General features: G+C 33.2%; 2 protein-coding genes across 5 annotated transcripts; both read left to right on the top strand.

Annotated features, from left to right (window-relative positions):
- Positions 1-14,725: 14,725 nt before the first annotated feature.
- LOC143222026 (15-hydroxyprostaglandin dehydrogenase [NAD(+)]-like) lies at positions 14,726-27,284 on the top strand. The gene is made up of 7 exons (XM_076447843.1): positions 14,726-15,010; positions 19,259-19,382; positions 20,039-20,145; positions 21,419-21,515; positions 23,043-23,119; positions 25,143-25,288; positions 26,729-27,284. The coding sequence occupies exons 1-7, from the start codon at positions 14,741-14,743 to the stop codon at positions 26,850-26,852; spliced, it is 945 nt and encodes a 314-aa protein (XP_076303958.1). The 5' UTR covers positions 14,726-14,740; the 3' UTR covers positions 26,853-27,284.
- A 2,922-nt stretch (positions 27,285-30,206) lies between these two features.
- LOC143258715 (phosphatidylinositol-3-phosphatase SAC1-like) lies at positions 30,207-70,676 on the top strand. Of its 4 annotated transcripts, none has more exons than XM_076447817.1 (19): positions 30,219-30,471; positions 37,434-37,528; positions 38,829-38,906; positions 40,086-40,213; positions 41,819-41,968; positions 44,041-44,100; positions 46,966-46,999; positions 48,321-48,508; positions 48,948-49,034; positions 52,634-52,702; positions 53,304-53,383; positions 54,456-54,554; positions 58,613-58,751; positions 58,918-58,987; positions 59,743-59,815; positions 61,877-61,970; positions 63,425-63,526; positions 66,415-66,475; positions 68,113-70,676. In XM_076447817.1, the coding sequence occupies exons 1-19, from the start codon at positions 30,410-30,412 to the stop codon at positions 68,253-68,255; spliced, it is 1,812 nt and encodes a 603-aa protein (XP_076303932.1). In that variant the 5' UTR covers positions 30,219-30,409; the 3' UTR covers positions 68,256-70,676. The 4 variants fall into 4 exon arrangements, 3 of the variants coding, with proteins under 3 accessions (XP_076303943.1, XP_076303932.1, XP_076374317.1); XM_076518202.1 differs by having other exon boundaries at positions 63,425-63,559; XR_013011921.1 differs by having other exon boundaries at positions 30,228-30,471; positions 61,825-61,970.
- The last annotated feature ends 1,413 nt before the right edge of the window (positions 70,677-72,089 follow it).

The raw sequence follows: 72,089 nt of genomic DNA, 5'->3' as shown, positions 1-72,089 counted from the left end.
CTAAAGTGTGGAATCATTAAGGATTTTTAAGCTTAAAAGTGATAAAGTGACGTAAGACGTCTAAAGTGTGGAATCATTAAGGATTTTTAAGCTTAAAAGTGATAAAGTGACGTAAGACGTCTAAAGTGTGGAATCATTAAGGATTTTTAAGCTTAAAAGTGATAAAGTGACGTAAGACGTCTAAAGTGTGGAATCATTAAGGATTTTAAGCTTAAAAGTGATAAAGTGACGTAAGACGTCTAAAGTGTGGAATCATTAAGGATTTTTAAGCTTAAAAGTGATAAAGTGACGTAAGACGTCTAAAGTGTGGAATCATTAAGGATTTTAAGCTTAAAAGTGATAAAGTGACGTAAGACGTCTAAAGTGTGGAATCATTAAGGATTTTAAGCTTAAAAGTGATAAAGTGACGTAAGACGTCTAAAGTGTGGAATCATTAAGGATTTTTAAGCTTAAAAGTGATAAAGTGACGTAAGACGTCTAAAGTGTGGAATCATTAAGGATTTTAAGCTTAAAAGTGATAAAGTGACGTAAGACGTCTAAAGTGTGGAATCATTAAGGATTTTTAAGCTTAAAAGTGATAAAGTGACGTAAGACGTCTAAAGTGTGGAATCATTAAGGATTTTTAAGCTTAAAAGTGATAAAGTGACGTAAGACGTCTAAAGTGTGGAATCATTAAGGATTTTTAAGCTTAAAAGTGATAAAGTGACGTAAGACGTCTAAAGTGTGGAATCATTAAGGATTTTTAAGCTTAAAAGTGATAAAGTGACGTAAGACGTCTAAAGTGTGGAATCATTAAGGATTTTTAAGCTTAAAAGTGATAAAGTGACGTAAGACGTCTAAAGTGTGGAATCATTAAGGATTTTTAAGCTTAAAAGTGATAAAGTGACGTAAGACGTCTAAAGTGTGGAATCATTAAGGATTTTTAAGCTTAAAAGTGATAAAGTGACGTAAGACGTCTAAAGTGTGGAATCATTAAGGATTTTTAAGCTTAAAAGTGATAAAGTGACGTAAGACGTCTAAAGTGTGGAATCATTAAGGATTTTTAAGCTTAAAAGTGATAAAGTGACGTAAGACGTCTAAAGTGTGGAATCATTAAGGATTTTTAAGCTTAAAAGTGATAAAGTGACGTAAGACGTCTAAAGTTTGGAATCATTAAGGATTTTAAGCTTGAAAAGTGATAAAGTGACGTAAGACGTCTAAAGTGTAGAATCATTAAGGATTTTTAAGCTTAAAAGTGATAAAGTGACGTAAGACGTCTAAAGTGTGGAATCATTAAGGATTTTAAGCTTAAAAAGTGATAAAGTGACGTAAGACGTCTAAAGTGTGGAATCATTAAGGATTTTTAAGCTTAAAAGTGATAAAGTGACGTAAGACGTCTAAAGTGTGGAATCATTAAGGATTTTAAGCTTAAAAGTGATAAAGTGACGTAAGACGTCTAAAGTGTAGAATCATTAAGGATTTTTAAGCTTAAAAGTGATAAAGTGACGTAAGACGTCTAAAGTGTGGAATCATTAAGGATTTTTAAGCTTAAAAGTGATAAAGTGACGTAAGACGTCTAAAGTGTGGAATCATTAAGGATTTTTAAGCTTAAAAGTGATAAAGTGACGTAAGACGTCTAAAGTGTGGAATCATTAAGGATTTTAAGCTTAAAAGTGATAAAGTGACGTAAAGACGTCTAAAGTGTGGAATCATTAAGGATTTTAAGCTTAAAAGTGATAAAGTGACGTAAGACGTCTAAAGTGTGGAATCATTAAGGATTTTAAGCTTAAAAGTGATAAAGTGACGTAAGACGTCTAAAGTGTGGAATCATTAAGGATTTTTAAGCTTAAAAGTGATAAAGTGACGTAAGACGTCTAAAGTGTGGAATCATTAAGGATTTTTAAGCTTAAAAGTGATAAAGTGACGTAAGACGTCTAAAGTGTGGAATCATTAAGGATTTTTAAGCTTAAAAGTGATAAAGTGACGTAAGACGTCTAAAGTGTGGAATCATTAAGGATTTTAAGCTTAAAAGTGATAAAGTGACGTAAGACGTCTAAAGTGTGGAATCATTAAGGATTTTAAGCTTAAAAGTGATAAAGTGACGTAAGACGTCTAAAGTGTGGAATCATTAAGGATTTTAAGCTTAAAAGTGATAAAGTGACGTAAGACGTCTAAAGTGTGGAATCATTAAGGATTTTTAAGCTTAAAAGTGATAAAGTGACGTAAGACGTCTAAAGTGTGGAATCATTAAGGATTTTTAAGCTTAAAAGTGATAAAGTGACGTAAGACGTCTAAAGTGTGGAATCATTAAGGATTTTTAAGCTTAAAAGTGATAAAGTGACGTAAGACGTCTAAAGTGTGGAATCATTAAGGATTTTTAAGCTTAAAAGTGATAAAGTGACGTAAGACGTCTAAAGTGTGGAATCATTAAGGATTTTTAAGCTTAAAAGTGATAAAGTGACGTAAGACGTCTAAAGTGTGGAATCATTAAGGATTTTTAAGCTTAAAAGTGATAAAGTGACGTAAGACGTCTAAAGTGTGGAATCATTAAGGATTTTAAGCTTAAAAGTGATAAAGTGACGTAAGACGTCTAAAGTGTGGAATCATTAAGGATTTTTAAGCTTAAAAGTGATAAAGTGACGTAAGACGTCTAAAGTGTGGAATCATTAAGGATTTTAAGCTTAAAAGTGATAAAGTGACGTAAGACGTCTAAAGTGTGGAATCATTAAGGATTTTTAAGCTTAAAAGTGATAAAGTGACGTAAGACGTCTAAAGTGTGGAATCATTAAGGATTTTAAGCTTAAAAGTGATAAAGTGACGTAAGACGTCTAAAGTGTGGAATCATTAAGGATTTTAAGCTTAAAAGTGATAAAGTGACGTAAGACGTCTAAAGTGTGGAATCATTAAGGATTTTTAAGCTTAAAAGTGATAAAGTGACGTAAGACGTCTAAAGTGTGGAATCATTAAGGATTTTTAAGCTTAAAAGTGATAAAGTGACGTAAGACGTCTAAAGTGTGGAATCATTAAGGATTTTTAAGCTTAAAAGTGATAAAGTGACGTAAGACGTCTAAAGTGTGGAATCATTAAGGATTTTTAAGCTTAAAAGTGATAAAGTGACGTAAGACGTCTAAAGTGTGGAATCATTAAGGATTTTAAGCTTAAAAGTGATAAAGTGACGTAAGACGTCTAAAGTGTGGAATCATTAAGGATTTTTAAGCTTAAAAGTGATAAAGTGACGTAAGACGTCTAAAGTGTGGAATCATTAAGGATTTTTAAGCTTAAAAGTGATAAAGTGACGTAAGACGTCTAAAGTGTGGAATCATTAAGGATTTTTAAGCTTAAAAGTGATAAAGTGACGTAAGACGTCTAAAGTGTGGAATCATTAAGGATTTTTAAGCTTAAAAGTGATAAAGTGACGTAAGACGTCTAAAGTGTGGAATCATTAAGGATTTTAAGCTTAAAAGTGATAAAGTGACGTAAGACGTCTAAAGTGTGGAATCATTAAGGATTTTAAGCTTAAAAGTGATAAAGTGACGTAAGACGTCTAAAGTGTGGAATCATTAAGGATTTTTAAGCTTAAAAGTGATAAAGTGACGTAAGACGTCTAAAGTGTGGAATCATTAAGGATTTTAAGCTTAAAAGTGATAAAGTGACGTAAGACGTCTAAAGTGTGGAATCATTAAGGATTTTAAGCTTAAAAGTGATAAAGTGACGTAAGACGTCTAAAGTGTGGAATCATTAAGGATTTTTAAGCTTAAAAGTGATAAAGTGACGTAAGACGTCTAAAGTGTGGAATCATTAAGGATTTTTAAGCTTAAAAGTGATAAAGTGACGTAAGACGTCTAAAGTGTGGAATCATTAAGGATTTTAAGCTTAAAAGTGATAAAGTGACGTAAGACGTCTAAAGTGTGGAATCATTAAGGATTTTAAGCTTAAAAGTGATAAAGTGACGTAAGACGTCTAAAGTGTGGAATCATTAAGGATTTTTAAGCTTAAAAGTGATAAAGTGACGTAAGACGTCTAAAGTGTGGAATCATTAAGGATTTTAAGCTTAAAAGTGATAAAGTGACGTAAGACGTCTAAAGTGTGGAATCATTAAGGATTTTTAAGCTTAAAAGTGATAAAGTGACGTAAGACGTCTAAAGTGTGGAATCATTAAGGATTTTTAAGCTTAAAAGTGATAAAGTGACGTAAGACGTCTAAAGTGTGGAATCATTAAGGATTTTTAAGCTTAAAAGTGATAAAGTGACGTAAGACGTCTAAAGTGTGGAATCATTAAGGATTTTTAAGCTTAAAAGTGATAAAGTGACGTAAGACGTCTAAAGTGTGGAATCATTAAGGATTTTTAAGCTTAAAAGTGATAAAGTGACGTAAGACGTCTAAAGTGTGGAATCATTAAGGATTTTTAAGCTTAAAAGTGATAAAGTGACGTAAGACGTCTAAAGTGTGGAATCATTAAGGATTTTTAAGCTTAAAAGTGATAAAGTGACGTAAGACGTCTAAAGTGTGGAATCATTAAGGATTTTAAGCTTAAAAAGTGATAAAGTGACGTAAGACGTCTAAAGTGTAGAATCATTAAGGATTTTTAAGCTTAAAAGTGATAAAGTGACGTAAGACGTCTAAAGTGTGGAATCATTAAGGATTTTTAAGCTTAAAAGTGATAAAGTGACGTAAGACGTCTAAAGTGTGGAATCATTAAGGATTTTAAGCTTAAAAAGTGATAAAGTGACGTAAGACGTCTAAAGTGTAGAATCATTAAGGATTTTTAAGCTTAAAAGTGATAAAGTGACGTAAGACGTCTAAAGTGTGGAATCATTAAGGATTTTTAAGCTTAAAAGTGATAAAGTGACGTAAGACGTCTAAAGTGTGGAATCATTAAGGATTTTAAGCTTAAAAGTGATAAAGTGACGTAAGACGTCTAAAGTGTGGAATCATTAAGGATTTTTAAGCTTAAAAGTGATAAAGTGACGTAAGACGTCTAAAGTGTGGAATCATTAAGGATTTTAAGCTTAAAAGTGATAAAGTGACGTAAGACGTCTAAAGTGTGGAATCATTAAGGATTTTAAGCTTAAAAGTGATAAAGTGACGTAAGACGTCTAAAGTGTGGAATCATTAAGGATTTTAAGCTTAAAAGTGATAAAGTGACGTAAGACGTCTAAAGTGTGGAATCATTAAGGATTTTTAAGCTTAAAAGTGATAAAGTGACGTAAGACGTCTAAAGTGTGGAATCATTAAGGATTTTTAAGCTTAAAAGTGATAAAGTGACGTAAGACGTCTAAAGTGTGGAATCATTAAGGATTTTTAAGCTTAAAAGTGATAAAGTGACGTAAGACGTCTAAAGTGTGGAATCATTAAGGATTTTAAGCTTAAAAGTGATAAAGTGACGTAAGACGTCTAAAGTGTGGAATCATTAAGGATTTTTAAGCTTAAAAGTGATAAAGTGACGTAAGACGTCTAAAGTGTGGAATCATTAAGGATTTTTAAGCTTAAAAGTGATAAAGTGACGTAAGACGTCTAAAGTGTGGAATCATTAAGGATTTTTAAGCTTAAAAGTGATAAAGTGACGTAAGACGTCTAAAGTGTGGAATCATTAAGGATTTTTAAGCTTAAAAGTGATAAAGTGACGTAAGACGTCTAAAGTGTGGAATCATTAAGGATTTTTAAGCTTAAAAGTGATAAAGTGACGTAAGACGTCTAAAGTGTGGAATCATTAAGGATTTTTAAGCTTAAAAGTGATAAAGTGACGTAAGACGTCTAAAGTGTGGAATCATTAAGGATTTTTAAGCTTAAAAGTGATAAAGTGACGTAAGACGTCTAAAGTGTGGAATCATTAAGGATTTTAAGCTTAAAAGTGATAAAGTGACGTAAGACGTCTAAAGTGTGGAATCATTAAGGATTTTTAAGCTTAAAAGTGATAAAGTGACGTAAGACGTCTAAAGTGTGGAATCATTAAGGAGTTTTTAAGCTTAAAAGTGATAAAGTGACGTAAGACGTCTAAAGTGTGGAATCATTAAGGATTTTAAGCTTAAAAGTGATAAAGTGACGTAAGACGTCTAAAGTGTGGAATCATTAAGGATTTTAAGCTTAAAAGTGATAAAGTGACGTAAGACGTCTAAAGTGTGGAATCATTAAGGATTTTAAGCTTAAAAGTGATAAAGTGACGTAAGACGTCTAAAGTGTGGAATCATTAAGGATTTTTAAGCTTAAAAGTGATAAAGTGACGTAAGACGTCTAAAGTGTGGAATCATTAAGGATTTTTAAGCTTAAAAGTGATAAAGTGACGTAAGACGTCTAAAGTGTGGAATCATTAAGGATTTTTAAGCTTAAAAGTGATAAAGTGACGTAAGACGTCTAAAGTGTGGAATCATTAAGGATTTTTAAGCTTAAAAGTGATAAAGTGACGTAAGACGTCTAAAGTGTGGAATCATTAAAAATTTTTAAGCTTAAAAGTGATAAAGTGACGTAAGACGTCTAAAGATTGGAATCATTAAGGATTTTAAGCTTAAAAAGTGATAAAGTGACGTAAGACGTCTAAAGTGTGGAATCATTAAGGATTTTAAGCTTAAAAGTGATAAAGTGACGTAAGACGTCTAAAGTGTGGAATCATTAAGAATTTTTAAGCTTAAAAGTGATAAAGTGACGTAAGACGTCTAAAGTGTGGAATCATTAAGGATTTTAAGCTTAAAAGTGATAAAGTGACGTAAGACGTCTAAAGTGTGGAATCATTAAGGATTTTAAGCTTAAAAAGTGATAAAGTGACGTAAGACGTCTAAAGTGTGGAATCATTAAGGATTTTAAGCTTAAAAGTGATAAAGTGACGTAAGACGTCTAAAGTTTGGAATCATTAAGGATTTTAAGCTTAAAAAGTGATAAAGTGACGTAAGACGTCTAAAGTGTGGAATCATTAAGGATTTTTAAGCTTAAAAGTGATAAAGTGACGTAAGACGTCTAAAGTGTGGAATCATTAAGGATTTTTAAGCTTAAAAGTGATAAAGTGACGTAAGACGTCTAAAGTGTGGAATCATTAAGGATTTTAAGCTTAAAAAGTGATAAAGTGACGTAAGACGTCTAAAGTGTGGAATCATTAAGGATTTTTAAGCTTAAAAGTGATAAAGTGACGTAAGACGTCTAAAGTGTGGAATCATTAAGGATTTTTAAGCTTTAAAAGTGATAAAGTGACGTAAGACGTCTAAAGTGAGGAATCATTAAGGATTTTTAAGCTTAAAAGTGATAAAGTGACGTAAGACGTCTAAAGTGTGGAATCATTAAGGATTTTTAAGCTTAAAAAAGTGATAAAGTGACGTAAGACGTCTAAAGTGTGGAATCATTAAGGATTTTTAAGCTTAAAAGTGATAAAGTGACGTAAGACGTCTAAAGTGTGGAATCATTAAGGATTTTTAAGCTTAAAAGTGATAAAGTGACGTAAGACGTCTAAAGTGTGGAATCATTAAGGATTTTTAAGCTTAAAAGTGATAAAGTGACGTAAGACGTCTAAAGTGTGGAATCATTAAGGATTTTTAAGCTTAAAAGTGATAAAGTGACGTAAGACGTCTAAAGTGTGGAATCATTAAGGATTTTAAGCTTAAAAAGTGATAAAGTGACGTAAGACGTCTAAAGTGTGGAATCATTAAGGATTTTAAGCTTAAAAAGTGATAAAGTGACGTAAGACGTCTAAAGTGTGGAATCATTAAGGATTTTTAAGCTTAAAAGTGATAAAGTGACGTAAGACGTCTAAAGTGTGGAATCATTAAGGATTTTTAAGCTTAAAAGTGATAAAGTGACGTAAGACGTCTAAAGTGTGGAATCATTAAGGATTTTTAAGCTTAAAAGTGATAAAGTGACGTAAGACGTCTAAAGTGTGGAATCATTAAGGATTTTTAAGCTTAAAAGTGATAAAGTGACGTAAGACGTCTAAAGTGTGGAATCATTAAGGATTTTTAAGCTTAAAAGTGATAAACTGAATGGTTGAAAGAGGAAAGTGTATTTAATAACTGGAGGGTTAACTAATTTTCTATATTTTAACTGAATGGTTAACTAATTTTTTATATTTTAACTGAATGAAAGAGGAGAGTGTATTTAATAACTGGAGGGTTAACTAATTTTCTATATTTTAACTGAATGGTTGAAAGAGGAGAGTGTATTTAATAACTGGAGGGTTAACTAATTTTCTATATTTTAACTGAATGGTTGAAAGAGGAGAGTGTATTTAATAACTGGAGGGTTAACTAATTTTCTATATTTTAACTGAATGGTTGAAAGAGGAGAGTGTATTTAATAACTGGAGGGTTAACTAATTTTCTATATTTTAACTGAATGGTTAAAAGAGGAGAGTGTATTTAATAACTGGAGGGTTAGAAATTCTGTGAATGGGAAAAAGAGTGAAAAGTATATTTGAAAAACAGAGGGTAAAAAATTCCGAGGACTACCATAAAATGTTCCAACTAAACTTCACTAATCTGGACTCTAACATAAATATTAAGATAGGTTTAATTTGTTTTTAAGGGGTCCAGCGTCCCTGGCCATTCCTTTGTTTAAGTAGATTGCCATTCAAAAGTGCGTTTGTAGGCTTTGACAAAACATGCCTTATAGACTATCTATCCCCCGCTGGTACAGCGGTAAGTCTACGGATTTACAACGCTAAAACCAGGGGTTCGATTCCCCTCGGTGGACTCAGCAGATAGATTATCGTTCAAAGTGCGTTTGTAGGCTTTGATAAAACATGCCTGATAGATTATCTGTCCTCCGCTGCTACAGCGGTAAGTCTACGGATTTACAACTCTAAAATCTGGGGTTCGATTCTTCTCGGTGAACTCAGCAGGTAGGCCGATACGGCTTTGCTATATGAAAACAAACATGCACACTAGACTATCTGCGATCTGTCCATTACGAAGATCGAATTAATATTTATGTTAGAGTTCAGATTAGTGAAGTTTAGTTGGAACATTTTATGGTAGTCCTCGGAATTTTTACCCTCTGTTTATAAGTCTGTAAACTCACCTGTACACCTCGAGGAGGCGCTGAGTACGGTATCATAGTTAGAGATTTAAAACGAATAATCCATCAACTGTTTCTCATGGTATTACTAAAGTTTCTGTTTTTAGAATTAGAGAACACTAAGTGTTAAAATAATGTATTCATAACCTCTTTCAAACACAGATAAATATTTCACTCGTGCTTGAAACAATTATAGCTATGTCTCGTCTGATTGTTTGTAGTTAAGCGCAAAGCTGCAAAGGGTATCTAGAGTTGAAAGTACGCAGACATAACCGTTATACTACAGGAGAGGGGGCGTTTTTCTTCTAGTAAACGTAGAATGTGCTGTCTACTGTGTTCACCAATAGAGTGTGCTATCTACTGTGTTCACCAAGGCGAATTGAATTCCGAATTTTAGAATTGTAAGTCTGTAGACCTAACGCTCTTTCGCTGGGGGACAGGCATATGTGAAACAACATTTGAACGAATATTTCATCATGCTTTATAAGTAATTAAAAATATCACACAAACAAATCAATTTTATACCGACTTGCAAAATAATGATAGTTTTTTGTGTTGTGTTTTATCAGAACTCGTTTGGTTTAATTTGTTAACATGAACGAGTACATTGTAATTGTTTATAGAAATTGTTTCTTTTATTTACAGTGAATTTCAATACTTTTGCATATACTCGCCCTTTCAGCCGTGGGGGCGTTGTAATGTCACGATCAATCCCACTATTCGTTCGTAAGAGAAGAGTAGCCCCAGTGTTGGTGGTGGGTGGTGATCACTAGCTGCCTTCCTTATAGACGTATACACAGTGCTAAATTAGGGACGGTTAGCGCAGATAGCTCTCGTGTACCTTTGCGCGAAATTGTAAAACAAACAAACTTTTATCTAATCACGTCTGATAAAAATTAAAGTTTCATCTGTTGGAATAACTTTAGAACACATTATGAAAAAACACACGCCATATTGATTAATCATTAAATAATTTACGAAGGATATGCTTCAATACGTCATGAACCGTAATGGCCTATTTACACCCAATAAACCCCTGATATGTGCCTGTTAATTTTCGATAAGTGCACACATTCAGTAAAAATGGCGGTGGACATTTTAAATTATACTGTTGTTACAAGTAGAAGTACCCCTCTTTCGGAAAAGTTTAACATCGAGTTCCAGCGAAAGGCTACTGGGCCTGGGGCCTTTTCTGGAATTTTCTGACAGTTTGACAATAATATATTTATATTTGACATCAAGTAATGTTCACCATTTATGAGAAAAACGATTTTATTGGAATTTCAGTTAAAAAAAATAACGAGCTATCGTCACAACATTATACCACAGAATAGATTTTGTTGAAGTATTTATTTGTGGTCTAAGTTACCAATGAATGTGGCTTGTCTTTATGTTGTAACACTCGTGAGATTTTCAGTAAAGAAAAACAAATGTTTTTAAAGTTTGTTTTTGATTATTTTATATTTGAAATTTACTCTGTATTGTTTGTAATTTTTATTGTTTGAATTTTAAACACGTCATTTTTGTGGAAATTTCAGTGGTTTTATTTATTAAAAAATACCACCAAGTTATAAAAATATTACAAGTTATGATTGGTGTGGTAGTTTCCGAGATCATAGTTTCAGACGTATACGTCGCGAGCTCCGTAATAATAATAGAATTGTTGGTTTACTTCGAGTGAACATAGTCCCCGCTAGTACAGCGGTATGTCTCCGGATTTACAACGTTCAAATTAGGGGTTCAGTTCCCCTCGGTGGGCTCAGCAGATAGCCCGATGTGGCTCTGCTGTAAGAAAACACACGCTCCAGAGAACAAAAGTGTACTCGCCGTTGGGTGTTATTATTTTGTATAAACCTTGTTAGTGTGTCCTTGTTCATACATACCCTAACAGAACTCAATAATAAAAACGTTTATTAATACAGTCGAGCTACTGTTGAGTTTTGTTCGATATAAAATTAATCTTCAGTTGTTGTTGTTTTTTCTCGAGCTATTGCAGAGGTGAGTTCACGTGCAGGAAGTGACGAATGACGTAACCATTAATAACACTATCAAGCGTTCTGCATCCTCTAAAACCTTTCTAGGCGAGTTTCTAATGTTTGTTTTTTAAATTTCGTCTAAAGCTACTCGAGGGCTATCTGTGCTAGCTGTCCCTGATTTAGTAGTGTAAGGCTAGAGGGAAGACAGCTAGTCATCACCACCCACCGCCAACTCTTAAACTACTCTTTTACCAACGAAGAGTGGGAGTGACCGTAACATTATAACGCCCCCACGGCTGAAACGGCGAGCATGTTTGGCGTGACGGGGATGTGAACCCGCGACCCTCAGATTACGAATCGCACGCCTTAACACGCTTGGCCATGCCGGGCCTCCGAGTTTCTAAGCTTTGTATTTAAGTATTTATTTTAAACTTTTACATAATAATAAAATCCACAAAAGAATCACCAATATGTTAATTATCAGTTGAATGTTTAGCACTAACCTTAACGAAACCTTTTTTTGCACTTATGTGAAAGCTTTCATACACTAAGATATTGTTTGTACGTATGTGTTTTCTTATAGCAATGCCACATCTGGCTATCTGCTTAGCCCACCAAGGGGAACTGAACCCTTAATTTTACTAAATCCATAGACATACCGATGTACTAGCGGGGGGCTAAGATATAGTCTTGTGGTCCATGGCTTTACATGGCCAGGTGGTTACGGCACTGGATTCGTAATCTGGGGGTCGATGGTTCGAATCCCCGTCACACCAATCATGCTCGTCCTTTCAGCAGTGGAGGCGTTATTATGTGACGGTCAATCTCATTATTCTTTGGTGAAAGAGTAGCCCAAGAGTTGGCGGTGGAGGGTGATGACTAACTGTCTTCCCTCTAGTCTTACACTACTAAATTAGGGACGGATAGCGCAGATAGCCCTCGTGTAGCTTTGCGCTAAATTCACCTCCCCCCCAAACTATGGAAAAGAAAATGCAAAACCTCATAGATCACAATCTGAGAGGCCTCGTGAGAAAATCCACGCATCGCAAGTGTGACGTGTCAGGTTTGTTAAAGGGTGCCACCTGGCGAGATAAATAAGCGTTATTTGTAATGTGCTTCTCACTCTTTCTTTGCTCCACTGGTGAGTTTGATTTCCTGCGATGGACAGGAAGATAGTTTTGCTCTAAAACAACCAATTTTTTATCTAAAAAACGTTTTTAAACATCAAATTAAAAAAATAACTTTAAATATAGGTAATACCTTCCTCTGCAGGTCCGCGGATTCATAACAAGCTCATTTGTTCATTGTATAGAATAAAGACACAAAGGGAACGTTGAAGTTGTGTTCCTAAAGTTTATTTTATAGGCTTAAGAGTATGTTCACTGTTTGTTTGTTTGTTTTGAATTTCTCGCAAAGCTACTCGAGGGCTATGTGCGCTAGCCGTCCCTAATTTAGTAGTAAAAGACTAGAGGGAAGGCAACTAGTCATTACCACCCACCGCCAACTCTTGGGCTACTCTTTTACCAACGAATAGTGGGATTGACCGTCACATTATAACGCCCCCACGGCTGAAAGGGCGAGCATGTTTGGTGCGATCGGGATTCGAACCCGCGAACCTTGGAGTCGCACGTCTTAACACGCTTGGCCATGTCGGGCCTCATGTTCACTGTGGAATTTATCAAGAGATCGGTAATATGGGTTAAAACAAACTTACTTCAATTTGACGCCATCTGAAAATTTCTATCGGAATCGTTAGCTAACGGTAGTGTGTGTCATCATGTTTGATTTGTAACAAAGCTGTGTTGAGGTTTATGAATCAAGCAAGGAATGACGTCACTTCCTGTTTATAGCCTGATGAGGTTAACCTTGCCATTGACTATTTTTATCGTATTTATTTGAAGCAGGAATGCAAGCAATTTTTCATATCCTTGTACTAGTAGTTTGCGTATCAGGCTATGACTCGAAGGGTCCAAGGCTCGAGACATAAAGATGTTAAACACACTCCACACTTTCAGCTATGAGAACATTCCAAAAAACAGTATAGACAGTCCCACTATTCAGGTCAAAAATCTAGATAAAAAAGGATGGCCAATCCTACTATTCAGGTCAAAAATCTAGACAAAAAAGGATGGCCAATCCTACTATTCAGGTCAAAAATCTAGACAAAAAAGGATGGCAAATCCTACTATTCAGGTCAAAAATCCAGACACAAAAAGGATGGCCAATCCTACTATTCATGTCAAAAATCTAGACAAAAAAGGATAGTCAATCCTACTATTCAGGTCAAAAATCCAGACAAAAAAGGATGGCCAATCCTACTATTCAGGTCAAAAATCTAGACAAAAAAGGATGGCCAATCCTACTATTCAGGTAAAAAATCTAGACAAAAAAAGATGGTCAATTTTACTATTCAGGTAAAAAATCCAGACAAAAACCTTAGTGCCAAAGAGCACGCATAGCTGTTTCCCTCTCTCTTTAAATGCTTAGCTCATGTACTTATAATAAAGTTTATTTATAGTTAAGCACAAAGCTACTCAATAGACTATCTGTGCTCTGCCCAACACGAGTTGTTCACAAATGTGTCGGTGTGTTACTAGGAGTTGGGGGAGCACGCACGAGGTGCTTTTCATGTCGAAATTTTTGGCTCATTCTGTTTCCCATAATTACATTTTCTGAGTAATTATCGCTGTTTCGAAATGTTACTAAAATCCTGTTTTGGTAGAAGTTGACAAATATATTCCTGATAATAAATATAAAAGTTTGGAATATTGGTTTTTATTACTGTTTCCACATGCTCTATTTTATTTTAACTTTTTCTTTAAATATAATTTTCTCAAGCACATTGTGCTATTATATTAAGATTGTTTGTTTTGCACATTGTGCTATTAGGGACAGCTAGCGCAGATAGCCCTCGAGTAGCTTTGCGCGAAATTAAAAAACAAACAAACACAATAAACTACACCAACTGTCTCTAATCCCCAAACAAGACAGTAAAATGGATTTCTAGTTGTTAGAAGTAATGTTTCCAAAATTAAATACTTTACAATTGGGAACATCCGCTCTCCCGGTGGCTCATATCCTCAAAATCAGATTTCGATACCTACAGTGGTCAAAGCATAGCCAACCAATTGTGTAGCTTTGTGGTAAAAAAAATGGGTATATAATTTTTTTCAACCCGTGACTTTCAACGACTAGAATTTGAGTGTATCTGTCCCTACTCTAGAATTACTGACCAGGAGGGGACAGCTGACCAGCAGTACTCGCCACCACAATAATTTTGGTGTTTCCAATTTGAATGACACCTTACGTGACATGAGACCCGGATCAGAGTCTTTATGGGCTAGATATAGCCGTTCTTAGTTGAATACTACTGACCAGTTGAAGTTAATCAGTTGAGTAACAGTACTAACCATGAGTTACAACGCCCCAATAGTGCGGAATGTGTTTGGCGAGCAAACCGTGGCTCGGACAGGCTAACTTTTAGGTCACCTCCTCTCCATTCTGTGAAAGTTTGATTCGATTTACAGATTTATATATCTCGATGGTTTAAAAGTACACTTCGCAATACTTGTTTGTTAGTTTTCATTGAAATAGACGAGCTTAATTATAACTCCGGTAAAAATTGTAGGTTCGAGTTCCTGGTTTAGATTAACCTCGCTGTTTCTAAATCTGAAATATTGTAGTTATGTGAAAAAAAAAAGCTTTTCTCAACCAACGGTTTCTCATGGCTGTGATGAAAGACTATTATGAAACCACGAATGACGCGCGTCTGATCAGATAATAGTTTTTACATGAGTAACTCGTCCCAAGGCTTCTGCGTACAGACTCACAAGAATCTCTTCCTGTGGGATGTGTGTGAAGTCTACTTCCCTCTGGGATGTATGTTAAGTTTACTTCCGGAGAAGCAGTTATCCAGTCTCTATATAAAAAGGTTAACATGGAGTACGTGGCCAAAGAAAATCATCAAGATGAGCGTGACTAATAAGGTGGCAATAGTGACCGGTGGTGGTCAAGGCTTGGGAAAGGCCATTTGTGAGAAACTCCTAGAGAACAATTGCAAAGTAAGATCCTGATCTCTTGCGTTATTTTAATACAACGAATATTACTTATCTTCTCCGTCATTGTGTAGTTTTAAATTTTATCTCTTTCTAAATTGCGTTGGTTATTTTGGGAACTCATTCCCCAAAAAGAGTGAATGTAACCCCTAAAATGTAAATGTATATATTTGAATATATATTATATTGAAGTGTTATCGTTATTTTCATAACCCACCCACAGGCCCCGAACCTCAACTCTGCAGTCCAGCACGCTAAAGACAGGCCACGCTTGGCACATCTTTGTTCGTGTGTCGTTCTCTTCACTTCATCTGCTTATTAATTATGTATTTCATTTGTGTTTTTCTTAAATATCTATATTTGTAATTGCTAACCCCTAAAACGCCAGCACGTATCTAAAAGGAAAACCGTGTTACATGCTAGCAATAATAATTCAGTAAGAACACTTTACATATCCACCCAAAACGCAAGATATATAGCTGTGGTCATGGAATACTGTTGATTTGTGCTGCATAAGATGTATCGAAACCCGAATTTTAGATCCATACGTCCAGAGGCTTGCCACTGAGCTACTGGAGGGAAACATAAATAAAATAACGACCTCCAGAATGTACCTTTTATTCTTTTATTGTTTTACACCTTTTCATGAGCCATTCACAACAAATAAGTTCGCTGTGTATAAGATTGTTTGTTTGTTTTTGAATTTCGCGCAAAGATACTCGAGGGCTATCTGCGATAGCCGTCCCTAATTTAGCAGTGTAAGACTAGAGGGAAGGCAGCTAGTCATCACCACCCACCGCCAACTCTTGGGCTACTCTTTTACCAACGAATAGTAGGATTGACCGTAACATTATAACGCCCTCACGGCTGAAAGGGCGAGCATGTTTGGCGCGACGGGGATGCGAACCCGCGACCCTCAGACTACTAGTCGAACGCCTTAATACGCTTGGCCATGCCGGGCCTCGCTATCTACTGGAACAAACATCAGTTAGTGTTAGCAACAATAATTTAAATTAATATACAGTGAGTATTATTAACAACAATATACTCAGAGCGTATTATTTGCAACAATATTATCAGAGCTAATATTTGCAACAATATACTCAGAGCGTATAACTGGCAACAATATTATCAGAGCGTATAACTAGCAACAATATTATCAGAGATTCTCACATCAACGAAATTAGGAACCCTAAAATAAAAAGAATATACTTATAACAATGACTGCATGAGAACATAAAGGCAAGAAAAGTAAGACAAACTACAAGTGCATCACAAAGTACAAGATAATGTTCTTAAAGTTATGTTACAAAAATACAACAGTTAAAAATGAACCAATTGTAGAGCAGCTGAAATACCATTAGTAGCAAATGTGGCGAAGAACTTGATGATTTGTTTACAGAGACTTTTAATTTCTTATAAATAGGGCTTCTTTGAACTGTCTTTCGCAGTTTCTTGGAAGTTACGTGAAGTGAATGAGATAACCATTACAGTGGCACAGCGCTATGTCTGCGGACTCACACCGCTAGAAACCGGGTTTCGATACCCGCGGAGGGCAGAGCACAGATAGCTTGTCGTGTGCTTGATCTTAAACAAGTGAAATGTTGTGATTCGACTCTAGTTTATGTTGAAATGTACTACACGAGGGCTATCTGCGCTGGCTGTCTCTGATTTAGCAATGCCATACTAGAGGGAAGGCAGCTAGTCATTACCACCCACTTTCAACTCTTAGGCTTCTCTCTTACCAACGAATAGTGAAATTGACCGGCACATTATAACGCCTCCACGGCTGAAAGGGGGAGCGTGTTTGATATGACGGGGATTCGAACCCGCGACCCTCGGATTACGAGTTGAAGGTCTTAACCACCGGGCCATGCCGGACCCATTTTGTATTGTAACTGAACGAAATTTAATGTCAGAAATTACGTTTTAGTCGTATATATTAAAGTAAGTTCATAGATGTGTTGGATTAAGGATTCTTCTACGGTTGGTATCTGTGACTTCTTCACGATAAATTCGATAATAAAGAAACAGCTCGGACTCCACGGGGGCCTGGCGTGGCCTGGCGCGTTAAGGCGTGCGCTTCGTAATCTGAGGGTCGCGGGTTCGCGCCCGAGTCGCGCCTAACATGCTCGCCCTCCCAGCCGTGGGGGCGTTATAATGTGACGGTCAATCCCACTATTCGTTGGTAAAAGAGCAGCCCAAGGGTTGGCGGTGGGTGGTGATGACTAGCTGCCTTCCCTCTAGTCTTACACTGCTAAATTAGAGACGGCTAGCACAGATAGCCCTCGAGTAGCTTTGTGCGAAATTCCAAAAACCAAACCGCATTCCACGTGTGTTTAAATAATAATATATATATATATACGAAATAAGTTTAACGTATATACAAAAATTATTTATACCGTGGAGATCGTAGTTGCACCTTAAATACTATACAGGTCTCTTCTTCTTGTGAAAAATACACTTAGGCCAATTCAGTTGTTTTAGGATATGACCAAACTATTTTGTATATATGTATACAATTCACTATCGCTGTCACTTGAGTTACCTCAGTTGTGTACTTCCAGTAACCATCTGTTTTTTTGTATTTCCAAATAATCGTTTATTTTTAGTCCAAGTCCCCTTAGGCGGGTTTATTTACTTTAGAACACCTTTTGACGAGACAACTTATTTTCCTTATATCTTTCAAAATCGTTGATATTACAGTGACATGTCACCGTTAGACCTGACGCTCCCACAGTCAATTTTTACGTTTAACTTTTTTCTGACCGATCTTTTCCTTCTCGTGTCTTTACTTTTTCTTTCTGTTTGCGCTCGTCTGGTCGCCATTATTTATATATCTACCATTTAGGTCTTCTAGAAATCTTTGTAGCCTCGATGTCAGTGGATTACACTGAACGTTCGATAGCCTCTACATCGATAAATTACAAACAGAAAATAAATCAATTTTTAATACTGCTAAAACAAAACAATACTATATGTCTGACACCATAAATTATCCGGGACCTAACATTTATCATGTTTACGAGTATTAATAATATTTTATTATAGTGCTAGAAAACTTGTTTACATTTTAAAAAATAATTCCTAACCTTTTCAATTTATGAGATCAAAATGTTTTGGGAGCCTACAAATAATTCGCCTGAAGGGGAGCCAAAGGTCGCCTGGAGGAGTAATCTGTTTTAGCACTTTTACGATTTGACATTAGTGTGGTATCTGTCAGTCAATCAGTAGACATTAAAACGACGTTACATAAGGGAAGTTTAACGTTGCAATTTGTATTGACATGACGTCGGTAAGACGTGTGCATGCCTTGAATCATGAGAAGGATTATGCACTCTGTAGGCTACAATACAGCAGGACAGATGAACTTCAAAAGCAAGAAATAAAAGTATTTGTCACTCTTAATATTGGTTTTATTTATATTCTTCAACTAGATCGCTTTTGGAGACAATGTGAACGTACATTTAGTTGTCATTTTAGAAATTAAAGTTTTTGAAATGTTTTTGTTTTGTAGGTATAGTGAGGAAAAGCTAGCAGTAAAAACATTTGATCTGACCTGTGAACAAGAACTATAATAAAGTTTCATGTTTCTTGTTCTGTGGTTTGTTTGATTGTTTTGAATTTCGCCCAAAGCTATACGAAGACTATTCTGCGCTATTCGTTCATAATTTAGCAGAGTAAGACTAGAGGGAAGGCAGCTAGTCATCACCACCCACCGCCAACTTTTGGGCTACTCTTTTACTGACGAATAGTGAGATTTACTGTCACATTATAGCGCTCCTGCGCCTAAAAGGGCTAACATCTTTGGTGTGATGGTGAGTCGAACTTGCGACTTTCAGATTACGAGTCGAGTGCCCTAACCACGTGGTCATGCCGGGCCAATAATAGGATGTGATAGCTACTTTTTAGTGCACTCGTGACCCAAATGTTCTAGACATTTCTTTTTTCTGTAACGGGATTCATAGTCTAATATGTTAACTACTATGCCACGTCTGATTTAGTGTTAACTGAATCTAAAAAGTCTGAAATAGAAAACTCGTATTTGATCACATTTGTGTTCTGTTCCTTCAATCACTAATAGGTACAAAACTCGAATCTTTGTCGTATTTTCAGTAATTAAAAATACAAAAATCAGAATTTTTTTTATCAGTATATTTAATCACACAAGTACCAAAACCGAGGTTTCGATCGCATTTTCTTTTGTATCTATAGTCATTGTTTGATTGGATGATAAACTGTCTTATCTTATAGGTTTGCATAGCAGATGTGAACAACAAACAAGGTCAGAAAACAGCTGAAGAACTCAACCATAAATTTGGCACAAACAGCGCCATCTATATTCCTTGCGATGTGCAAAACGAAACAGATATTGAAGGTAATAATAAAAAAAGTTCTTTCTTTCGAATAACGTTTAGAGTACTTTGTGAGTTACCTTGCTTTCTGAAAGTTACATTTTACAGATTGGTAAACTTTCTTACATTCTATAGAAATATTTCATCGATATAACAAGGTGGTTTATGTCGAAAACCTGATGTCATATAACGAACTATAACCATATTCTTAAACAACATATAATAACATAGCGAAAGATATTGTGTTTCACCAAATAATTTGAACTTATAACTTACCAATATTTCAACAATTTATTTATAGGATTATTCACTGTTACGTTTTCTTCACATATTTTAACAATTTGTTTATAGGATTATTCACTGTTACGTTTTCTTCACATATTTTAACAATTTGTTTGTAGGATTATTCACTGTTACGTTTTCTTCACATATTTTTAATTTGTTTATAGGATTATTCACTGTTACGTTTTCTTCACATATTTTAACAATTTGTTTGTAGGATTATTCACTGTTACGTTTTCTTCACATATTTTAACAATTTGTTTATAGGATTATTCACTGTTACGTTTTCTTCACATATTTTAACAATTTGTTTATAGGATTATTCAATGTTACGTTTTCTTCATATATTTTTGTGTTGTTCAAACGTTCTTATTTTGATTTTTAATTTCCTCTTCAGGTGTTTTCCAGCAGACTTTAGCGGCATATGGTCAAGTAGACATCTTAATAAATAACGCAGGAATTGCTGGAGAGAACAACTGGAAAAACCTCGTGCGTGTCAACCTGGTCAGTAATAACATACGTTAAAACTCGAACGTGTCACCTAGTCAGTATTTATATTTGCCAAAACTCAAACGTGTAATCTAGTCACTATTTATATTTGTCATAACTCGAACGTGTCACCTGGTCAGTATTTATATTTGTCAAAACTCGAACGTGTTACCTGGTCAGTAATAACATACATTAAAACTCGAACGTGTCACCTGGTCAGTAATAACATACATTAAAACTCGAACGTGTCACCTGGTCAGTATTTATATTTGTCAACACTCGAACGTGTCATCTAGTCAGTAATTACATTTGTCGAAACTCGAACGTCTAACCTGGTCAGTAATTACATTTGTCAAACCTCAAACGTGTCAACTAGTCAGTATTTATATTTGTAAAAACTCGACTGTGTAGCCTAGTAAGTAATTATATTTGTCAAAACTCGAACGTGTCACTTTGTCAGTATATATTATTGCTCCCCGGTAGCACAGCGGAATGTCAGCAGACTCACACCGCTAGAAACCGATTTTCAATGCCTGTGGTGGGCAAAGCACAGACAGCTTATTGTGTAGCTTCGTTCTTAGTACCAAAGAAACAAAAATATATACGTTGAAACTTGAACGTGTAAACCTGATCAACAAAGGTTTACTTTAAAATATGAGGGTTTCTATTTATGAATGGTAATACGGTCCTGGAAAGTGGAACGTACATTTGAAACGATGTTAAGCAATCCAATCATTACGTGTATCATGGGAGATGGATTCCTAAAAATCTTCAGTCCACTCTTGAATAACGTTTTTAAAGTGTGTAACATGGCTTTTTTAACCCCAGTGTACTATATAAAAACATGCATACGAACACAACAGGTTTACATTGTTCTGCCAACTTGACGAGGCAATGTTGCTTCGCTCATATATTGGTAGTACAGTATTGTAGAGTCATTGATGAACACTACGCCTGGTAAGGTAGTCCAGACTCGGTTAAATTGACCGACCACGTGATATTTTTAAAGTGAGAACGAAGTTTGTAACCAAACAAGATTGAAAGCAAATAAAATTATGCTTTGTCGGAGCAATGACAATATTATAGTGAACAATGTACGTTAAATTCCACACCTATTGGAGTGGTGGTAAATTAAGTAGAGAAGAGGGGATGCCTAGAAAAAACAACTGTTACATTTTTCATACTAGAGGAAATTCAGGATTTTTTGTAAAAATTGCCTTATAAAGTTAAGAGCTTAAAATGTATACACCATTAAAAAAGATCTGTCTGTATGTTTTGTGTTTTACAGATGGGTGTTATATGGGGAACAAAGGTAGCTTGCAACTTTATGGGAAAGCACAACGGTGGCAAAGGTGGCGCTGTGATCAACATAGCCTCGACAGCAGGTAAGGTGAAACAAAAGTATAGCTTTCTCTTCGACTTTGTATATGCACAATATATGATTAAAATAAATCTGAAATTTCAACACGGTATCATAATATTTATGACTAGGGGTGTACCTAGCCCAGTATCGTATTCGTTTTTGTTTTATTAAACCTTTATAATTTGATGCGACTCTGTATTAAGATACATTGAAAGAGTTTTCTTTTTTATATAATTTCGGGAGAATTCCAATCATATTGTCTTCCTCCTCTGAATTAGCGATAGGTTTATGGAATTACAAATTTGAAATCCTGGGTTCGATTCTCACTGTGTATAGAAAGCCCGACTGTGTAGCTTCTCACTAATAAAAATAAGGAGTTGTGACAGTAGAACTTACAGCACGTTCCAAAGCAAATTAAGGAGTTGTGACAGTAGAACTTACAGCACGTTCCAAAGCAAATTAAGGAGTTGTGACAGTAGAACTTACAGCACGTTCCAAAGCAAATTTTCAACACACTGTTCAAAGTTGTGTTTCGATTAAGACAGTGACTAATATGACGTATTTGGGCAATTCAACTTGCTTCGTGAATGGAAAATGCTGATTTATAGAGATGTTAGAGACTAAGCGTGGCCTAGTGGCTAACGTGCTGGTCTGCATATCGGATGAGACTTCGAGTCCACTCCATGTCACTGAACACGTTGTATAAAATCATCTGTGACAGTCAAACCCATCACTACATATATTTGTTTAAGAGTAATCGTGTAAACGGCGGGTGCTGCTGATTGGTCGTCCTCGTTCTAGTCAGTAATTTTAGATTATGAGCGCTTACGTCTGGACATTAGGGTCTCTGATCTGACCATATGTCACATAAGGTTTCGGTTCGGGTGAAAACTGCCAAAGTGTGAGGTTTGAGTGCAGTGCACGACTGCACGTAAGCACATGCCAGAGTGTAGTAGATAAAGCATCTCTCTCGTGAATCGTTGCCACATAAAGATTGACAACTAAACACGTGAATGCGGTATGTAGGAGGTGGTAGTGTGTACGCATGTGAATGTTAATTATATTAATTCACACCTAACAAAAACAATCAGTTTGATTAATGGTATGACCTCAGAAATCGTACTTTTTGAAAACAAACAAACAAGAGTTCTATGTTATCGAACACGGCCGACAGTGCTTTGGTGGTGGTGTGATTCATCATTGTTTATCGTGTCGGAAGGAATTTTAATACACTTGTAGTGACGTAACGTTTAGGATAATAAGACCCAAAGAAGGTCAAGACACTTGAAGTGTATTTTTTATGTATTTCCTTATAAAGTAAAAGTATTGGTACCATGTATATGAATTGGTTTATATCTTATTAACGATTGTGTTTTTTCTTAGTTTCATAATTTATACGGCACATCGGTATCGTGTAGCTGTCTGCTTAACAACAAACAACAAAACAAAATTGACCATTTACATCTACTCAGTTTGTGTGATGTGTATATGATTGTCACGTGGCGATTAACCAACTAATTAACGTTTTTTTTTTTTTTGTCTATTTCAGGCTTATCTCCAGTACCACTGGGACCAGTGTATTGTGCTTCTAAGCACGGAGTGCTTGGTTACACTCGAAGTGTTGGTGTGAGCATTAACTTGTTATATTATAATCACTATTTTTTTCCCAATGTACAGTATATTAAAGTTACTGACTGTTTCCTCTCTCTCTCGCAATTTAATCGATACAGATAAAGATACTTTCGAGACCAAAGTGTCTTATAAACTTTGCTAAGACACGACGGTTTGCTTTTTTTATGTCAGTTTATTTGTGTTTGATATAACTCGAAAAATTATTACTTATAAATTTATGGGAAGAACTTCCTCGAAAGTGCCTGTTTTTGAGTACGTAAGTGCCACTGGAATGCTCTGTCTCAAATTATATATTTAATTTGGTTGTTATTAGGCACAAATCTATGCTTCATTATTTCTCTTATTTTTTTTTTAATTTCGCACAAAGCTAATGGAGGGCTGTCTGTGCTAGTCGTCCTTAATTTAGAAGTGTAAAACCAGAAGGAAGGCAACTAGTCATCACCACTCACCGCCAACTCTTGGGCTACTATTTTACCAACGAATAGTGGGATTGACCGTCACATTATAACGTCCCCACGGCTGAAAGGGCGAGAATATTTTGGGTGCGACCGGGATTCCAACCCGCGACCCTCAGAACAAATCTATACAATGGGCTATCTGTGCTCTTCATACCACAAGTGTTATCGAAGCCCAGTTTTTAGTGTTTAATCTCCCAAACTTTTCGATGAGCCATCATGTGTCCTACTTATGAAATACAGTATACAGAAAGTCGTTTTTGTTTATAATTTGTTAAATATAAAATTTCCAGAACTGAGAGTTTCGTATATTAAACTGACTTTCGACGCAGACAAGAATAGTACTTAAGAATAGAGGGAAGGCAGCTAGTCATCACCACCCACCGCCAACTCTTGGGCTACTCTTTTACCAACGAATAGTGGGATTGACCGTCACATAATAACGCCCCCACGGCTGAAAGGGCAAACATGTTTGGCGCGACAGGGATTTCATTAAACTCAAAATCTGTTAGTAGGAGCTGTTATCAAGTTACTTTCCGTCTAGTCTATCACTTCAACATGAGGAACGGGTAGCAAGAATATTTAAAACAAATACAATAATATTTTTATGCAAGGAACTTTTTGTTAGTTAAAACTAACTACCACATTCTATCCCTTTAATAACACACTCTGAATTCATCTAATTATCGTGAAACAACCACTGGGTTGTTGAATTATTGATTGTTTTGAATTTACCACAAAGGTACACAATAGGCTATCTGTACCGAAACCCAATTTCTAGCGGCGTGAATCCACAAACATACCGCTGTGCCACTGAGGGTCGGGGGGAGCCACAAGGTGGACGTAATTTCTTGTATGATGTTTCCACTTGCATTTCCAGCAAACAATTAGAAATATGGAATATCTTGAATGCCAGATAAGTGCTTCACCAACTGGAGTTGAAAACTAACCCTTTAAGGTAATTTTCAATAACTCAAACTCCCACTTCAATATAATATATACCATTATTTACAGAGAATAGTTTTATTATGTCCGTTGAGGCTTAGTGCTAACTATGACAGCTTAAAACATTAAAAACCAAGTTCCGATACCTGTGAATAACGCAGCCCAGACAGCTTTACGAGAAATTGAAAAACCAAACAAGCTTATGTTTTTTTAATTTCGCGCAAAGCTACACGAGGGCTATCACCTCTAGCCGACCCTAATTTAGCAGCGTAAGACTAAAGGGAAGGCAACTAGTCATCACCACCCATCGCCAACCCTTAGGCTACTCTTTTACCAACGAATAGTGGGATTGACTATCATATTATAACACCCCCATTGCTGAAAGGGCGAGCATCTTTAGTACGTTGGGGAGTCGAACGCCTTAACCAATCCACCTGGCCATGCCAGGCCTACAAACTTATGAAACTTTTGTGTTTTTTCAGAAACATATACAAAAGAAATTTAGTAAGACGCTCAGCTAATCTTTATTTTGTCTTGCTTGGGAGCTTATAGCTGCTGCACATTGTGATGTTCTCTGCTTAAACAGTATTGACCTTAAAACACCTTGTTCATTACAGACTGACATCTATTATAAGAAATCGGGAGTTGCTATTAGCGCCATCTGCCCGTCGTTTATTGATACAGAAATGACTCGTCAGTTGGTGGAGTTCTCGACGTCACCCATTGAAGCCACGAAGTTCAGGGAATCCTTAGAACTTATGGAGTGAGTACATTTTAATGACAACAGCAGTAATCCAGTGAACTAAGGCACTTTTAGCATTAGCTATTCTCGTTTCAAGGATATTCGTAGACACGTTCTTCTAAAAATTGCAAAAAATATGCAATAAAATTCTTTTATTTTTGGATTTATTCTGCTACGTCAGTTCTTTCTTCGTGCTGTCGCAACTCGACATGATATTGTTATGTTCTCCTTGAAAAACAAAAGTAGGTAGTCATAAACCTAGAAAAATTAATTGGTTTGTTTTAGATTTCGCGCAAAGCTACACAAGGGTTACATGCGCTATCCGTCCCTAATTTTGCAGTGAAAGACTAGAGGGAAGGCAACTAGTTATCGCCACCCACCTCCAACTCGGGCTATCTTTTACCAACGAATAGTGGGATTGACCGTAACAATATAACGCCCCCACGGCTGAAAGGGCGAGCAATTTTGGTGCGACGGGGATTCGAAGCCGCGACCCTTAGATTTCGAGTCGAACGCCTTAAATTAAAACGAAAATTGAAATTTATCCTCAAACTTAGAAACAGTCTTGAAGATTTGTGTTTTTTCTCAAATTTTTTTCAGAACATACACGTGTACCAAAACCATGCTGCTTAGCTATTATAAATACTGGTATATGTTAATGTAACCCTCTTTTACCCGGGTTTAAACCCCGGACGAGCCCCATTTTTGCCTCCATCCACCATTGTCACAATGATATGTCTGTGGACTCAAGCCACTAAAAACCATGTTTCGATACCCGTTGTGGGCAGAGCACAGATAGCCCATTGTGTAGCTTTGTGGTTAATTCTAAACGAACAAACTATCTTTTCGGGAATTTTTACGATATTTTATCTGGCAATTTTTTATTGGCCTTTTTGACAAGTATATTTAATGTTACCAAATCTTTAGTTATTTCAAACAGATGAAAATAATGTACTCTTTTTTGACAATTGGAATTTCAGCCACCAGGAGGTGAAAGATGGTGTTAGGCACTAAAGTGATTAAATATTACATTAAAAACATAATAATTTGTTATTACTTTACTACATTTTTACGCCATCATCTGGTCGGTCAGCCAGATTTCTGAAAACTCATAATTCTAAAAATCGGGGTTTCGATATTCGCAGTTGGTACAGCATTGATAGTGTATTGATTAACTTTGTACTTCATAACAAATAAACAAAACATTTTTGTCATTTTTATGTGTTTTAGATTTTTGAAAAATGGAAATCTAGGAACACTATTGATTGATTGATTATTTGGAATGTAACACAAAGCTACGCGACAGGCCATCTATGCTCTTCTCTCCACAGGTATCGAAACCTGGTTTTTAGTGGTGTGAGTCCGAAGACTGTGTCACTGGGGGAGGCTGACAGTGTTGATAAATAAACATGCTTGGTTCAATAATTTTGAAGTCAACTTTTTTTATCATTTATCATCTAGGCCTTCCTATGTAGCTGAAGGAGTTATTCATCTACTTAAGAATGACCAGTCAAATGGTATGGTATTGAAGGTTACAAAGAAAGATGGATTTCAGTATGTTCTACAAAGCAAACTCTCTTCCTGAGATCAAGGAAAATAAATGTTAGAAACATATGGTACCACTAAATAATAAAGTACTAGCTTCTTCCAATTTACGATAACATTTCAGTTATACGTTTCTCTAAAAGGGTTGATGGAGACTTGTCTCTACATTATTCATTTCGTTATTGTCCTTTCGTTTTGGACATTTTGTTAATTTCAGACCAATACACTAATTCTATTAATAAACTTTTAAATTAAGCTGGTGTATTCACCTGTATTTTAACACTCTTCTTGTGATTCTCGTTAAATTAATGTCGTTAATTGTCATTCACGAGTCTGGCGCCTTAAAAATATTGTGATTTTTTTGTTTTCGACTGTTCTTGGCAGCTTATTGCTTCAAAATGTTGTAGATAGTTTGATTTATAAATAATAATACACAATAAAAAAGGCATGAAAATTGTATCTGCCAAAGAAATTGGTGTCATCTTTGTTGTTACTTTTTAAAGAAAATTATAATATTGTACTATATCCTACGGTTTAACGGGTTATTTTAGATTATTTGGTAAATGTAATGCCAAGTTTAGTCTACATAACGATAATTTATTTCTTCCGTAACATTTACTACAGGTTGTGTTCACTTTGAAACAAGTTGTAGATCTAAGATCACAAACAACATTTGAATAGAAATCCCGAAACTAATCCTAACTTGCGAATGAAATTACTGACATAATTTCCTTGCTAAGGGATCGATTAACCTAATAGATGCAATAGTATTCACTCCAAAACGTAAACCTTCTACCAATGCCTGTTAAATATACTTCATAAAAAAATCTGGTTTTAGTAAGCAAAAGCCTTGTAATAATTACTAAACTCTACCAAATTTTGTGAATATTCACTTAATATATTAAATATAAGTTATGTGTAATCCGTAACGAGTACAAATGGTTACGACGTTGGTCATATGGACTCATTCATTAAATACTTCAGCAATTATATCATTGAAAACTTCACACACTAATTGCTTGGATTTATAATGTACTATCGTTTCTTCACATTGCACAAGATTTCTAGATTAATTACACCATCATCTTTATTAGAACTCTCTAACAACCATCTCAGTCAATACATTGAAAATTGAGCTTACAATAACAACAGCATTTTTGAATAAATCTTATAACCTTATTAGTTTTCATGCACACCTCTTTTGTTTTGGCTTATGAGGTACGTGTCTAACAATAAATAAGTACAGTGAAATATTTTTATATGTTAATAAGTTGCTAAAAAGCAACGAATAATTTTAAGTCAGTTTTTCTCTGTATTTGGTGTATCACAACAATTAATTGGATTATTTATTACCTCAGTAAGTTCTCTCGCACAACAAAATCGAAATATATGTCAATGATATATATTGAAGTTAAATAAAAGAGCAAGCGAAAAAAATAATTGTTTATATGTAATACAATTTTAAGAATACATCATTTTCACAGACTTTTTCAAAGGCCCAGCATTACCATGTTGTTAAGGCACTTGACTCCCAATTTAAGGGTCGCGGGTTTAAATCCCGTCACACCAAACATGCTCGTCCTTTCGGTCGTGGTAGCGTTATAATGTGACAGTCAATCCCACTATTCGTTGGTATAGAGTAGTCCAGTAACTGGCGGTGGGTGGTGATGATGACAAGCTACTTTCTCTCTAGTCTTACACAGCAAAATTAGGGACGGTTAGCACTGATAGCCCTTGTGTAGCTTTGGGCGAAATTTAAACTTCTAAATATTTTATAATTGGTCAATCTAACGACTCTTTCTATCCCTATAAACTAATTTGAGTTTACAAACGCGTAAGATTTACAACATACATTTACAGCTACTCTTTGGTGTAACAGGGATTCGAATCCACAGATTACGAGTCGAATGCTTTAACTACATGGCTATGGGGCATTTAGTTTGTATTTAATGTAAATAGTGTTAAATGATTTGTGTTGAACGAATTACTTTTATTTAAAATTGACGAAAAAAGTATTGAAATCAACCTTTGAGACGTTTAACCTGAAGGTGACGTCTGACAACGTTTGGCAGAGTTACTGGACTATAACACGTTGTATTTCTGTGTGTATCTGTGCTTTTTTATAGTAAAGGCGCATCGGGCTATCTGCTGTGTCCACTGAGGGGAATTAAACCTTGATTTCATCATTGTAAATCTTAAGACTTACAGCTATCCTAGCGGGAAACTTTAGCTTTACATCATTATAATAATATTTGTTCAATATATAGGATCAGACCACTGATCTACATATATCGCAATCAACTTTCTATCGATTCCCATTAATGTATGTTTGGACATCTTCTGAGAATTCAATATTTTTTTCAACTTTAATTATGGTGTCTATTTTCCTCAGCCCTCGTGTGGCTCTTATGAATATGCTTCCAAACATCTACATTGATTCGAATATCATAGCACTACGAGTTAAAAGAGTATTCTCATCCTGGATTCAAGAATAGTCCAAGTATTGTTCACATGCACTTGGTGAATGTGATGTTACCCCATCTTGTCTCCACCTTCCACATATTTAAAGAAATCCCTAAAGCTGAAAACGAGGCTATATTATTGAGGAAATATATGCTTCTGATTCTAAGGAGAAAAAAAAAAGGCCAAAATTAGTTTTTATTTGTTTGTAGTTAATGAGTTCTCTGTGCTCTGCTCACCAGGGGTATCAAAATCCGGTTTCTAGTGTTGTAAGTCCACATATGAACCGCTGTGTCACTGGGAGACAACCAAGCTTATAAGATCAACAAACCACAAATAACCATTTTTGTTGTTATTGTGTACCGCTTATTTGAACATGTAATTAATTATTATACACATAATAAGTAAAGTTGAACTTTTGCAGAGAAATATTTTGAGAAAAAAAAACGCGAAAAACTGATTATCATACGTTATATAAAAAGTTAAAACCCTGAAACCGATTTCAGATAATCAACATAATGCAAGAAAATACCTGAAAATAAACATTAAAAAACGAAATTAATTTGTTTGTTGTTGTTGAAGCCAAAACTACAGGCTCGGCATGGTCAGGTGGTTACAGCACTCGACTCTGAGGGTTGCTGGTTCGAATCCCTGTCACATCACATATGTTTGCCCCTTTTAGCAGTGGGGGGATTATCATATATCATTAATTCCACTATTTGTTAATAAAAGTTGCCCAAGAGTTGTCAGTGGGTGGTGATGACTAACTGCTTTCCCTCTAGTCTTACACTACTAAATTAGGGACGGCTAGCGCAGATAGCCCTCGTGTAACTTTGCACAAAATTCAAAAACAAACAAACGAACAAGCGATGATAGTTTATCAGATACTGGAACTGCAAATATTTAAGACCTATAATAAAACTGTTGGCCGTAAGAGGGCGTCCTATTCGATCTTGTGAGAAAGTAAATACTGGAACGCCTACCGCGGTTATCACCGGTATTGTTTGTGTATTTTTTAGTTTTGTCTGTTTCTTTCACTTTCAAGTTAGTGTTTTAATAAATTTTGAGTTTCAGTAACGTCTGTTTTCCTAATTAACGTTTGTCTGGTAATGAAAAATTTAATTACTCGTTCTAGTTATGTCTAACTTTGGTGTAGCATCTGCCTTTGGTAATTTTTATGTGTATGAAGATTTACTTCTGTAAGTTTGATTCTTTAGACTTCTTTATTAATAATATAATTAATTTTAGTAGAAATAAATAGAACGGAATATTGCTGTGTGATATACATCCAACGTTTACAGTTCACAAAAAGTTTGTTTGTTTTTAAGATAAAAAGTAATGTGGTAATAGTACTTTATAATTATTATTAACAAAGTCCGAGTGAAGTACACTGGCATTCTTGAATTTTGAAATTATTGGATGTTGTGTTTCATGAGAGAAAGTTTAAAAGGTTAGATATACTTATAATCATATAACACTTATAACCTGTTTTTGTGTTTAATAATGACCATTCAGATACAACAGAATTTGTAACCAATGACAAGGAAAATATATATATATCTACTTTTTTAAAGAAAACTGTAATAGAGGTGAAGCTGTGTCTTCAACTACTGTTATTTTAAACAGTGGTATGTAACATCTATACTGGTCTTTTCCAGTTATTTTTTTATTACTTTTAAATTTACTGTTCAGTGCTTGTTGTCACAGGATAAACCTATATTCAGTGCCATGGCACTAGTCTGACAGTTAAACTTGGACCATTGGTTATGTCAATAGATACATTTTCTTTTTTCTGAGCATAACAAAACCCTTGAAATAGTTAGGAAGTGACATGCATTTAGAATAAGTACTGGTTTTTATTCATCAGTCATAAATCATTAGGCTTTGTGGTATTTCATGACTGATTTGGCAAAGCATCCAACATTTAAGGCAAAAGTTATGATGGGATGGTGTAATATAGCTGATAATAATCTTAAATTGTGTTTCATCTCAGGCTTCAGAACATTGTAAATCTGTTGTTTTGATTATCCCTGGTACTGGACAAATCTTATTTACTCTAACACACAGTAGGGCAAGTTGATATACTGTTATATGCTCTTATTATTCAAAATCCATACTGGCCCAGAATGACACAGTTGAAATTATAATTGGTTTGCCTGTTTGTCTTCAGACTGATTCACAAGTGCATTATTTTTATTCTTTTGTTAATAATTTTACTGTTCCTATAACTGCAACATAAAAACTATGCCTTCCAATATTTTATTTCAGTTTTTCTGCGTGTGTCTTGTGCATTAACAATTGTTCTTCCATTATTAATAATACTGTGAGTAAACAGCATTGTGATCAAAATGTAAACACAGTGACCATGCTTAATTAATAAACTTTAAATTATACTGTGAGTAAACAGCATTGTGGATCAAAATGTAAACACAGTGGCCATGCTTTATTAATAAACTTTAAATTATACTGTGAGTAAACAGCATTGTGGATCATAATGTATACGCAGCGACCATGTTTTATGAATAAACTTTAAATTATACTGTGAGTAAACAGCATTGTGGATCAAAATGTAAACACAGTGACCATGGTTTATTAATAAACTTTAAATTATACTGTGAGTAAACAGTATTGTGGATCAAAATGTATACACAGTGACCATGCTTTATTAATAAACTTTAAATTACAATGTGAGTAAACAGCATTGGGGATCAAAATGTATACACAGTGACCATGCTTTATTAATAAACTTTAAATTATACTGTGAGTAAACAGCATTGTGGATCAAAATGTATACACAGTGACCGTGTTTTATTAATAAACTTTAAATTATACTGTGAGTAAACAGCATTGTGGATCAAAATGTATACACAGTGACCATGCTTTATTAATAAACTTTAAATTATACTGTGAGTAAACAGTATTGTGATCAAAATGTATACACAGTGACCATGCTTTATTAATAAACTTTAAATTACAATGTGAGTAAACAGCATTGGGGATCAAAATGTATACACAGTGACCATGCTTTATTAATAAACTTTAAATTATACTGTGAGTAAACAGCATTGTGGATCAAAATGTATACACAGTGACCGTGTTTTATTAATAAACTTTAAATGATACTGTGAGTAAACAGCATTGTGGATCAAAATGTATACACAGTGACCATGCTTTATTAATAAACTTTAAATTATACTGTGAGTAAACAGTATTGTGATCAAAATGTATACACAGTGACCATGCTTTATTAATAAACTTTAAATTATACTGTGAGTAAACAGCATTGTGGATCAAAATGTATACACAGCGACCATGTTTTATTAATAAACTTTAAATTATACTGTGAGTAAACAGTATTGTGGATCAAAATGTATACACAGTGACCATGTTTTATTAATAAACTTTAAATTATACTGTGAGTAAACAGTATTGTGGATCAAAATGTAAACACAGTGACCATGTTTTATTGAAGTATTGTTTTTAAATAATTTTATTTATAAAGTCAGTGAACAACTTAAAATATAATAATAAGATTATTTTGAATTGAAATCTCTTGTGAAAAAAGAGACACCAAATATTAGAACTTAGGAAGCCAGATGAATTTCATTTAATATGAGCAATGACATAATGCATGTTTGGAAATATAAAGAAATTTTTGTTGCTATAAAGTTTGATCTACTTTCTTATTTTCTGCAGTGTATTATAAGCTGTTATTTGAATGTTTGGTTTAAAAACTCTGTTTTATGTACACGATGTTTGGAAAGTCACTGTACAGTTTTGTAATCATATGTCTATTTAGTCTATTTCAAGCCAGCAACTGATAGCGGTGTTTAGAAACAAAATAAGAAGGATCCATGCCTCTATTGATGCCAACGGGAATCACTTTCAACATTGTTTATAATTGTCATTCATATTTACCTCCTGTATTGAAACATGTCTGTTAATAAATATATAAGTGCACAGCGACTTTCCGAACACCCTGTATTATAGTTTGATATTTGGTTTGTGAATTACACAAATGTCGAAAATAACAGTTCAATAATTATTATGTAATAACTAGCAGATTCCCGTTGAAACAGTTTAATGGTATTTTTCCTAAAAATAGTGATTATTAAATATGAAAAGTGTAGTAAAACCAATTCTTTGTATATGTAATATGATTATCTAGTGTAGTAAAACCAATTCTTTGTATATGTAATATGATTATCTAGTGTAGTAAACCCAATTCTTTGTATATGTAATATGATTATCTAGCGTAGTAAACCCAGTTCTTTGTATATGTAATATGATTATCTAGTGCAGTAAACCCAATTCTTTGTATATGTAATATGATTATCTAGTGTAGTAAACCCAATTCTTTGTATATGTAATATGATTATCTAGTGTAGTAAAACCAATTTTTTGTATATGTAATATGATTATCTAGTGTAGTAAACCCAGTTCTTTGTATATGTAATATGATTATCTAGTGCAGTAAACCCAGTTCTTTGTATATGTAATATGATTATCTAGTGCAGTAAACCCAATTCTTTGTATATGTAATATGATTATCTAGTGTAGTAAACCCAATTCTTTGTATATGTAATATGATTATCTAGTGTAGTAAACCCAATTTTTGTATATGTAATATGATTATCTAGTGTAGTAAACCCAGTTCTTTGTATATGTAATATGATTATCTAGTGCAGTAAACCCAGTTCTTTGTATATGTAATATGATTATCTAGTGGGCCATTCATAACTTTGTTTTGTCATTTCTTGTGTTATTTCAGTGAGAAAAATTGGTTTTTAAATAAAGCAGACTAGTCCGACTGCAGTACATTATTGGTAATATGTTTAGGTTTCAGTGCATTGGGTGCATCTATCACTGTAGACTGCTCAGTTTCAGTAAGTAACTTGAAATTTTTTCACTGGATACCATTGTTCCTTGTCATTGTACTGAGTGCAAGAAAAGAGTGCTACTGGACTTTCTTGACAACTGTAATTTTTATAAGAAGTGTTAAAGGAGAAACATTCATTTCAAACCACTGTCTTCAACTCTGTGCAATAAAATTATGTTTGAATATAACACCAACGTGGAAAAAAATAACACCTAAACATAACATTTAGGGATAACAACGGACATACTGGTTTGTCTCAGCTGTCACACCTTTTAAAGTAAAGTAAAACTGTTGAAAAATTAAATTGAAGAAATCAACAGCAACAATCTTAAACCATCATAACATTTAGGGATAACAACGAACATATTTGTTCATCCCAGCTGTCACAATTTCTAAAGTTAAATTGAAGAAATTAACAACAACAATAAAAATCTTAAACCAACTTTTATCATTGATATTGTTTTCAGGCTTTCTCTTAAATTAACTTACGTATACTGTCTTAAATATACCTCTGAAGGCAAATTTTCCGGAGACCACTTAACCTGTTATGAAAGTAAAACTGTATCGGCTGAAGATAACTCCTACGTAGTCAATATTTGTGAAGATGAAAGGAATGGTGTGAAGGTTCTAAGGACATGCGTGCCATTTTTCCGCTGAAACGCGGATTTCCGCGGTTTTCACACGGCCAACGATCACCCACGAGATTCGTGTAAATTCGAGGAGAAAATATGAGCGATTTCGGGGCCGATTAGGTGGTTTTTGAGGAGAAATCGTATTTTTTCAATGTTTATTGCAGAAAAAAAATAAATCTGACCGCTATCTTGGAGGCAGTCTCGTTTCGTCTTGTTGCAGGTCTCGTGGTCTGGTATCGTGTGCATACCAGACGATAAAATATTCTCTACGCTCCAAAGAAACAACAGCGATTGAAATGTTGAAAAGGAAAGATGTTCATTTTGATCCTGTAGACAAGAGAATGTGTAAGGACATTAGATCAGCAGCTTCAAAGTATACCTCAAAGCTGAGGGAGAATCTGAAGAAAAGGGCAGAAAGGCTTGAGGCCTATGGTTCTGTGAAATCTGGCCCAGCCACCTTGGCTAAAGAAAAAGTCCAGAAAGCCGCAGAGGCACAGAGAGCTGCCCATTCAGAGAAGGAGAGAAAAAAAGCTTGGAAGAGAGCACTGGAAACCCTTGTCTCGAAAAAGAGGAAAGTAGCCAAGATTGATTAAAGGAAATTAAGTGATTTGAAATTTGACTGTAATTTATGCAGCAGAGCAGAAGTTGATATCAGTGACTGAAAAACGTCTTATTATTATCTGCAGCATACAGTGCCAGTGGTTTATTTTAAAGCATATCATTAATTTTATTTTGAAGCAATGTCAAAGCTTTCCTTGATTTGCTGTTTCAGTTTGTATTGTGAAAGAATGAAAAATATACTGATATTGAGGTACCAGTAATTTACTGACAAGATTGTATAGATGAACAAGTTTTACTGTAGGTAGTCATGTAGAGTAATTTTAAGTAATTTGAAATTTTAATGGAATACATGCAGCAGAGCAGTAGTTGTTGATGTCAGTGACTGTACAAAATTTAATTTCTGAGGCATATCACTGATATCAGTAGTTTAATATTGAACCATATCAGTAGTTGAATTTTTAAGCAATGTCATAGCTTTCCTTCATATGCTGTTTTAGTTTGTATTGTCAATTTGTGAAAGAATGGAAAATTCACTGACATTAAGGTACCAGTAGTATAATGACAAGATTGCATAGATGAACAATTTGAACTGTAGGTAGTCATGATTAGTCAAAAGAGTAATTTTATGTGATTTGAAAATTGTATGGAATATATGCAGCAGAGAAGTAGTTATTGGCAATGACTGTAAAACATTTAATTGGCAGCATACCAGTAGTTGATGATGATGATGTTATTGATGACAAAAAGGATAATAATAAAATGATTTGTATTTGAAATATTTACTGAGTTATTTTGGCTTTATTAACTCATATTACTAATATATTTTGATTTAGAAAAAAATTAAACTGAATAAATAGCAAATAAACAATCTTAAATTTCATTTATTTACTTTTTATTTTATTTGTTAATTTTAGATATTTTGATATATCTTCTAAAAAATGAATGCAAATTAAAAGAATAAATCAATCTGCTAAAATCTGTAAATGAAAGTTATAGTTTTTATTAGTTTGATTTCGTCTTTTAATTTCCTTTTGTTATTTTATATGATATATATTGTGTACTTTTCTAACATTGCAATGTCAAAAAACATAAAGAAATTATGTCCCAGATTGCACCAAATCACACCAAATAGCATCCATTTTTTTAAAATTTCCCGGGGGGCATGCCCCCGGACCCCCTAGTCAGGCGAGGCTGCGCCGAGCTGTGGCACCTCTGGCGCCAGGCTATATACCTTTACCTCTTTTTTTTCATAAATGTCATTGGCATGCCTGTAAGGAGAAGAAGCAATGTCATGGAACTCTCCACAGTATTCATTACAATAAAAACATTACTGTAATACTGTTTCAATACTTCCAGACAGCAAACATGTTTAACGCATCTGTATACTGACAGACATACAGGAAAAACATGAACAATTTCTTAAGCCAATTACTTGGGCATACGTTGCGAGAAGCGTGCTCTCTCAAATAATAAAAGTACAAGCACCTTTTTGTGCCTTGTCTCACTCACTTGTTAAAACAACACAGTGACTTGTTGTTAGGTTGCATCCTTATGAGAACCACTATATTAATAAAAAAATATAATAGAAATTATGTGACCAGCATGTATTTATGTATTAGAATATATGGAACCTTGTATTCTGTGGAACCTCTGTATGTTTGTCAAAGAACTCCAGTTGAGAAGCAGTGAGTTAGACCATCAGTCCCTCACCTCGTGAGGTGAATATCAGATGCTGTACATAAGTAAGTCAATAACATAAGATGACAGTAATTAAGTATAGGGCCTAAAGATTATAATACAATCTTTTAGACTCAAACTCAAACAAGTTCCTCTTTTCATACATTATTCCTGTTCAAATTATTTCTTTCCATCAATTGACAGGTTGAATTAATATTCATAGTAAACTGTTGGAGAAAAAAAATCGTTTTCTTATGATGCATTCTCCAAAATTAGCATTTTTGATATATAGTTTATTTTTATATGATTAACCATTCAGGAAATACAGAGCAGGACAGACATGTGGCTGTTGCATAGGAATATTTGTTACAGTTTTATTAAACTGTAAAAAGTAATCATCTTATTATTTTAGTCACGTTACAGCTGAAAACTTTTTCCTGGAGCCACAGATTTCCCATAATGAAGTACTTGTTATAGATCGCATATCAAGAGAAATATCTCTCAAAGGTAAGAAAAATCTTTAAGAAAATCTATGATTTTCATTTCTTCCCTTTTAAATTTTCAGTTGTTGTTTATTTGTATTTTGTATTTCATTATGCAAAGTTGTAAAAATTTACTACTTCTAATCCAATACAGACACAATGAATATATTATTTAAGGACAACAAACAATATGTTGATCCATCGTGGCTGTCAGTTCCTCTATCTTAAATTCTAAACTAAAACTAAAACATTCAAAGCCAGATCTTATCAGTCACATATTTATTAAGTTTTCCCTTAAATTAACTGCTTCTACCACATATGAAGGTGTAACCCCTTCCAAAGGCTAACTGCCTGTAGAAAAATCAAATGCTCTTACCTGAATATGACACTTATACTGACAAAATTTATATTTATGCTCTATTATCCAACTATTCTTGCTGTTATCTCTAAAAAAAGATGACAGATAACACTGCTAATTCATCCTAATAGTTTTAAAGATTTCAGCTGGATATTGTCTAACTCTCTTTCCTTCAAGAGAGGACAACTTATTGACTGACAACCTTTTCAGCTGTGTTAGCCTTGTTCTGAAGCCTTTCCAACAATCCAATATGTTTTCAAATCTCCAAGCTGTTATGCTATTGAATTAAGGTAATTGTAACTGAGAACATTTGAAGCCACAGAAAAACAAAAACCAGAAGTTATTTTCTGAAAGAAAAACATTGATATTAGGTGTACACTTTATTGATATGAAGTAAAGAAACTACTGGAAGTTATTAGAAACAAAAGTTTCTTCAAATTAATCCATATTGGCATGGATCTATGTATGAAGATTTTAGTCTTAATGAAGTAACATGTGTATACATCAGATAAAATACAGAACAACAAAGGCTTTTCACGTGTAGAGCATGTCTAAAACTACCTGCATGTATTTTTTTGTTCTCTCCCTTGGTAGTGGGTATTCACGTTTGATGTAAGTTTGTGTTGATTACAAGCAATCCTGTTAGAGTGTGATTTGCAAATCAAATTATTTGCATTTTTTGAGCAGATTGTACATTTAAACACAGATTAAACGAATATTTTTACAACTTAAAAATACGTAGTTCATTATATTGTTTTTATCTTGTTCTAGAATAAAAACTTTACAGGTATAATTAAAACAACTAAACATTTCTTAATGAGCATAATTTTATTCTGAAATGGTTTCCATGTTTCTAATAAAATGTGTAGAGGAAGTTTTGTATCTCGTTTCATATAAACTTGTAAGACTTGGTCATACAAATAGATGATCAGTTTCATAAACTAATTTATAATTTTTTTTTTTTCAGCTCAGCAGGACCAAGTTCCTCCTCATGCTTCCGGTAGGCTGATCTGTGGCATCGTTGGTATAATTACCTTGCTTTCCGGTAGAGTGACAAAATCAATTATAGAAACTGTGATTAAATGTATAGTCCAATATTTAGAGTTTTAGTTTAACAAATTTAGTTATCAGCTACAGTTGTAACGAAGGGATTGAAGGTAGTTTAAGTTACTGTAGTTGTAACGAAGGTGTTGAAGGTAGTTTAAGTTACTGTAGTTGTAACGAAGGTGTTGAAGGTAGTTTTAGTTACTGTAGTTGTAGCAAAGGTGTTGAAGGTAGTTTTAGTTACTGTAGTTGTAACAAAGATGTTGAAAGTAGTTTTAGTTACTGTTGTTGTAACGAAGGTGTTGAAGGTAGTTTTAGTTACTGTAGATGTAACGAAGGTTTTGAAGGTAGTTTTAGTTACTGTAGTTGTAACAAAGATGTTGAAAGTAGTTTTAGTTACTGTAGTTGTGTGAAGGTGTTGAAGGTAGTTTTAGTTACTGTAGATGTAACGAAGGTGTTGAAGGTAGTTTTAGTTACTGTAGTTGTAACAAAGATGTTGAAAGTAGTTTTAGTTACTGTAGTTGTGACGAAGGTGTTGAAGGTAGTTTTAGTTACTGTAGATGTAACGAAGGTGTTGAAGGTAGTTTTAGTTACTGTAGTTGTAACAAAGATGTTGAAAGTAGTTTTAGTTACTGTAGTTGTGACGAAGGTGTTGAAGGTAGTTTTAGTTACTGTAGTTGTAAGAAAATATTTTTAGTTCAAATGAAAATGTTGATTGTTGTTACTGGAGTTATATAAAAATAAAGAAATAAAATAGGGAATTTTAAAATCTTCAAATTGGGAGTGTACAAAGAGAAAAGACATTATTTACTCAAACTACAAATCCCTGTTTTGGCTCCTTGCTGTTACCTAGAATTTCATTTGATAGATCATAATATTTGATGTAGCTTTACATTATCTATATCTGTTTTAAACCTTACATGTTTTTGTCATCTTATTAATGATAATTTGGCGTGTTCAGGTAGCATTTTCTCTAAATAAAAATGATTACTAGCTTGATTTCATGTTCTTTTGAAATTGTCATATGTTAATTATATATTGTCTTTCTAATGTTTTTAATCACACATACAGTGGACATTGTGACCTCACTATGTCATATATTTTTCTCATTACACATTCATATATTTTTCTCCATTTTGTTGTCTTTCTTTTTAATTTCTTCTGCTCTCTGCCTCCATAGGACCTTATCTTGTAATAATTACCAAGAAGTCTAAAGTTGGAGAAATTAACGGCCAAAATATATGGAGGGTAGAAGAAACAGAAATCTTGTCATATTCTAGAACTCTCTTACATCTTACAGAAGAACAGGTGATCTGATCTAGGAAGTAAAACTTGTGCATAATGATACATCTAATTTCTTCCAGAGATTTTTAATTCTAATTGTAGGAAGAAAAAATCTCACATTTGATCATATCAAAACAATTATAAAAATGTTTTTCACTTGATCATGTCAGTACAATGGCAACACTGGTTTTACTCTTGACCATGTGAGAATGGAAACAAAAGTTTTACATGTGACCATGTGAGAATGGAAACAAAAGTTTTACATGTGACCATGTGAGAATAGAAACAAGTTTTACACTTGACCATGTGAGAATGGAAACAAAAGTTTTACACTTGACCGTGTGAGAATGGAAACAAAAGTTTTACACTTGACCATGTGAGAATGGAATCAAAAGTTTTACACTTGACCATGTGAGAATGGAAACAAAAGTTTTACACTTGACCATGTGAGAATGGAAACAAAAGTTTTACACTTGACCATGCGAGAATGGAAACAAAAGTTTTACACATGAACATGCGAGAATGGAAACAAAAGTTTTACACTTGAACATGTGAGAATGGAAACAAAAGTTTTACACTTGACCATGTGAGAATGGAAACAAAAGTTTTACAGTTGACCATGCTAGAATAGTAACACGCTGGTTTTACACTTGACCATGTGAGAATGGAAACAAAAGTTTTACACTTGACCATGTGAGAATGGAAACAAAAGTTTTACACTTGACCATTTGAGAATGGAAACAAAAGTTTTACACGTGAACATGTGAGAATGGAAACAAAAGTTTTACACATGAACATGTGAGAATGGAAACAAAAGTTTTACACTTGACCATGTCAGAGTAAAAACAAAAGTTTTACACTTGACGATGTGAGAATGGAAACAAAAGTTTTACACTTGACCATGTGAGAATGTAAACAAAAGTTTTACAGTTGACCATGTCAGAATGGTAACACGCTGGTTTTACACTTGACCATGTGAGAATGGAAACAAAAGTTTGACACTTGACCATGTCAGAATGGTAACATGCTGGTTTTACACTCCACTGTGTTGGAACAATATATTTGGTTATTTTTTTAATGAAAATCTCAAGGATGTAAGTATTTATTTTTTGTTGACAGTGTTAGGAAATGACTAAAGATTTTATTAATTTTATATAAAAGTACCTCAGGTCTATTACCTGAATATAATTATTCATCAATATACAAAAATAAAAGAAAAAAATTTATTATACAGATATCTGGTCATGAACCTCATATTGGTATGCAAATGTTGTAAACTTGGATCCTTCAGTGAAGGTTTGTGAAAGTTTTAGAAATTGTTATCTTTAAGTCTTTAAAAAAACCTGTATATTTCCAATCAAACTGGCCTGATATAGTTGGAACACACTAACCAATTTCTTTATCAATGCATTTCAATATTTTTTTGATACATTTATGCTTGTAATCATATTAGTTCATCTTTACTGGGAAGCTTCAGCCTGGTAGAAATAAATATTAGGAGATAATTTATTTGTTTCGAGAACTTATAGACAGTTGGCAGGCATTTTTGAGGCACACAAAATAAACAGATATATGTGTCTTTGTTATGTGAAAAATACTAAAATTAAGGTGTGGTTCATGCTGTTACAGATTCAATATAACAAGGTTTATCTGTCCATGGTGCGATCTGTTCTCCACACCCCACACTTCTACTTTTCCACTTCTTATGATTTGACACACACACTGCAGAGACTTCATAATACAAGTCCTGATTTCTTACAGATGTCTCTTTTTGAAAGAGTAAGTTAAAGTTTTCTATTCTGGGATCTAACTGGTTCTCTTCTGAAGCAGGTTGAGTGAAAATTTGATTTTATAATAATAAAAAGATGACAGTTTCTGTGTTATACAATAATTTAAAATTATTTAACCAGATTAATAGAGATTCACAGTCTCGAGTTTTCTGTTAAAATTCTTTATGAAAATTTAAATGTTTGGAGCTGATGACTGTTTGATTTTCATAAGTGGCATGTTCCATTTTATTACCTCCTTTATTGAGGTCAGTTGGAGATTGTATTTTTATCCATTTCTTTGTTTGTGTTTGTCTGCATAATTTCTAGTATATGACTGAATGGATATCTATGGAATATGGAATACACTTATACTATGAACCAACACAGTATGATTGGTTTTTGGAAGGTTGAGGTCAAAGGTCACAAAAGTACAAAAAATTCTTATCTGTTCACATGGGGACTGATTTTTCACACTGTTTACGCATTCCATGCTGGGACAGCATTAAGTCTTTGGATTTATAGTGCTAAAATTAGGGGTTTGGTTCCCCTCAGTAGACACAGCAGGTAGCCTCGATGTGGTTTTTCCATAAGGAAAACACACACACTGTTTATGTCCCATAACTCAATCAAAAATGATTAGATCTTGAGGAAACTTAATGGACACATCTAGAATGTTATTCCTCATTGTTCTGCTAAAAGTGATTCATGTCAGTTGATAACGGCAAACACACGGACACATTTTCATATTTTTGGAGAGCCAAATATGATCACCATTGTGTGGTGTAGGCACATCTTCATATGGAGGGCTCCTCTAGTTTTTTAACATGTAACGTTTCAGCATTACGACTGCTGGGTTTAGGTTTTATTTGTTCACACTTTAGTATTTGGCAATACAGACAATCTACACAAGGTGCTTCTTTGAACTCTGCTGAGAAATTAGTTTATTTGTAATGTCCAAGGAGGTGGAGACAGCCATCAAGAATATGAAGACAGGCATGCTACCAGATGAAGACAACATCACTGTTGACATGCTGAAGGAAGATGGGAAGCTTGTTGAAAATGTCCAGAGTAAGCTGGTCAAGAAGTTTGACCCTGAGAAGAATGCCAGGTGTCTAGAATGATCCTACTATCACTCTTTGTTCAAGGAAAGTGAGACGTATGAACTTAAGGATGAATAGGCCATTCAACCTATTATGAGAGTGAAGATGTACAAACTGAAATCTAAACCAGACTTTAATCAACAGTGTGAAAATGCTGATTTCTCAACAACATATTGTTGACACGTTGTTGACCAATAAAATGAAGGTGGTGTTCAGTAAACGTGTCGCCAAAGAGGACTTTGCTGTCAATGGGACAGTCATTGAGGAGGCTGACAATTTACCACAATGAATAAGGACAAGTTTGTTGAGGTGATTTGGCTTGTGTGTTTTTGGAAGACTGGGTAAAATCATGAAAAGTGGATGCATCTTTATATGAGGTTGATGAGAAAGACATTTGAGGAATATATGATGACATATGGCAATGAGACTTGGAAAATTAAACTGGAACATTGAACACCAGGACATAATGACAGTGAAGGATGGTGGTTGGTATCATTCTTGGAAATAGAAGACCTATAAATAATCTGGCCTTCATTTAGTGTCGAGGATACTCTTAGAAACATCGCGGCCAACGAGCGGAGCTGGGTAGGACACCTGGCTCGAAATGAAGATGGACAAGAAAGGTCACAGAATGGGTACCCCTGAGATGGCATGCACCTGATTGGTCAATCCAGACAGTTGCTGAAGACATGAGAGGTTGAATAGCATGGTTACCAGAGAAAAGTTGGGGTTCATGTTTGTCATTACATGGAATGAGACACACATGCACCATAAAATATATTGTAATATTTTGTAAATTGTCAAAAAAGAATTTTTTATTTTATTTTGGCTTACTAATTCAGTTTTGTAAATATTCTAGAATTTTGTTTTACTTGGATTATTGTGTCAAATATCATATATTGTATTACAAGAAGGAAAAGGAAGATGGGTGTTGAATGTACACATCACATTTAATTACACCTTTTGTTTTGTTTTTTTATAGGCTGACCAAAGGTTTGTATGGAACAACTTCTTGATGAGAGATTTAATTGCGCAACCAGAGGTAGGATATAATTTTAGTACAGGTTTTATGTGGTATCTCTATCAAAGAATTCTCAGTAATATTTACTAATTCTAATCAAAATTTCATTTTTTGTGGCACAACACCTGCTTGGCACATTTCATTTACTCTGATATGTTAGTTATTTGAGAATTAATGTTCAAGTAAGGAACCGAGTACAACTTCCAGCTTATACAGTGAACATGCATTTCCTTAATTATATATAATCTTTGAGCGGAATGTCACACTTGCTTGACTCAAGGGAAGTAAGATGCTTGTGAATAAAGTTATTATACTGTTTATGTTATATTTATTAGAATAAGAACAAAAACAGACATTCAAAATATACATAAGTACACAAAATCATAATCAAATTTATTTGAAGACAGTGTCCATGTTCAACTGTTTCGTTTTTTAATGGACTTTCTCATGCGGTTAAAAGAGAACACTAATTCTATGGCCTTTTCATGAATTTCATTTTCCCCCTTCATTTTCTCATACAATTTGACAGTTTTAATATAACTTAACACTTGTGATGAAATAGGAATTTCTATTTCCTCACTATCTTTTCCATTTTGTTCATCTTCTGAATCTCTCACATTGTTACCATCTTATGATTCTTTTCTAGATTTTAAGTGAATTTCATCAGTTTCTGTTAAAACATTCTTCTCAGCGTTCACAAAACTTTTCACGTTCACAGAATCATCTGCATCAACCTTCTCAGAGTTTAGATTTCACTAGAATCATCATAACAAAGAACTTCTCTTCAGTCTCCGCCATTATCAAGAATAAATCCACAGTTTCGAAAGCACTTTATTATGCATTTGATTTAATGGTTTAAAAATGCAATTGCATCTAACACGTCAATTTTCATGGTCGTTTCAGATGCTCTCTTACAGTCGTCCATGTTTGCAATAATATGCTGAAGCATCAATTTTCTGTATTTCAATTTTATACACTGTATAATTCCATTATCTAGTGGTTGTTGAACAGATGTTGTACCTGGAGGTAGAAAGATTAAATGAACATTTGAAAGTTGAACTTCTGGGTGACAAGTTGTATTATCTAGGAAAAGTAGAACATTCCTGTTTTCTTGTTCCATTCTTTTGTTTAATTTGTTCAAAAATTCCTCGAATATAGCACTTGTCATCCACACTTTATTATTAGCTTTCCATTCCACAGGAAGTTGATTCTTCCTTAAATTCTTGAAACAGCGAGGATTTTTACTTTTACCTATTATCCATGGTTTCTCTAGTTTTCCATCAGCAAATGTGACCAAAATACAGTCAATCATTCTTTTGAATAGCGACCTCTAGAATAATAATGGCAGAAAAAAGAACAGAATATATTTAACCAATACTTACTGTAACAAAATGTCTGAAAATTTATTAATATTTCAACAAATTATTAATTAAACAAGAATTTATTAATATATAATTAAAACTATTTTTCCACCTTACTCAGGTTCTGATCCTACTTATTGATAGATGAGGTAGGTAAAAGATAGTTTTCCATTCATGTTACACAGGTTCAAATACATAGAGAGCCTTTTATAAGAGAAATCTTAAGGTAATGGTGCAAAAGTTTGGTATTTCTGGTCTGCACAGGTTTCTGCCCGATGCAGTCTCGGGCTTAAACAGGTTTTACTGTACTATTACTTTAATAACATTAGTGATGGATGTGTGTCAGGCTTAGTTTTAGTAAAAAGTTAAATGTTAAATTATGTATTTTGTGCTATGTTTATGCATAGTTTTTGAAAGTTTGTGTTCTGACAAGATTTCTTGTGACAGTCTATATTCTTTGGATAATTGATTTCTAGTTGTAGCGTATTTATTTTACATATGAACAAACATACGGGCTTCTTATTTCTGGACAACTTGTGGACAATCAGTGAAATAAAATTTATTATTAAAATTTGTATATAATTCGTGACCTACGAACTTCACAAGCTGGTGACATCTCACATAGAACGTTAGTCTGATTTCTTGATGACAAGAAACCCACTTGAAATAAAAATTTATCTTAGAATGACTAGTATAAGTATTAACGCTTTTAATGATAAGGAGAGAACAACGTTTTGACCTTCCTAGGTCATCTTCAGGTTAAGAAAGGTGACCTAAAGATGACCTAGGAAGGTCAAAACGTTGTTCTCTCCTTATCATTAAAAATGTTAATACCCATGCCAGCCATTCTGAGATGTTAGTCTGATTTGTTTAGTAGTAGTGGTTGTCCACTGACCACTTTTCATTTTGTCACATTATTTACACATTAGAAATACAGTGGAACCCCTGTAAAGAAGCCACCTTCGGGACTGAGACAAACTGGCCTGATTAGAGGGGTTTCACTGTACAAAAAAAAGGACTGTGATTGAGTGACCGCTTTCAAGGGGTGACCTAATCTGAGGGGTGGCCACTTAGAGGGGTTCCACTGTATGTTGGTTCTATAGTGTTTTGAGATGTTCACATTCGTTGTTCTTTATTTTGTACAATCTCTCTCTCTCTCAGCCAGTCTCTGTGCACTTTCACATGCAAGTGTTTTGTCTGATCTGTTTATTAACACTCCTACGAAAAGACGTTTCTAGTCCTGATTTCTCTAAGCCCGTTCCTCTGGCTGTGGTTTCGCTAGATAGTAGATAGGGACAGTGGGAATCTCGTTAATCCATTCATTAATGGATTTAAATGGCAATTTCATTTAAATACAAAATTATTAGCCTAATATTAATAACCTTTCAAGTTGCTCTGGGGCCTATTAGGCCCCACTTTTTGTAGGAGTGTTAAATGCCAATTAACTCTTAATGATCTTTGACCTTTTGTTGTTAATTACAAACACATTCTGAGGTTTTTTCTTCTGTTTTTTTTCTCTTTGCAGCTTCATCGTTATTGCCTTCCAGTTTTACATGGTTGTATCTTTTGTAGTGAAAAATATTATCGAACTTACTTAGAAGTTTTAGTATCATAGTCAGTCTTATTATGAATGTATACTGTTGGTGATAAACAAGCTGCAGTCTTATTATGAATGTATACTGTCGGTGATAAACAAGCTGCAGTCCTATTATGAATGTATACTGTTGGTGATAAACAAGCTGCAGTCTTATTATGAATGTATACTGTCGGTGATAAACAAGCTGCAGTCCTATTATGAATGTATACTGTCGGTGATAAACAAGCTGCAGTCTTATTATGAATGTATACTGTCGGTGATAAACAAGCTGCAGTCTTATTATGAATGTATACTGTCGGTGATAAACAAGCTGCAGTCTTATTATGAATGTATACTGTCGGTGATAAACAAGCTGCAGTCCTATTATGAATGTATACTGTTGGTGATAAACAAGCTGCAGTCTTATTATGAATGTATACTGTTGGTGATAAACAAGCTGCAGTCTTATTATGAATGTATACTGTCGGTGATAAACAAGCTGCAGTCTTATTATGAATGTATACTGTCGGTGATAAACAAGCTGCAGTCTTATTATGAATGTATACTGTCGGTGATAAACAAGCTGCAGTCTTATTATGAATGTATACTGTTGGTGATAAACAAGCTGCAGTCTTATTATGAATGTATACTGTCGGTGATAAACAAGCTGCAGTCTTATTATGAATGTATACTGTCGGTGATAAACAAGCTGCGTCAAAATGTGCAACGTGTGTTATTAACTTCTTATCTGCACTTGTACAATTTTCCTGAATTTTAACAACTCCAAGAAAGGGTAATGCACCATATGTTGAATCCTGTGAAATTTGATGTTTATTGTATTATGTGGTGTATTGCTGTTTGTTCAATGTATAACATTTTCAAGTTTTTGTTAAAATTCTGTAAGTTTTTGATGTAATGAAGGAAAGTTATTTCAGTAGTAACAGTTTTGTGTGTAGATATTAATTGTGTTAAGTATACTTAACATTTGCCACAAGGTACATTTAATTTACATGTACTTAATCTATACGTGTGTTAAATCCAAGTCAATTTCTGAAGTTTAGAGTTGTCTTGAATAGATAAAACAAGAAAACTTTATTATAAGTTTAACACAGTGACGAATAATTTACAATGTTTCTAGTACACAACTACTTATTTTTCCATTTCAAACTCATATAAAACTTGGTTTAAAATTACTGATAATAGTTGTACAACTTGTGGTAATTTTTCTCAAGACGAAAGACACTGTGTGTTTCCTGTCTGAAGTAATGTTAGTAGTTTATCCATTTTGATCTTTAACATAACAGTTATCACAATTAAGACTAGCGTCATCAATCGAAAAACCTTCACGTGGTGTCTAATTTCAAGGAGAAGCTGGTTACATGCCGGCACCCGCTATTTTATGAGAGGAGTCGACTCTGAAGGTCACGTTGCGAACTTTATAGAGACGGAACAAATTGTGGAACGTGACGGTTGCATGACCTCTTTTGTACAAGTAAACATTTTTCAGTTTTGCTATTTCATAAGAGATATCTTTAGGAAATGTCTGATGAACATTTTTTAAATAGTCCTCAAAATACTTGTTGTCAGGTTTAGGTAAAAGTAAAATAGTTATCATTGGATTGTCCAGTCAGTATAATTATTGATAATCAAACTAATGAAAGTTCGATCAGATCTGTGAGACACAGGTTTTTTCATTTTACCTTAATGGTAATTTTAATAGTTAGAAAAAAACAACGAATATACAACTGTCCTACCACTGAATTTGATTGATAAAATCAAAGTGTTGCAGTATCTTATTACGCTACTTATAGCTCATATCATGTCTTTATAACACAGAATGAGAAGTGTACATTTTAAAAAGACTGTCTCTAAAAATAGAGTTTTAATACAGGACTTTAGAATTTTCAATAACAGAACATGTTTTTTTCCAGACACGAGGTTCAATTCCGTTATTCTGGTCGCAGATGCCAAACTTGAAACGAAAACCTTCCCCTCGAGTCATTAACAATGAGAACCACGTAAGTTTAGTTTAACAGCTCAGTCTCCACCTCAGGTCGTTTTCGGTTAGAATCATGCAAGTTTAGTTTAACAGCTCAGTCTCCACCGGAGGTCATTCATAGTTAGAATCATGTAAGTTTAGTTTAACAGCTCAGTCTCCACTGGAGGTCATTCATAGTCAGAATCATGCAAGCTTAGTTTAACAGCTCAGTCTCCACCTCAAGTCATTCATAGTCAGAATCATGTAAGTTTAGTTTAACCATGCAGAACCTTGTAAGTTTGATAAGTTTAGCTGTGTGAAAGGTTTTATAATTCTGGACTTATTTTTAGCACTTGCAGATAAAAATTAAAGTTTGAAAGCATGCTTATGAGTCAAGGACTGCCATTTCACATTTATATCCTTTATACAATTGGGAAATACATTTTTATACAAGAAGGTAACTACTTTTAACTCTTTCTCTGTCACTTTGATGGATAAATAACTCTTTAGGTTCCAGGTGTATTTAGTTTAACAGCTCAGTCTCCACCTCAGGTCGTTTTCGGTTAGAATCATGCAAGTTTAGTTTAACAGCTCAGTCTCCACCGGAGGTCATTCATAGTTAGAATCATGTAAGTTTAGTTTAACAGCTCAGTCTCCACTGGAGGTCATTCATAGTCAGAATCATGCAAGCTTAGTTTAACAGCTCAGTCTCCACCTCAAGTCATTCATAGTCAGAATCATGTAAGTTTAGTTTAACCATGCAGAACCTTGTAAGTTTGATAAGTTTAGCTGTGTGAAAGGTTTTATAATTCTGGACTTATTTTTAGCACTTGCAGATAAAAATTAAAGTTTGAAAGCATGCTTATGAGTCAAGGACTGCCATTTCACATTTATATCCTTTATACAATTGGGAAATACATTTTTATACAAGAAGGTAACTACTTTTAACTCTTTCTCTGTCACTTTGATGGATAAATAACTCTTTAGGTTCCAGGTGTATTTCAGGTACACACTTTCATATTTTTCATAACTTATTTTAAAACTGGTAAGTTTGAATGGGAACACCTGTTCTTCATTGTGTTAGAAAAATACAATCTCGCATTTCCAAGGCTAAAACTAAAATTATAATCTTTCTTTATATCTGCTCTAGATAATTATTTAGAAGGGGGGGCACGTGCTCCTGGTAGTGCTGTAAGGGGATTGTGTAAGTGGTCGGGACGATGCTTTTGAGGGGATATGTTTTCACTCCTGGCAATGATTTAGAGGGAGAAATGTGTGTGGCAGAGCTCTTAAAGGGGAAATATTTGTGTTCTTAAAATGGAAGAGTAAAATTTGTTTAACACATCTAAACAGTGATATTTAGAAATACAAAGTGAAATAAAATATGTGCACTGTTTTAAAACATTATGAACATCTCAGAACCACAAATGTTGCATGCAAGGTTTTTAGACATTTAACATCAAACCTGTAAAAATCACATTTCCTGTCCCTTACAATCCAGTATGGTTTTTTTGTATTTCTGTACAGCTTGTTTTTAGTCTAATGATATGTGCATTATGTTATTAGTGTAGCAGTGCTATCAACACAAATATAAGGTTAGAATTTCTGAATCTCTTGTTTGTTGATTTATTTACAAAAATAAAACTTTGTTAAACTGTGATCTTTTTTTTCCATGTAATTCCAAATACAATATTTCATATTTCTCATATTTAACACCTGGTGCATGTTATTGGTCATATTATGATCTATTTTCATCATAACTTCCAATGCTAATTCTGTGAGACTAAATCTCACAAATGAAGTGTGATCTAAGCTTCTTTTCTTAGGTAACACTGTCTCATATTCATTTTTGTTTCAGTATATCATTATGAAATCTTGAAATTAAATGATTTAAAAGTGTTATTAATGAGTATTAATAAGTATTTTTGTACATAATATCAGTAAAATAATTCAGTACAAGTTACCTTAAAAAATACAACAACAAAAAATATTCATTCAGTACAAGTTACCTTAAAAAATACAACACAAATATTCATTTAGTACAAGTTACCTTAAAAAATACAACACAAATATTCATTTAGTACAAGTTACCTTAAAAATATTAAAAAACAAATATTCATTCAGTACAAGTTACCTTAAAAATACAACACAAATATTCATTTAGTACAAGTTACCTTAAAAATATAACAAAACAAATATTCATTCAGTACAAGTTACCTTAAAAAATACAACAACAAAAAATATTCATTCAGTACAAGTTACCTTAAAAAATACAACACAAATATTCATTTAGTACAAGTTACCTTAAAAAATACAACACAAATATTCATTTAGTACAAGTTACCTTAAAAAATACAACACAAATATTCATTTAGTACAAGTTACCTTAAAAATATTAAAAAACAAATATTCATTCAGTACAAGTTACCTTAAAAATACAACACAAATATTCATTTAGTACAAGTTACCTTAAAAATATAACAAAACAAATATTCATTCAGTACAAGTTACCTTAAAAATACAACAAAACAAATATTCATTCAGTACAAGTTACCTTAAAAATATAACAAAACAAATATCCATTCAGTACAAATTACTTTAAAAAATACAACAAAACAAATATTCATTCAGTACAAGTTAGCTTAAAAAATACAACAACACAAATATTCATTCAGTACAAGTTAGCTTAAAAAATACAACAAAACAAATATTCATTCAGTACAAGTTAGCTTAAAAAATACAACACAAATATTCATTCAGTACAAGTTACCTTAATAAATACAACACAAATATTCATTCAGTACAAGTTACCTTAATAAATACAACACAAATATTCATTCAGTACAAGTTACCTTAATAAATACAACACACATATTCAGTACAAGTTACCTTAAAAATACAACACAAATATTCATTCAGTACAAGTTACCTTAAAAATATAACAAAACAAATATCCATTCAGTACAAGTTACTTTAAAAAATACAACAAAACAAATATTCATTCAGTACAAGTTAGCTTAAAAAATACAACACAAATATTCATTCAGTACAAGTTACCTTAATAAATACAACACAAATATTCATTCAGTACAAGTTACCTTAAAAATACAACACAAATATTCATTCAGTACAAGTTACCTTAAAAATATAACAAAACAAATATCCATTCAGTACAAGTTACTTTAAAAAATACAACAAAACAAATATTCATTCAGTACAAGTTAGCTTAAAAAATACAACACAAATATTCATTCAGTACAAGTTAGCTTAAAAAATACAACAACACAAATATTCATTCAGTACAAGTTAGCTTAAAAAATACAACACAAATATTCATTCAGTACAAGTTACCTTAAAAATATAACAAAACAAATATCCATTCAGTACAAGTTACCTTAAAAATACAACAAAACAAATATCCATTCAGTACAAATTACTTTAAAAAATATAACAAAACAAATATCCATTCAGTACAAGTTACCTTAAAAATACAACAAAACAAATATCCATTCAGTACAAATTACTTTAAAAAATACAACAAAACAAATATTTCATTCAGTACAAGTTACCTTAAAAATATAACAACACAAATATTCCCCACAACTGATAAGTAAAATACAAGATTTTATTCTATTTCAGATTGATAGTTTCTCCAAACACTTCAATAATCAGATATTCAACTATGGAAGACAAGTTCTGATCAATCTGGTATGTACATGTATGTCAGGCTCAAAGTTTACCTAATGGCTCTGTGTTTCTTATATTTTAGTGTATTACCATAAGCTAAAGTATCAATCATCATTGTTGATTGAATATTCATTTTATTATGTAATTTTGAAAGAATTGTATCATTCTCTAGTAACATGGTCAGGTGGGTTTAGGCGTGCGACTCGTAATCTGAGAGTTGCGGGTTCGCATCCTCATCGTGCCAAATATGCTCTCCCTTTCGGCTGTGGGTGCATTATAATATGACGGTCAATCCCACTATTCGTTGGTAAAAGAGTAGATCAAGAGTTAGCGGTGGGTGGTGATGACTAGCTGCCTTCCCTCTAGTCTTACACTGCTAAATTAGGGACAGCTAGCACAGATAGCCCTCGAGTAGCTTTGCGCAAAGTTCAAAAAACAAACAGTGACATTAATAAAGCCAAATGAATCTTAGTAATATTGAAAATAAAATATATTACTTTAAGTTTGAAATTAAGAATACCTTTCTTTTTTGTGTTTATTTGCATTCTTTAAATTTCTGTCTGTAGCACTCACTCTTTCCATTGCCTCAGCCAAGTAAAACTACTACTTTCTTTTTGAGTAGGTAGACCAGAAAGGTGCTGAAGGACACTTGGAAAAATGTTTTTCAGAAATGGTTCAAGCTTCCAAAAGTCCTAACATAAGGTAATGTTTCAGATCTGAAAAGTTAATAATTAGTGTATACTGTTTGTGGTTGGTTTGTGACTGTTAGATAGTCAACGTCTGTTGGAATTTTCTGTTAATTGAAGGAAATGTGTATGTTTTGCTTGAGGGATAACTGAGTAAGGGTATTGTTAAATACCAGGCTGCACATCTTGATGGAATGTATCAGATATTTTACTTTTGTGACTTGCATTTGAATGTATTGTTTGTTTGATATGTCAATAGTTTATATTTAAGGATAACTGAAATGAATGTTTAATAAATCAATGATTTACAATTTGTCAACTTCCTCACGCTTTCTTGGTCCAAACAAATGGCAATATGTGACAGGCTATGACATCAGTTTCCCGTCTGGAAAGTACATCTTGTGTTCTCCATTCATCCTTCTCAGAAGTAACTAATAATGAAGAACTTCTGTCATGCATTTGTATTGAATGAGATACTCCTTAAAACACTGTATGTTTCTCTTGACATCCATGATCTGTTTGTCCCTAAAAAGTCAAATAAAATGTGGTTTTTTGTGACTGCAAAATTACCTGCTTTCCAGACCTCTGGATCTTCTTTTTCAAGGGAATGCACCTAGGAAAGATACCTTTGCCACAGTCTCTTATATTTGAGGTGATACCTGTTGTTATTAGAGACTTAGAGCTTTTGTCAATATTAAAAATAACTGTCACATTGATTTTAAAATTCCTGAGACCTTTAAGCCTCATTGTCCTAAAATGTGAAGTTTAAATTTTGTTACAAAATCAGGCTAACAGTTATGTTGGATGGTTTTATTTATATGAATGACTCAATGTCAGTCAAGCATAAACTATTGTAACTGATTTTCAACACTAACATGAAATAAAAAACCACGTTAGCATTGGCTTAAAACATAAGAAAAGAACTTTAATTACAGTGCTTTTAATGAACATTTTCTTTTCAAATATCATATTAAAGTACTTTTATCTGTAGTCCTAATGGAGTAGAAAATATTGTTCTGATGTCTGACATGTTACATGTTCCTCCACATGGTGTTCATGTGTCTGAATTTGTAATTTTGTTGGTATAGGTACGAAGCTTTTGACTTCCATCATGAGTGCAGGAAAATGCGATGGGACCGTTTGTCGATTCTGATCAACAAATTGGCACCAGTGCAAGACGATCTTGGGTTAGTCAACTCTTCGACTTGCTGCTGCTTCAAGACATTAACACCTAATGAATCATAGTAGGAAGTTAAGAACAGTTAATGGATACTTGTAGTGTTATACAGATATGTCATTCTGTGGCTTCTTCAAGACATTAACACCTAATGAATCATAGTAGGAAGTTAAGAACAGTTAATGGATACTTGTAGTGTTATACAGATATGTCATTTTGTGGCTTCTTCAAGACATTAACACCTAATGAATCATAGTAGGAAGTTAAGAACAGTTAATGGATACTTGTAGTGTTATACAGATATGTCATTCTGTGGCTTCTTCAAGACATTAACACCTAATGAATCATAGTAGGAAGTTAAGAACAGTTAATGGATACTTGTAATGTTATACAGATATGTCATTCTGTGGCTTCTTCAAGACATTAACACCTAATGAATCATAGTAGGAAGTTAAGAACACTTAATGGATACTTCTAGTGTTATACAGATATGCCATTATGTTGCTCCTTCAAGACATTAACACTTAATGATTCATGATGGGAAGTTTATAATAGTTAATGGATACTTAGTGTTACAAAGATAAATAATTCTGTGGTTTATTCAAGACATTAACACCTAATGATTCATAGTAGGAAGTTTATAACAGTTAATGGATACTTGTAGTGTTATATAGATATGTCATTCTGTGGCTTCTTCAAGACATTAACACCTAATTATTCATAGTGGGAAGTTAAGGACACTTAATGGATACTTCTAGTGTTATATAGATATGTCATTCTGTGGCTTCTTCAAGACATTAACACCTAATTATTCATAGTGGGAAGTTAAGGACATTTAATGGATACTTGTAGTGGTATATAGATATGTCATTCTGTGGCTTCTTCAAGACATTAACACCTAATTATTCATAGTGGGAAGTTAAGGATACTTAATGGATACTTGTAGTGGTATATAGATATGTCATTCTGTGGCTTCTTCAAGACATTAACACCTAATTATTCATAGTGGGAAGTTAAGGACACTTAATGCATACTTGTAGTGGTATATAGATATGTCATTCTGTGGCTTCTTCAAGACATTAACACCTAATTATTCATAGTGGGAAGTTAAGGACACTTAATGGATACTTGTAGTGGTATATAGATATGTCATTCTGTGGCTTCTTCAAGACATTAACACCTAATTATTCATAGTGGGAAGTTAAGGATACTTAATGGATACTTGTAGTGTTATATAGATATGTCATTCTGTGGCTTCTTCAAGACATTAACACTTAATTATTCATAGTGGGAAGTTAAAAACACTTAATGCATACTTGTAGTGGTATATAGATATGTCATTCTGTGGCTTCTTCAAGACATTAACACCTAATTATTCATAGTGGGAAGTTAAGGACACTTAATGGATACTTGTAGTGGTATATAGATATGTCATTCTGTGGCTTCTGCAAAACATTAACACCTAATTATTCATAGTGGGAAGTTAAGGACACTTAATGGATACTTGTTGTGGTATATAGATATGTCATTCTGTGGCTTCTTCAAGACATTAACACCTAATTATTCATAGTGGGAAGTTAAGGACACTTAATGGATACTTGTAGTGGTATATAGATATGTCATTCTGTGGCTTCTTCAAGACATTAACACCTAATTATTCATAATGGGAAGTTAAGGACACTTAATGGATACTTGTAGTGGTATGTAGATATGTCATTCTGTGGCTTCCTCGAGACATTAACACCTGTTGATTCATAGTGAAATATATATTTGCATACTCTCTGAAACCACTTAAATAAATGTCAAATGTTTTTCTATAGCAAAACTTCATATCTGATATTTTTCTCTCCCTAAATTAATTTCTACCTGTTCAGTAAGTTTGACCGGGTTCACAAACACCATAAAATATGTAAAGTCTAAATTATTATTCTTGTGTTTCTAGAATGATTGCAGTTTGTAATATGAAACTACAGTTGTTTATCTTAAATGACTTGAAGTTTGCAAGGATGTATATTAGTTTTAATTAATTTTTAATTGTCCTTTGAACCATTTTTGATTAATTTCTAATCTAACCTAACAACTTTCTTATTTATTTTACATTTTAATTAATTTTATAATAACAGATGAGGAATACACATGAACAAATGTATTTACCCTGGGTCCTCTTGTTTTCTCTCTCTCTGTCTCTCTTTTTTTTTTTTTGCTATCAGTCGATTGTCAGTGAAACTTAAGCCTACTTTTATTTCATACTAGTGGTACCACGAGTACTACACTAAATAATTTTCATTTTCTGCACCTAAGAACCCACAAAGCAAACAATATCCTGTAACTATCACAATTTTTCTAGCTTTCTAACAATGTGATAAGCTTTTAAAAATTCATCTAAGTTCCTCTGTGTAAATATTGTTACACAAGCTTTTGAACTGGAGGCAAAGTAGATACTTTTCTATACATAAGACAACATATTTAGAAAAGTCGTCTGAAAAATGAAAACTATTTTTTTGTTGGCTATAAATAGTACAGGATAAAGAGAGAACTTAGTAATTTGTGAAACAAAGGATGTGATAGGTGGGTCTGATTTTCTAGTTTGTGGCTCTGTAAACAAATGAGATTGAAGGGCTGTAAAAATTATGTTTTATGTAGGTAGTACCTATATTATAATGAGTAGCTTTTGTTAAATTCTGTTCTTCTCGAAGGGTGGTAAAACATTAGAGAAGAGAGAAGACTAAGAGAAATACTATAAATCTCACACTAGAGAAGATTTTTAAAAATATTTTCTTATTAAATTAAAGCTTAAAACTTGTTTAAAATTTCACTCATTAATTATTGTTTTGATGCCAAATTTATTAATATACAATGATAATAAAGTACTATAATTAATTTTTCAATATAACTTTAAAAAGTCGTGACATGCATGCTTTGAACTGCCCTTGGCAAGAGGGTTAATGTGTATCATGAGTTTGCTTAAGTTATAAAATATTTTTCCCAAAATAAATTTGTTTTATTAACTGTGGTCTGCATCTACTTTCACTGAATTTTTCTTGATGTGTGAGTTGCATTTGGTGTTGTTTGCAAGATTATAATGTATGTTTCTATATGTGAATTTATTTAAACAAGTACAGAAAGGTTTCATTTGATTTCCTCATCACATGACATCATTTGTTTCTAACGTGGCATGTACTTTTGTGATTTTTAAACATGATATGGATTCACTGTTTACATCCCTCAACATTTCACACTTGAACCCCTTTTTGGTGGTTATCCACCAATCACTAAACTTAGCTTCTCCAGATAGCTGTAATGTGAAATATCAAGGTAAAAACTTAGCTTCTCCAGACAGATGTAATGTGAATTATCAAGGTAAAAACTTAGCTTCTCTAGATAGCTGTAATGTGAAATATCAAGATAAAAACTTAGCTTCTCCAGATAGCTGTAATGTGAAATATCAAGGTAAAAACATAGCTTCTCCAGATAGCTGTAATGTGAAATATCAAGGTAAAAACTTAGCTTCTCCAGATAGCTGTAATGTGAAATATCAAGGTAAAAACTTAGCTTTTCCAGATAGCTGTAATGTGAAATATCAAGGTAAAAACTTAGCTTCTCCAGATAGCTGTAATTTGAAATATCAGTGTAAAAACTTAGCTTCTCCAGGTAGCTGTAATGTGAAATATCAAGGTAAAAAATTAGCTTTTCCAGATAGCTGTAATGTGAAATATCAAGGTAAGAATTTAGTTTCTCCAGATAGCTGTAATGTGAAATATCAGTGTAAAAACTTAACTTCTCCAGATAGCTGTAATGTGAAATATCAAGGTAAAAACTTAGCTTCTCCAGATAGCTGTAATGTGAAATATCAAGGTAGATAAATGTTTATCACTGGCATTTCCTTTTTCTCTTTTGTTAGATCTACGCTAAACTATCTGGAGGAAAATGATTCCTAAGGTTTCTGTATTACACTCTTTGTATAACGTCTAATTTCTATTCACCTAAGTTTTATGCATGTCTAAGTGAAAGCTTTACTTGTAGACTGTCATGTAAAGACAATTTATATTTTACTTGTTTTTCCAATAGGTATTTTCTCATGCTGAAGGATGGAACAGCTGTTTTAGTCCAAGATGGAGTTTTCAGAACCAACTGTATTGATTGTCTCGATCGTACAAATGTAGTGCAGAATATGGTTGGTAGGAGAAGTCTTCAGCAACAGCTACAGGTATTTATTCCTAGCTATTATGAGCATTTGATCTCCAGCAATAAATGTTAACTGCTTTTATTCTGGAAAATAAGAAAAGTTATATATATATAGACACATGTATACACACACGCACATGCCATTTTATCACTAGTTAATTATTTGCTTATTTTTTGTTTGTGCCCAGAAATTAGGAATACTTAATAAAGATCAGAAGGTAGAGGACCATGTGAACTTTGAAGTTGTCTACAGAAATGGTGAGTCATTATATTGCATATTATTTCAAATTCGATTTTTTTTTGTTTCACTCTAAAATAATATCTTTACAAAATTGAAAATTTATACTTATTATTTTAAGTCCTTGCAGTGAAAAGACTGTTTGGAGAAAGTAATTACAAAACCTTAAACTTTAAGTGCTTTCCATTGGATCAGTATCACATTTATAGGAGAAAACTTAAAACTTAGTTAAACAAGAACATCAGTAACTAATGCATCAGTTGGTAACAGAACTCAAACATGTCACAGTAGTTTTTGGTATTGTTTGATATTTCAGGTATATGTACCAAAGTACCAGTGTTAAGTGTTAATTTTCAACAATAGTTATCCTTATGAGTCTCTCGATGTTGGCCCATAAAATATGTATAATGTTGCAACAATGTCTTTGTGATGTCATTTAGAGGGTCTTTGGTTATCAGAAACTTAGTCACTGTCAATGTAACTTAGAATGGGTGTGATTATTAGAACGTAGAATTTTAGTTCCTGTGGGTATGTGTGTGATGTTATTTAGAAAGGCTGTGATTTTCGAAGGTTAGCTACTATGGTTACTTGTGTAAAGTCATTAAGAATGGCCATGGTTGTCAAAAATTTAGTCTCTACAAGAACTTGTGTAATTCTCACTTTATATTTCTTAGGATGGGAAACTTTATTTGAAAGTTGTGAAAACATAACTGACAACATGTTTTTGTGATTGTTACACATAAACACGAATTGATTGTTGTTGATTTCTCTTCAGTGTGGGCAGACAATGCTGATGTGTGTAGTATCCAGTATGCAGGAACCTCTGCTTTGAAGACAGACTTTACTAGGTGAGGTATATGATGTGTGTAGTTTAAAAAAAAAATAATTTTAAAAGATGCTTTGCAAAGTCATTTAATAATGTTTAAATTTTTATTGGATAGCCAACTTTATTTCACTAATGAAACTTCTTGGCTTATAGTTCTTTTAACAATCTTTGAAAAAGATTTTGGATATGTAGATTAAGGTAAAAGTGTAAATTTGGTGTATCTGGATCTTCAGAAAACAGTTTACAAAGTGCTACATTAAAGGCTTGTTAAGAATACTCTCTGTAAGTGTCAGGTATGTGTTAGGAAATTGGATTGTAGAGTGGCTTGATGGAAGAAACCAGATGGCTGTTATAAATGAAGTTCAATCAAAATGGATTAATGGTACAAGTGAGGTACCTCAGGGCTCAGTCTTAGGACCTTTACTCTCTTTGATTTACATCAGTGACATGGTTGAAAGAATGGTCAGTACATCACTTAAATTATTTTACTGATACTGAGGTCTTGGGTCTTGCTGGTTGTGAAGAGGATTCTACTGAATTACTGAAGGATTTATATCATCTAGTGAGTTGGGTAAATAAATGGTAGATGGGTGTTAATTGCAATAAATACAAGATAATGTATGTGGGTTATCATAATTTGGATGGGAATAGCCTTAACAGTGTTATGAAGGAAAGGGATTTTGGTATAATAGTTGATCAGTCTCAAAACCCATCCAAGTAGTGTATTGTTGCCAGTTGTAAGGCAAGTAGGGTTTTAGGTTATATTTACAGAAATGTTGAATACAAGTCTAAACAAGTTATAATTTCGTTGTATAAGTCACTGGTTAGGCCACATTTTGAATATTGTGTTCAGTCTGAGGAAAGACATTGAATTGTTGGAAAGGGTTCGAAGAAAGATTACAAGAATAGTGCCTGAGATGGAGGGGTTGAAATCTTTCTAATTGTTTTCTCTTGAAAAGTTTGTCTTTTCTCACAGCAAATCCACCTCTGGCTACCTGATGTGTCCACTGATGGGAATCAAACCACTGATTTTAGAGTTGTAAATCTGAAGACTTACTGCTGTCACAGTGAGAGTCAGAGGGGATCTGATTAAGATTTGTAAGACTTTTAAAGAACTGACAGCAATGATGCATCATCTTTCTTTTCATATTTAACAGTTAGAACACAAATATAAGAAAGTTTCATTTTTCTGACAAGGTGGTTGGCCTTTGGAATGGGTTGCCTAGGATGTTGTAGAGGCAGTAATTCGAAGTGAGTTTAAGAAAAAGCTTGATAAGTATATGGATAATAACGTCTATTATTTTAATTTAGTTCAGAGGATGGAACAGTTAAAATGGGCCAATAGATCCCATGTTGTTCCAAAATGTTGTGATTACAACATTGTATGGTGCTGAGTTTTTACTTGAAAAGGTTTAGATAGGTTAAGATGTACAGCATAAAAGAATGTTTGTAGTTAGTGAGTTTTTACTTTAAGACATTCTGAGGTGGGGTAAGTATATGAAATAGTATTTTTTAAATTACCTATTGAAATTTTAGTTGAAATGTTTTGAAGAGGGGATGAGCAGCTCTACAATATAAAAAGAAACTTCTAGTGTTTACATTTCTGAAGAAGCAACCTAAACAAACTGCCCTGAAAGTTTGAAAGTATATCTAACCAGGCTATGTTTTCTGAGTTTTCAACACCAGTATAGTACTTTAACTTATTTAGGTGTCTTGTTCATAAATTTATCAGAATCATGCATAAAACATAGACATAACCATTGGAGAGAAATATTTGCATGTAAACTGTACACGTGAAACAAGGTTTGTAAATTGGCTTGAAACCACATAAATGTAATTATGTTTCTTATGTGTTAATTATGTGTCTTGCTTCATGCAATATAGTTACTCTTTAAAGAAAGAAATTGGAATCTGTTTCAGGATTTTTGTGTGATTTTGTTAATTTGAAAATCAAATTATGAAAAGTGTCTTTTAATATAGGTTATCATATAAATAGGTTAAAAGTAGCACATTATTAATGAAATGTATCAGTCTTAAAATACCTCGTAAGCAACGTATGAGTGCATGTCGATTACTTCTGAAGGACGGGAAAAAGATCTATAGCTGGCCTGCTCAGTGATGGCTGGAATACACTCGTACGATACTATAAAAATAACTTTGCTGATGGCTTCAGACAGGTAAGCGAATTTTCTGATTTTACAGACACTGTATATTTAAATTTTCACATTGTTATTTAATTCTGTGAGAATAGTTAGACTCACACTGATATTTCAAACAACAGAGTAATAAGTCATAATTCGAGTTAAAAATTCGTTATTCTTAATGCAAAACAGCTGACCATTTTAACTAATGTCTACTCTGATTAGAAGGACTTTGAACGATTGTATTCACAAATTATTCTTGTGATAAATAGCTGAAACTGTGGTTGACTTGCTTAACATGCAAAGTGTAATTACACATGAGTAACTAACCTAACTTTGTGCTGTAAAAACCAAGTTAAAGCCAGGTGAAGTGCCAGAGTAAATTTCATATCCAGTCCCTTTTATATTGCTCATTTGAATCACATGTTCCTTGTTTTTTTACACATTATTAAAATAAATTCACTATCAACATATATTAGGTTTCATATTCTCACTTCCTTCTCTGGCTTCTAACCCAGAACTGTCTGTGAATACAACCTTTAAAATATTTATTACATGTTACTGCCAAAGGAAAAGGAATTTCATCATCGTACCCCTCAATGTGGTTTCTTTTTATTTTGAAATTAAACTCTGTTATCCTGGTAACTTTTGTTTATAAGTCAAAGATTGTTTTCTTGTTGAAGTTAAAAAAAAAACTTTTTCTCAAATATCATTCTGAAACAACACTTCATTTTTTTTAATATTTTAAATTATTTATTTTTATTGTGCAATAGATTAAATAACAAACATATTCAATATTTTATTATAACTTCGTCAAAACACTTACCACAATCAGTAGTTGAAACGTCATTGGCTCTCGGTAGTCCCAGTTTATTTGGTGATAGAGATGAGTAACTGATATCATTATTGTAAATTTAGTTTTCAAATTATGTATATATGAATGTTGTAGTGGGAAAGTAGGTTTTATTTTATTTCTGAAGCTTGCAGGGGAGTGTTTTAACAAAAAAGGTAATCTATCATTGAAAAAGCACAGGGGACTTGTCTCCCATGTAACCAGTAAAATGCTTATGAAGTGACATTGGCTTCATTTATAAAGATACCTACATTATATAAACAGCCGTTATTTTAACAAAAGCTACATTTCCATAATGTAACTGCTCCTCTAAAAAGACATATAAATAATAGTGCTTTAGTCTTAAAAAAATGTTTTAATCCAAATTTGTAAAAGAAATTATAAGTCTCAACGAACTGTATACAGTGTTTGTCTGGATTATTTTATTGACTTAAATGTGTTTTTGCATAAAACTTTTTTTTTCATCACGAGAATAATACTGACCGATATTTAATGATAACATTCTGTTTGTAAATACCATTTTGTTAGGGTGGCTAAAAAGGTTTCTGTATGTGAATGTTTAGGTTACTGTGATGCTATATGATACTTACTGGGTGACTAAAAGTTCTTTGCATCTAAATGTTTGTTTGGTCTCTAGGATGCTATAGATTTGTTTCTGGGTAACTACAATGTTGAGGAAAATGAAGGAGTAACAAAACTTTGTCCACTGATGAAGAAAAAAGACATGAAACTCTTAGCTGTAAGAAGTGTTAAAGTATTGAAACTCTTAGCTGTAAGAAGTGTTAAAGTATTCTTTTTCCAAGTGTTTGTGTTTTTTTTTTGCAGTATAAATAGAAAAATTAACATCTCTTAACTGTTGAATTGTGACTTGTGAAGAACAAATGTCTTTGTCATCAAGTTAATTAAGTCCTGCCCTTGACACGTAAAGTTGGTGGTTAGTTCTGTCACAAGCAGGTTAAACTGTTTTCATATTACCTGAGGATGTTGGTTGAAGAACAAATGTCTTTGTTAACAAGTTAGTTAAGTCCTGCCCTTGACACGTAAAGTTGGTGGTTAGTTCTGTCACAAGCAGGTTAAACTGTTTTCATATTACCCGAGGATGTTGGTTGAAGAACAAATGTCTTTGTTAACAAGTTAGTTAAGTCCTGCCCTTGACATGTAAAGTTGGTGGTTAGTTCTGTCACAAGCAGGTTAAACTTTTTTCACATTACCTGAGGATGTTGGATAACAAAGGGCATCTTTGTTATCAAGTTAGTTAAGTCCTGCCCTTGACACATAAAGTTGGTGGTTTAAAGGGTGTTAAGATACCTTTTAGTCTGTTTTGGTTGTCCCATCCACTATCTATAACCACCCTGTATATCATTTTGTAAAATTAACATAATTTAAAGGGTGTTAAGGGACCTTTTAGTCTGTTTTGGTTGTCCCATTTACTAAACTAAAATGACCAAAGAAAGCTCAAAATCAACCCTTATCACTGAAATATGTATCAAGCTTTCTATTTAACTCCCTTAAATTAACTTCATCTACCATATTTGAATGCAATTCACTCAAAAGCCATCTACCCAGTTAGAAAAATAAAGCTGCCTTAGCTGAAGAGGATTCCTTGTCTTCCAAAATTTATACTTGGGTCCGTAGTCTTACCATTATGTATATATACAAACAAATGATGCATCGACAGTCTGTTCTTTAACAATTTTAAACACTTACTATCTCTTCTTTATTGTAGAAAAACAAGTTCAGAGATCATAACATTTCTGTCCCAGGCATCATTCTATTAGCCCTCTTTTAAGCCTTTTTTACAAATTAAATTTCATTTTTAAAATAAGGTGCCTAAGACTAAACACAGTATTCCAAATATTGCCTAACCAGTGATCTGCACAAAGATATTATAACCTCTTTAGGCTTGTATTCAATATTTTTGTTGATAAAACCTAAAATCCTATTTGCCTTATCACTAGCAACAGCACATTTCTTTGATGGGTTTTAGAGAGTGGTCAACCAAAACACCAGGATTGTTGTCTTCCCTAAGATTATTCTCATCTGTTTTACACTTATTTTTCAAATTATTATAACCCACATGTATTATCTAGTATTAATTATAAATCATCTGCTCTTTATTCGTCCAGTTCTCTAAATAATTTTGTATAGTAGTAGCATCATCTCCACGGCTGACAACACTCAAAAGTTTAATGTTATCAGCAAATTTTAATGATATATTGACCATTTCTTCATCCGTGTCTTCAACATAACTCAAAAGGAGCAAAGATTGTAACATTGAATCCTGAAGTATCCTACTAATACCATTAATCCAGTTTGACTGGCTTCCATTTACTACAATTAAATCCTCTACTCTCTTACATCTAATTGTTATTCTTAGTTACTTAAAAAATACCTGACAATCTAGCATTAGGCCTCAAAATGTATCTCAATGCAGCTGGTATGGGTATTAAAACTTTTATGTTTCGACCTTCATTCTCTACAATATTTTAATAAAAGTTTTAATACCCGTACCAGCCGTCTTGAGATACATTTTTACTTCAAAAGATTTTATCGTCATCACGAGTATTAAGCCTAATGTAACGATAATAAAACCTAAAAGTGTGCTCTCCAAACTAAAGTATCAATTGTAGACTTTGGAAATATTAAAACAATTCTTGTCTACTCCATAAGAATGGTAAAACCTACAAATTCTCTCTTGCTTAGAGTTTGGATCTTCCATCCACTATTCTCCACATCCCTCTCTGTCTAACAGCTTACACATTTTAAATTTGTTTGTATCACATGTAAATCTTGTAATATTTCTAACTTTCATAACAAAACATTTTTTATATAAAAGGCAAAAATAATAAATACTGTAATCCAGACACTTTCCAACTGGGTTCACTCCTGATAAATTAATCTTTTGGAAGCACTAAAGGTATAGGATTATTTGTTTTGGTCTTTCATTGATGTTTGGAACTTGTTTGTTCTGTGAATACCATTCTTTATATATAAATACTTAAAAATTATACTTAGGTTAAAACCTGTAAACAACAAGCTGACATGTATAATAGACCTTACACTAGAATTTTGGTTATAAGTTCAGAAATAGTGTGTGTGTTTCTTTAATACAACTCTCTTGGTAAAGATTTACAAATAAAACAATGGAAGCTTATTTCGTCTGAAGTAAAAATTTGTCCAATTACTCGAGAAAATCATGGAATCCATAAATTTATCTAATTTTTATATATTTCTAAAGTGTGCATATTGGTCAGTATGAACGCATGGTAAGAAAATCATTGAACGTCAATCTCTGACTTATAGGTCAAATTTTGTTTCAACAAAATTCCTTACCACCAATTCTCAGACACGAGCCAAACCTTGTTATATTTACTAGTTTTATTGAGAATGAAATAAGAAAATCTTTACAAGTTGTCAGTGATATAACTAAAGAGGTGGGAAAAAACAACTTTTGTTATGAAACAATTGAAACTAACCTTACTTAATTATATGTTTTTGTATGAATTATTTTATCGAAAATGAAGATTTCAGTAACAGAGTTTTTAAAGTAATCGTAATAATTCCAACTTTAATGTTATGAAATAATTGAAAAACAACCACCAACATTTATTTTTTTATTTTTTCCAGTTACCAATTGTTCTGTTAATAGCCTTAGCAATGTCATTTTATTGTCTTCTCACACCACCAGGTAAGTATGGCAGTTGTAGTCTATGTATTTTCTTTTATTACAACTCTTACAGTAACAAAGAATATTTTAAAACGGTTACAACATTTCAGTCATCGATGTGATTGTTATGGAACTCGCAAGTTTTAACAGAGAAGAAGCTTTCGTTTCTAAATCCAAGAATCTTCTTTACCATTAACACTTGTGTATTTGAGAATAATTGCACCAACAGTGGAAGTGTTGTACCTTTTCTAAGACATATCTTCATTAACCATGAAAGCTGTAACTTGTAATTAGATAATACCTCTAATCAGTAAGTGAACTTTATTAAACTGTTAGTTTTAATCTGTTGGATTCATGACTTGTCGTGGCACCACTTAAATAATTAAAATACAATGTTGTATGTCGTTAAAAGATATTTATTAAAGTTGTCACAGAAACTTGTGTTGTCAATGACATTACAAGATCCCTAAATATAAATGACCAGCTCTTGTGTAATGGTACAATCAAATAACAAGTTAAAGTTCAGAGTTTTATTCTTACACAATTATTAGGTACTCATTAGAGCCATTGCTGGTTTTAATTGTGTAAATATAAATATTGTATTTTAACATCACACAACTATTTACACTTCATAATCAACATGACATGTTACACTGCACACATATAAATTATAATTAATGGTCCTAAAAACAGAGAAGATAGAAATAGTTTATGATGAAAACATTAATCTTGTAGAGATTGACACTGCCATCTATTGAGTATTATTTGCCCTATGTTAGAGGGAGTTTCAAGTTCAGTAGGGTATTTGATTTGACGAAATATACCAAGGATATTTGTGTGTAGAAACTTGTGACCTTCATTGGCACTTGCATACTTTGACCAGAGCACAAAAGTAGCTAGAAGCAGCTACAAAACCATGAGGTACTGTAATAAAGAAACAGTTTGTTCTTTTTTAATGACACCAGATCTCATGTTTGTAGAGTAAGCATTATTGCTGTGTATTCTAAATCAAAGATAAGGCTCGTGGTTAGGACTTGAATACCATATATCTTGTTTAATGTATGACAAGAGACTTCTGTTATGACTGAGTATAGTAGTTATAATATTAAAATTTAACATATAATTAGGTAGAAGTCTGTAGAACTTCACACTTTTCTTTGGTAATTTCAAACTAATTGAGATAAAAATGCTTAATAAAACCCCAAGATAACGAACGTTTTAGTTGTCACTAATTTACAATAGTGAGACTGTTTATATAAGATTTGAAGCGTATGTGGCGTTAATAATACGTGTTTATTCTGAAGGCTTCTTTGGACAGGCAGTTTAAAATACTATAAACGTGTGGCATTAATAGTGTTGTTGTTGAATGATTCAAATATTGTTGTTTGGTTTTTAAATAATGATAAATATAACAAGTAAATATAGAATCAAATGGTAGGTTGAGTTTTGTATATGTTTTTAATATTACAAGGTAACTAAAATAGAATTTATCTTTCCAACAGTTGTTGTGAATGCAGTAATGTTTTAGAACTTGTCAAGAAAAATTACATATACACGTGTAGCAATATAAACATTTGCATATATCAGTTATGAAAATTCAATAACACACTTTCATTTGTAGTTATTTTCATTGTGTATTTCTCCTTTATCGTTTGCAGTTCATACTACAGAGACAATCATGTACGTGATATTCTGGGCTGTGATTACTACAGTCACTTTAACCGTCATCTTGTATTTCGGTGCTGAGTTTGTAGACTGCCCAAAACTACAAGAATTCCGACCAAAGTTAAAAGTAAAGTAATACAGCTGTTGTTAGGTGTCTTAATACAGCTGTTGCTAGGTTGTATTAGGTTTTTGTAATTATAAGGTCCAAAGTTTTGTGTGTATACTTGAAAGAATGTTTGTTTTCATGTGAGTGCCAAAGCACTTTTTAAAATTCATTTGATCGATAGATTCGTCAAATTAAAACATTGGGGATTTTTGAAGGTTTGGAAAATTGAGTTGTGAAGCATTATATAAAGACTTTATCTTTTGCATGTGAGAAATCTGTAATAACAGTACAATATTTCTACTTAACAATGAAAATGTATAATAAACAGGTACTTACTGATGTTATATTTTTGTTCCGAATTAATTGTTATCGTTAGCTAACAGTTTAAGTAAAATGTGGATGGCTAATGGAGTTTATTAGACTGTTTACTAGTCTACTTAATTCAGTTAAGTCATTACAGAGTAACATCTTATAAAACTAGGAAGGAAAACTACATTAATGAAATGTGAGACTTAATTTGTATATAAGAGTTCTTAAAGCACTACAGAAATATGACTAATGGTTCATAGGGCATGTTTTCAATCAACAAGAGATTAAATGTTTTGTAAATATAACATTAATAAAAGATAATTTTCTCACGTGTAATTTGGAGAATCATACGAATATGTAATTAATAATGAGCATCTGAAAGCCCAAACAGCATTGTTTCTCTTTACACAAAAGATCGGGTTTTAATGGATGTGATGGGTCCAGCATGGATAACTCTGTGTATCCTTGTGCTTAGCAATAAAACAAACATGAAATATTAATAATTATTTTATTATAAAAAAACTGTAATTCAGAAAAAATTTACATTTTGTAAATGTTTCCAGTCATTTGAGGTGGGTAATATGTTCACCCTTTATCCGCTTTTCTTTGTCTACACTCTTACTTTATCATTTGAAGTAGGATTATATACTTGTATAATTAGGAACATTTTCCATTATACAGACACTTACTGGCAAAAAAAACAAAGTTAGTAACTGAAAAAAGGAAGTAATTGTGTTGGGAGCAAAACAAATAGGAAATTTTGTTTTGGCTTCTTATATAGTGTGATAAAAAACATGGGCCAGTACTTTTGTGTAGTCATGAAATAACTTTTAAATAACTGTAGAAAATGTCCAAACTGAGTAACAAGATTTATAGATATAACTGTTTTTCAGTTTACTATTCAGGTATGCATGTCTTTACAGGACACCTAGAGTTTAACAGCTTTGGAATGTTTTTACTTAAAATAACCAGAGGGACTCTTTGTGCATATTTAGAGTGGTCAGCCCAGCACTATTTACAAACTTTTATGGTTTCAGTAATTTGTTAACTTACATATTTTGTGTTTAACTCTCAAATTATTATTATTTTTTTCACTGTTTGGTGCAAAGGAGGTCCACGTTAAGTAACTGTCTCACAAGCAGTTTGACTCAAACAGTTTAGAAAAATGTATTTAAAAATTCAGTGAGATCCATATGAACCTCAAAGATAATAATAATAATAGGGTTAAAAACACTTTACCAGTGCAGAATGTTTTTCAAAAGTTATATTTAGTTAAATATTTATAGGACCAACAACACAGCAGTGTATTGTATTTATGTCCATCTGACGTGTAATTTGTAGAATAATATATTACACTTTGGTTCTTAAGTTTGAAACTTATCATGATTCTGTAATGTGTTTAAAACAAAAGTGTGCTATAGAAGTAAATCTAAGTTGTGGCTAATATTTGTTATGAAATCTTCATGCGTTAGTTTTTTTTTAAGTGTTTTTCTTCTTCTTTATAACATTATTTTTTAACCTATTAAAAATAATTATTTGATGAAGAAATGTGCTAATAACATACAATTTTGTAATGGATTATCATACTTTGCTAAATTTTCATAAAATGGTGAGTTATTTTGTAGCTTGTTTTTGAGACTAGTATTATTTAAGTGTGGTGTTAAAAATGTATTACCTACAGTTGTAACTCCAAGTTCACTGGTTGATTAAAAACAACAACATAAATCTGTTGATAATTGTTTGTTTCAACAATCATGTTAAATATTAAAGTTACTCTGCCATATCAGTACAGATGTTTTTTACCTGTATAAATAAATACAGGTATAAATGCATGTTCCTGATTTTGTTGTAAGGGCATTTTGTGGAAATATATTGATGAGTAATATTAGTATTTATATTGTATCTAAAGAAAGCAAATAATCAAACATTATTTATAGTCAATGGTAATAAGGATGTGTTGTATGGTTTATAATTTCATCTTTTCAAATTGTTCTTCAAATCGTTGCTTATTAAATTGTTGAAGAAAAAATCTCAAACTTTGATATTTGTTTGTAAAGCCACAATATATTTTTCTTTGTAATCTTTACAACTTGTTTCTGTCTTAAAAACCTTTTCATGAAATAAAAACATTCCTTCTCTAAAGATCGCAATAAATTCGTTATCTTTAATACCTACATCTTGTATGCCCTCTAGCGGCATAATGATAAGCCTGCAGACTCATAATAACTTTGTGCTTAACTTCAAACAATTTTCCCAAATAAGTAAAAAAAACATTAAAGTGGAGTTAAATTGAAAGATTAAAACGGTCTATCAAATCACCGTGATAATATTTAAGATTTCAAAATTAAAAGTGTTAAACTGTTTTATTATGTACGTTCTCCAGATCCAAGTACATTTTTTTTTTAAATAAACATTTTTGTAAGGTTGGTTGGTTTGGTGTTTTATGGCGCAAAGGGGTACACACTGAATTAACGTAAACTGTTACAAAAATATTTACTGCGTGTGACAGCATATAATTTGGATGGCAAAGTGGTTAAGGCACTCGATTCATAATCCGAGGGTCGTGGGTTCGAATCCCCGTCACACCAAACATGATTGTCCTTTCACCTGTGGAGACGTATAATGTGCGGTGAATCCCACTTTTCGTTGGTAAAAGAGTTGGCGGTGGGTGGTGATGACTAGCTCTCTTTCCTCTAGTCTTACACTGCTGAATTAGGGACGGCTAGCGCAGATAGTCCTCGTGTAGCTTCGCACGAAATTCAAAACAAAGAAACCATATAACTTGGTGTTTAGTATCACATAATAAACACGTTTTATATTCCCAAGAAAAATTTACTTTTTACACTACAGGTAACGCTGCTTTACTAATTAAAACTGGAATTAAAATATTTAAGGCACGATGTATAGATTATTGTGAAGGAATTTCGTAAATGCGACGTACTCCTTTCCGTGTGACAAACTTTTACTAAATGCTATAATTTCATATTTTCCCACTGTGTTTTTATTCCATTGACTTATTCAGTGAATGACGAGAAACTACAGGTTATAATTAGACGGGAAAAGTTTGAAACGAATATCATTTCTGACGACAGCAAGCAAGCATTTTCGTACGAAATCTAGAAGAATCTGTGGTTTTATATATTTATTTCGACACAAAAACCATATAATGAATAAGCTGTGTCCAGTGTAGGGAATCAGAATCAACATTTAACATTCCGTGATGACGAGAAAACCCACTTGTAGAGAAAAATATATATGTAAAAACGGCTGGTATGAGGATAGAAAGCTCTATGTAGAGGAGCGAACAACGTTCGACCTTCTTCGATCATCGTCAGGCTCACAAAGAAAGAAAGAGGTAACCGACCGATAGCTGACCACATGTTTGAAGGGGTTGTGTAACTGAGTGTAGGAATGTAGAGGGCGTGCTAGATGTTTGAATATATTTATTAATATTGGTATAAAGGTGTTCCTTTGTATTGGTTTATTTTGGGCTTGAGTTGTTGTATAAGTAAGGCTTCTTTAATTTTGCGTTTGTTTATGTTTGTTTGTTTATTT

This window comes from Tachypleus tridentatus, chromosome 1, assembly GCF_004210375.1.
Source record: "Tachypleus tridentatus isolate NWPU-2018 chromosome 1, ASM421037v1, whole genome shotgun sequence".
NCBI lineage: Eukaryota > Metazoa > Arthropoda > Merostomata > Xiphosura > Limulidae > Tachypleus > Tachypleus tridentatus.
This window is presented reverse-complemented; position numbering and strand designations above follow the sequence as displayed.

Coding starts and splice junctions, on each gene's coding strand:
- LOC143222026 (XM_076447843.1), top strand. CDS start 14,741: ATGAGTAACTCGTCCCAAGGCTTCTGCGTACAGACTCACAAGAATCTC. Junction 15,011..19,258: donor TCCTAGAGAACAATTGCAAA/GTAAGATCCTGA, acceptor CTTATCTTATAG/GTTTGCATAGCAGATGTGAA. Junction 21,516..23,042: donor CAACATAGCCTCGACAGCAG/GTAAGGTGAAAC, acceptor TGTCTATTTCAG/GCTTATCTCCAGTACCACTG.
- LOC143258715 (XM_076518202.1), top strand. CDS start 30,410: ATGTCTAACTTTGGTGTAGCATCTGCCTTTGGTAATTTTTATGTGTAT. Junction 48,509..48,947: donor GCATGACCTCTTTTGTACAA/GTAAACATTTTT, acceptor GTTTTTTTCCAG/ACACGAGGTTCAATTCCGTT. Junction 54,555..58,612: donor CCAGTGCAAGACGATCTTGG/GTTAGTCAACTC, acceptor TTTTTCCAATAG/GTATTTTCTCATGCTGAAGG.